Genomic DNA, 72,089 nt, shown 5'->3' on the forward strand with positions numbered 1-72,089 from the left:
TCCAACCGCAGCACCAACCACTGCCTCGACCGCAGCTCCAACCGCAGCCCCAACCGCTGCCCCAACCGCAGCTCCAACCGCTGCACCAACAGCTGCTCCAACCGCAGCACCAACAGCTGCTCCAACCGCAGCACCAACCGCTGCCCCAACCGCAGCCCCAACCGCAGCCCCAACCGCTGCTCCAACCGAAGCTCCAACCGCAGCACCAACCGCTGCCCCAACCGCTGCACCAACCGCTGCTCCAACCGCAGCCCCAACCGCTGCACCAACAGCTGCTCCAACCGCTGCACCAACCGCTGCTCCAACCGCAGCACCAACCGCTGCCTCGACCGCAGCTCCAACCGCTGCACCAACAGCTGCTCCAACCGCTGCACCAACCGCTGCTCCAACCGCAGCACCAACCGCTGCCTCGACCGCAGCTCCAACCGCTGCACCAACAGCTGCTCCAACCGCTGCACCAACCGCTGCTCCAACCGCAGCTCCAACCGCTGCACCAACAGCTGCTCCAACCGCAGCACCAACCGCTGCCCCAACCGCAGCCCCAACCGCAGCCCCAACCGCTGCTCCAACTGAAGCTCCAACCGCTGCACCAACCGCTGCTCCAACCGCAGCTCCAACCGCTGCACCAACAGCTGCTCCAACCGCAGCACCAACCGCTGCCCCAACCGCAGCCCCAACCGCAGCCCCAACCGCTGCTCCAACTGAAGCTCCAACCGCAGCACCAACCGCTGCCCCAACCGCAGCTCCAACCGCAGCCCCAACCGCAGCCCCAACCGCTGCCCCAACCGCAGCTCCAACCGCAGCTCCAACCGCTGCACCAACAGCTGCTCCAACCGCTGCACCAACCGCAGCCCCAACCGCTGCCCCAACCGCAGCTTCAACAGCAACACCAGCCCTTTCAGAAATTAAGTTGGTGTTCAGCCTGGTGCAAGCATTCACAGAAGACCTGCAGAATACCTCCTCACCAGCTTTCCAAAGTCTCTCAAGCTCTGTAACTACAGCAGTAAGTTGTGTTTCTTTTCCATCCTTTCAAAGTCATGCGTTTAGTTTTGCTAACATACAGAGTTATGCAATTTCCTTTGATGACTCCTCAATACAGAAATTTACTTTTATTTCAATTTCATATTGAATTAATGAAAAAGAGCACAAAACATGATGAGCATAACATTTGGTCATGGTCAACATTTCATAAGCTGACTTTAAAATACAGGTGACATGATTTCAACCTCTGGTACCAATGTTTTATCATGTTTTACTGTGTTGACGTTCAGCCGTACCTTTTGCTGAATTGTGAATGTTTTGTCGTATTTTTCTTAAAAACTGGGTTTTATTTCTCCTATCATGACAGTTGGACAACATTTACAAAGTCAAATATGGATCCAGTTTCAACCGCACTGAGGTTACAGGCTTCAGGTATGTACCTATGCCATTCCTGGGTAAAACAAACATGCATTACCAAAACATTCAGTGATATGAGGTTACCACAATGACTTAAGATATGTTGCAACTTCACCCAAGCAACACAATAAACTTAGCAATTCCACATGCATTGTACACCAGCATACCAATGCAATGTGATAGAAGCCCTTCTGTTTCATGGCGATGACATATCTTGATTTTTCTGTGTTCATACATGTAACAATATCAACGTGGATTTGATATGCTGATTGAATGTTGTTCATTTTCATAAATTTGTTTCCAGACAAGGTTCGGTTGTGGTAGATACTGTGCTGGTATTCAACGATGTCAGCTCAGTTCCTGAGGCCGGTGATGTGGTGCAAACTATGGTGCAAGCTGCCAACGGCAGCAACCCCAATTTCACCCTGGCTGTGAACACATCTACGATTGTAGTGACAAGTAAGACTCAAAAACTAATTACAAAAGTCGATTATCTATTATCTATCAAATGATGGTTTATCATGTTTGTAGGAGTGTAGAGAACACAAACATATGTGACTAGCTCGTAAGTGTTCACTGTCACCATATCTAAACAGTAAGACTAAAAAACTTCTTATTTCCGGTTAAATGTCTCTTAGTTGTGTTTTTATTAACTGCCCCAACCACTGCTCAATCCTCAGCCACAACCACTGCCTCGACCGCAGCTCCAACCGCTGCACCAACAGCTGCTCCAACCGCTGCCCCAACCGCAGCTCCAACCGCAGCACCAACCGCTGCCCCAACCGCTGCTCCAACCGAAGCTCCAACCGCTGCACCTACAGCTGCTCCGACCGCTGCACCGACCGCTGCTCCGACCGCAGCCCCAACCGCAGCACCAACCGCTGCTCCAACCGCTGCTCCAACCGCTGCTCCAACCGCAGCACCAACCGCAGCCCCAACCGCAGCCCCAACCGCAGCCCCAACCGCTGCCCCAACCGCAGCACCAACCGCAGCACCAACCGCAGCCCCAACCGCAGCCCCAACCGCTGCACCAACCGCTGCTCCAACCGCAGCACCAACCGCTGCCCCAACCGCAGCTCCAACCGCAGCCCCAACCGCAGCCCCAACCGCTGCCCCAACCGCAGCTCCAACCGCTGCTCCAACCGCAGCACCAACTGAAGCTCCAACTGCATCAACTGACCCTCCATCTTCAAGTGAAGGAACCCTGGGTCTTGTGTTCAGCCTTGACCAGACATTCAGTTCAGCTCTCTCCAACCCGTCCTCTTCGACCTTCAAAGCTTTGGCTGCTACAGTGGTCTCTGACGTAAGAATCCAGTTCTTATATTAATATGCACTTCACCAAATAAAGGGGATAATTTATTGAATACCCAGTGGTATAAAAAGTACTCTAAATTAATTAAATAAAAGTATCAATACCTTGCTAAAAATTACTTAAGTAAAAGTGAAAGTCATCCATTCAAATGTTACTTGAGAAAAAGTCAGTAATATCAAATGTTAAGTATCAAAAGTAAAAGTAAGTGCCGTTTATCAAAAATGCAAAGCAGACAGACATTTATTTACTCATTGTATTTTGTGGGGCGGCTAGAGGCCACATTTTGATACCAGAATAGATCATGAGTGCAGTCAGACAAATGATGGTTTATCATGTTTGTAGGAGTGTAGAGAACACAAACATATGTGACTAGCTCCATCATTTTCAGTCGCTTGTGCCCCTAAACATATTTTGTAACCTAAATTATCTTTCGCTGCAGGTGAACAAGGTTTATAAGAGCAGCAATCCATCCACCTTCCTTCGTTGCATTGTCAACAAATTCACGTAAGTATGAAATTCCGTCAATGACAATTTAAACACAATGAGAATGACTGAACTATTTTTGTTGATAATTGATAATTTTGTCTGCCTCTCTCGAGTAGGAGTGGATCTGTAGTCGTTGATACCACCCTTGTCTTCAAGAACACGTCCTCAGTTCCCTCAGCAAGCAACGCTGTGTCAACAATGAACGCAGCTCTGATCAACAACTCCACCTCCCTGAACATCATAGCAAACAGCATTAGTGCTTGTAAGTGTTCACTGTCACCATATCTAAACAGTAAGACTAAAAAACTTCTTATTTCAGGTTAAATGTCTCTTAGTTGTGTTTTTACTAACTGCCCCAACCACTGCCCCATCCTCAGCCACAACCACTGCCTCGACCTCAGCTCCAACCGCTGCACCAACCGCCGCCCCAACCGAAGCTCCAACCGCTGCACCAACAGCTGCTCCAACCGCTGCACCAACAGCTGCTCCAACCGCAGCACCAACCGCTGCCCCAACCGCAGCACCAACCGCAGCCCCAACCGCTGCTCCAACAGCTGCTCCAACTGAAGCTCCAACCGCAGCCCCAACCGCAGCCCCAACCGCCGCTCCAACCGAAGCTCCAACCGCTGCACCAACAGCTGCTCCAACCGCTGCACCAACCGCTGCTCCAACCGCAGCACCAACCGCTGCCCCAACCGCAGCCCCAACCGCTGCTCCAACCGCATCAACTGACCCTCCATCTTCAAGTGAAGGAACCCTGGGTCTTGTGTTCAGCCTTGACCAGACATTCAGTTCAGCTCTCTCCAACCCGTCCTCTTCGACCTTCAAAGCTTTGGCTGCTACAGTGGTTTCTGACGTAAGAATCCAGTTCTTATATTAATATGCACTTCACCAAATAAAGGGGATAATTTACTGAATACCCAGTGGTGTAAAAAGTACTCTAAATTAATTAAATAAAAGTATCAATACCTTGCTAAACATTACTTAAGTAAAAGTGAAAGTCATCCATTCAAATGTTACTTGAGAAAAAGTCAGTAATATCAAATGTTAAGTATCAAAAGTAAAAGTAAGTGCCGTTTATCAAAAATGCAAAGCAGACAGACATTTATTTACTCATTGTATTTTGTGGGGCGGCTAGAGGCCACATTTTGATACCAGAATAGATCATGAGTGCAGTCAGACAAATGATGGTTTATCATGTTTGTAGGAGTGTAGAGAACACAAACATATGTGACTAGCTCCATCATTTTAAGTCGCTTGTGCCCCTAAACATATTTTGTAACCTAAATTATCTTTCGCTGCAGGTGAACAAGGTTTATAAGAGCAGCAATCCATCCACCTTCCTTCGTTGCATTGTCAACAAATTCACGTAAGTATGAAATTCCGTCAATGACAATTTAAACACAATGAGAATGACTGAACTATTTTTGTTGATAATTGATAATTTTGTCTGCCTCTCTCGAGTAGGAGTGGATCTGTAGTCGTTGATACCACCCTTGTGTTCAAGAACACGTCCTCAGTTCCCTCAGCAAGCAACGCTGTGTCAACAATGAACGCAGCTCTGATCAACAACTCCACCTCCCTGAACATCATAGCAAACAGCATTAGTGCTTGTAAGTGTTCACTGTCACCATATCTAAACAGTAAGACTAAAAAACGTATTATTTCCGGTTAAATGTCTCTTAGTTGTGTTTTTACTAACTGCCCCAACCACTGCCCAATCCTCAGCCACAACCACTGCCTCGACCGCAGCTCCAACCGCTGCACCAACCGCTGCTCCAACCGCAGCACCAACCACAGCCCCAACCGCAGCCCCAACCGCAGCACCAACCGCAGCCCCAACCGCAGCCCCAACCGCAGCCCCAACCGCAGCCCCAACCGCAGCCCCAACCGCAGCTCCAACCGCAGCTCCAACCGCTGCTCCAACCGAAGCTCCAACCGCTGCACCAACAGCTGCTCCAACCGCATCAACTGACCCTCCATCTTCAACTGAGGGAACCCTGGGTCTTGTGTTCAGCCTTGACCAGACGTTCAATTCGGCTCTTTCCAACACGTCCTCTTCGACCTTCAAAACTTTGGCTGCTACAGTGGTCTCTGAAGTAAGAATCCAGTTCTTATATTAGTATGCACTTTACCAAAGAAAGGGGATAATTTACTGAATACCCAGTGGTATAAAAAGTACTCTAAAGTCATCAAATAAAAGGATAAATACTTTGCTAAAAAATGACTGAGGTAAAAGTGAAAGTCATCCATTCAAATGCTACTTGAGTAAAAGTCAGTTATATCAAATGTTAAGTATCAAAATTAAAAGTAAGTGCTGTTTATTAAAAATGCAAAGCAGACAGACATTTATTCACTCATTGTATTTTGTGGGGCGGCTAGAGGCCACATTTTGATACCAGAATAGATCATGAGTGCAGTCAGACAAATGATGGTTTATCATGTTTGTAGGAGTGTAGAGAACACAAACATATGTGACTAGCTCCATCATTTTCAGTCGCTTGTGCCCCTAAACATATTTTGTAATCTAAATTATCTTTCGCTGCAGGTGAACAAGGTTTATAAGAGCAGCAATCCATCCACCTTCCTTCGTTCCATTGTCAACAAATTCACGTAAGTATGAAATTCCGTCAATGACAATTTAAACACAATGAGAATGACTGAACTATTTTTGTTGATAATTGATAATTTTGTCTGCCTCTCTCGAGTAGGAGTGGATCTGTAGTCGTTGATACCACCCTTGTGTTCAAGAACACGTCCTCAGTTCCCTCAGCAAGCAACGCTGTGTCAACAATGAACGCAGCTCTGATCAACAACTCCATCTCCCTGAACATCATAGCAAACAGCATTAGTGCTCGTAAGTGTTCACTGTCACCATATCTAAACAAATTTCGTTGAATTCAACATTGGATAACAACAATTGTGGAGGACACTGCTCACAGTTATTTCCCATTAATGAACCATGCCATCTTTCTGCTATTTCAGAGACATCCACCACCGCCGCCCCATCAGTGACCACAGTATCGGGAAGTCCTCCCCGACCCACAGCCTTCTCCCTCGCTGCCTTGCCTCTCACTCTGCTACTGCTAGTAGCACAGATGCTGGCTAGCTTATAGCCTGCCACGTAGCTGCTAGTCGCACAGATGCTGGCTAGCTTATAGCCTGCCACGTAGCTGCCATGACATTGGTTATACCCACCACCCTCACACAACATCTACAGGAAGCCTGACAGGCTTCGCCAATGAACTATTTCCCAGCCTAAAGAACTATAAAGTCGCTCTTTATTGCTCCTAACCAAAGAGAACAAAAATGCTATAGCTAGCTCTTAGATGATGAGTGTACAATGATTTTTTCCCCATGTTGTGTGGTAAAATTAATATTTTTCATATCCTACACATACTCAGACAAGCACACATACAGTGCTTGGATTTATCATATTAGATGTCAATATTTCTACAGAATTCACTGTTTTACCTTACAATAATATTGCTATGTGTACCATATAATGAAGTACTATTACGAAACAAATGAAGGGATTTGTGTACAACTGTAAACCAAAGCTAAAATATGATGTGTGACAAGGGGAAATGTATGAATACACTTTGCCTCATTGTTTCTCACACATTATTTATTTTCTATCAAGCAATCATATCCACTGCAACTTGCACATGTTTTGTTCTTTAAATTAAAAGGATACAGTAGGATAGCAAAGGTTGTTCGAAAATATGCCCTGAACGTTTTAATATTTGTAGATGTCCTTTTAATATGGGTTATTTGTTCTTGTCCTAATAATGTTATTTGCTCATTGTTCCCTCTTCCATTTGGAACAGTTTGTAACTCTCGGCCTACAATTATATTTTGCAATCTATTTAAACATTAAATACTTTATTACTTTGTTATTGTGTGATGCATCCAAGGTGCCATCAAATGCGCTTTTGCCTACACCGTAAAAATTACTCAGGGGCTTAGTAATGATAACTCCCAAAAATCTAGGATTTTTACAAAGAAAATGTATGTTTCTATCTTACATGAATATTTCAAGTATGGTACTTCATTTTCATTTGTTCCAGTTCCTGACTAGAAAAAATAAGTCGATCCCATTTCAAATTAAGTTGGTTTTACACTAAAAGCTAAGTATATCATACATAAAAGTCTGACTTCTTGGTAATACTTAACCCTCGTATTGTCTTCACTTTTTGGACCCTTTGGAAGTCTTCGGGTCAAATTGACCCGGGACATTATTGGGGCTTTAAAAGCAATACAAAAATAAAAATTTCCATTCAAAACTCTTTAACATATTTTGTCTTTATCTCAATTCCAAACAATATAGATAACATGTATGATTAATATTTGTAATTAATCTCTGCTAGATCATATTTAACAGTGGAAGTGTAATTCGTTTTTTGTGATAAAGTTATAATTTATGTAAACAATCTGCTATAATAAGGACTTGGGTGGAATGCTTATCTCTGAAAAGTTGAAATGAAACAATGTTTTCATTGATGTTTATTATTTTTGAAGAAATATTCTCATTTGATTTTCATCTTTATCTTAAAAAGCTGATTCAAATAGTTGCCTCACTTTTTGAAAGTTGAGCAAGCACAATATTTTTTACAGTATACAAAAAAGCAGAGCGCGCTGCTTCTCTCCCTGAAACAGCTGCCTTCAAAGCAGAGTGGAAAAAGACGCGACTGTTGTTGCTAGTTCTACCTGATACAGTGCTTCAGCTGGCAAGGTAGCTGGCAATGATTAGCAATTATGCTAACACGAACTTAGGCAATTCTAATTCGTATGCAATTCTCTGCTGGTAAAACAATAGCTTGCTAGCAAGAGGTGGTGAAATACATTTAGAGAGTGTTTGTTTCACACAAAAAGAGTGTATATTTATTTCAGAAACTGTAGTGGAAAATCATTTTCCACTGAAATAGCTGCCATCTTGTGAAATCTTTGTTTGTTCCGCCCCTCAATTTGATTGGTTTCTTGTTGTGACATGTATGCACTTTGGTGGAGGAGCACGAATAAAACATCCTTGAAGATGACTACAAAAAGGCGCTGGCGGACTGAAAAACATGTCCTAAGTGTTTAATGCTGTCCACGTCAATGTTTTTTAATCTTCTTTCAAATGTACTTTCCCAATGTAGATATAACTTGTTATAAATAAATAATATAATATACAATAAAATAATATATACACAGTGTTTTCAGTAAGTATTTTTTTTCCACATTTTGTTGTGTTACAACCTGACTTTAAAAAAGATTTAATGAATGTTTTTTTGTCACTGATCTACACAAAATATCCCAGAATGTCATTGTGGAAATGAATTTTAAGAAATGTTTACTAATTAATTAAAAATTAAAAGCTGAAATGTCTTTCTTCAATAAGTATTCACTCTTTGCTATCACACTTGTAACATTAGCTTAAATACAAAAATGTCTTCAACAAGTCACTCAATAAGTTTAATTGAGTCCATCTGAGTGCAAAGATCATTGCAAGTTCATGTGATTTCAGAATGAATATATTTTGTTTTTATCATCTCTGGTTTGCATAGGAATCTGTGTGGATTAGGATGTCACTACCAACTCAGCAAATGTCACAATTAAAACTGAATGAGCCTCCCATTTAGATTTGGAAAGGCAAACTTGCAAGTTATATAGGTGAATTTGCTAGCTTGCCACCTATCTGTGCCCTATCTAATTAGTTAGCTAGCTAGTTGTCTAGGTTGCCAATAAACTAATGAGGCATATTTGCATGGATATATTTGATTTATGTCCCTTACACAACTTTTGAATGGCTAGTCAGCTGCCATGGCAACATAGGTCTTACATCATATTTAGCCTGGGGGTAGGCAGTCTAACTTTTGGGGCTTAAAGTAAGTCAGTCTTAATGTTTATGTAACTGGGTAACTGAAATGAGACTCGTGTTACAGCTAAAATAAGACCAGTCTAAGCCCACCAACTGGACAGCACCCGGTGACCAACTGAACCTTCTCTTGTGCAGAATTGAGGGCCAGTCAATAGAGACAATGAGACAATGAATTTCCTTTTATAGAACAACCATATAGTACACATACATACAGCCCAGGGATCTGTTGTGTTTTTTATTTTGGATAAAATCTAATTTTGTTAAATAGTGGTGATGGTAACAGTTAATAACCAGAACCAGAGTATAAGCTGGGAAAGTAGTGTAAGCGTCACTCAGCCTTTCAAATAGCGATGGAGCAACAAAAGGTTTTTCAAGCAACCCATTGAAACAACAAGCAGGATTGGCTCCAGATCTGAGGGTGGGACAAGGATTTTCAAGGGAAGTGATGATTTTCCTTTCCTAGTGTATTGCATTCATCTTCAGATGTGAATCTCTTGGTGTTGTTCCCTGCTGAATAAGAAATTGGTTGAGGAGAAATCTGAGATGATCCTTGTATGTTTGCCCCCTCTTTATATCTTAGTTAATATACTGTATAACTAACAGATAAACTCAGTATTCACTAGGATTAACGAACTACCTTCGAAAGGGAAGCTTGTTTTATATTGATGTTTAGATTAAAAAGAAAAAAAAGAAGAAGAAGTCAACGTAGCTCCATGGATAGCCCATCCTGTTCAGAGCAGACCAAAGACACATATGTCTACCTACCTTACAGTGTGCCTGTTTCTGGCTTGTACTAATGATGGAAATATAGAGTCATTTGTACTCCCATAACTAATATATGACATCGGGTTTTGTATGGCAAGTTTGTATGGCATTGCAGTTTGTATGGCAGGTTTTTTCTCGAATAGTAAGTGCTACCTTGAAAATCATCATTGGGGTGGCCTATCTTCTTCAGGTTGGTCAAATCAACAGAACAAACAAGAGCTCCTATCAACCGGTGCTGCTCAGACAGGTTGACCTGCATCCAAACAAATACAGGTGTGCTAGCTAGCATGCACAGCATCTGAGCACTTATTAAAACAAACAGAATCCTAACAGCGGTAAAATGAGCATGGCAGGCGAGGAGTGTAGGGATGCGCAAATTATTTTAGCTTTTGGCTAACTGACCCTCATTAACCAGATAACAACAGCCTAAAGAGTTCAAAAATGTAAAAGACAAACTCGCAAGCGAGGCCTAGGACAGAAGTGTTAATGTATTTTAAAACAATTTGTATTCATATTTCTCTCATAAAAATGCAGACAGACAGATTTACACGCAAGAGAAAGCGTGCATTATGACAAAAAAGGGCAGAGAGCAAGCAGCAAGTCAAAAAGAGGTAGGCAAGGAGTAAGCAAACAGTTGCTCGAAAATATGGAAAACTACAGTATATAGGCATGAAATGCGCTTACAGAAGGTCAAATGGTCAATGAAACCTATGCCCATTGTTTCCTCTAAACACGAAAATACAAATCAGCTAATGTTATTACACACACTGAATCAAAGCAACAGACACTGAAACTGATCATTTTGTTCAGAGTGAACACACACACGAAGGTGGATAACAATTAACTGTTGTTCCTGCCTGTGTGTACTCTATGATGCATAACTGAAAAAAACGGCAGGTGTTTAAAACAGCAGGTGTTTAAAATAGCAAATTACAGGGTGCCAGAAATACAGTAGGATGTCAGGTGCTGATCTCAGACTGTCAAAACTTAAAAGTATTATGGAATTATGAACTCATCTGCTACTGCTGTAATTAATAAAGAAAAAAATATTGATTTTAGTTTAGACAGGGTGTGGTGGACAGGGTGGGGTGGACAGGGTGGGGTGGACAGGGTGGGGTGGACAGGGTGGGGTGGACAGGGTGGGGTGGACAGGGTGTGGTGGACAGGGTGGGGTGGACAGGGTGGGGTGGACAGGGTGGGGTGGACAGGGTGGGGTGGACAGGGTGGGGTGGACAGGGTGGGGTGGACAGGGTGGGGTGGGGAGAATTCCATATACGTTTAAAGCCACTCACACTGTAGTCACTCAGGTGTATCTGTTGGAAGGATTCAAAGAAGTATTGAATATTGAGAGTATTGCAGTCTTATGAGCAGGTAAGTCTATTGATTCTTGATTAGATGTGTTTTATCTTAGTGGGAGGACATTTGAAATATCCCAAAACAACTATATTGTAATATACCTGAAATGTGTTATCTTGCTTTATCTTTCTTTTTGCAAACATCAATACACAATTGCAGTACATTATAATGTAATACATCTTTTGATGACAGTTAATGGCAAGGAAACATTTAGAAGGTGAAAATGAGCTCATGTGATACTGGCGGAATGATCTATTGTGTATAAATGACATCAACACGGTGGTGTCCACCTGTTACGGTGTTCTTTTGATAAAATGTAATATTCAACTATGTAGCCTAACGTGATGTACTGTTAAATCACTGCATTCAATCAGTGATAATGATTGTGTTGTTGTTTCCTCTTGGCCAGGGTTCAAAGACATGATATGCCATAGATATGATATGACACTTGCTTCAAGATAAAGTATAAAATTTAATAAACACATTTAAAGAAATACAGTTAAAATGACAATCTCTTACTTTATGATTATGAAGGTGTTTTAACATATCATAGTCAATATGTTCAATGGTCCACATACAACTGAATTACTTGTTTCATACAAAATAATTTGCACTGTATTCAACTTATTCAATAAGTTGAAATGAGTCCATCTGAGTGCAAGGTTAATACTGTAGCTCATGTGATTTCGGAATGAATACCCTTGTCTTTGTTGGATCCCTGATTTTAATAGGACTCAAGTGCACATTGTGTTAATTAGGTTAGCGACAGACAAGCCAAAAACTGCGCAAGCTGTGCTTGGATATGACACTCTGGGATCTCACAAGATTGATCTAAAGTCAGATAGTCTGAGAACATGACTGAGAACACATGAAAATGAAAGACACCATTTATAAAAAACATTGATAAGATCACATGTGATTTAGGTATTTTCTTTCGGACAATAGATTCGGACAGAGAGGATTCTCTTCTAAAGATTGGTAAGTTTCATGTGTCTTCTGCTATGCTCACAGGCTTTAGGAGACAACAGTGAACTTGAAATACAATGGAAGTGAATTGGCGGTAATAGGGAACAACAACATTTACATTAATATGACAGCATAAACTATATTATAACAAATATGTTGCTTTCCCAACGTGAGGCATTTCAACCACTTCAAACCCCTCATCCTTAAACCTCAAATTGCTATTACTTTTACATGTATAGTAATGACTTTGCATATATTCTACTTTCAATAGCTTTCATTGATATAGCAATAGTGGATACTTTGAAATTCTCAGAGAGGCAAGATGTAAAATAATCACCTTTATTGCTTTTCCTTTGAAGGTACGTCTAGGACTGATTTCACAATGAAGAGGATAATGTTTTGCCTTATTGGTAAGATGAGCAAAATCTATCTATTTACTAACAATATCTATTAATCTACCAACAGTATCTATCTATCTATCTATCTATTTATCTTTTAGTCTATATTACCTGTCTGTTGCTTTTTCCATAAATTAATTCATGTATCCACTCAACTATAGCTGTTGCACTGACGACTGCAGCTGCCCAAACAACTACAGCTGCTGTAACTACTACAGCTTCTGAAACAACTACTACAGCTGCTGCTGCAACAACTGCTACGACAGCTGCCCCAACAACTACTACAGCTGCAGCAACAACAGTTGCAGCAACAGCTACAGCTGCTGTAACAGTTACAACTGCCTTAACTACTACAGCACCTGCTTCAACAACAACTACTACAGCTGCTGCAACTACAGCTGCGGCAACAACTACAGCTGCTGAAACAACTACACCTGCCATAACTACGACAGCACCTGCTTCAACAACTGCTAGTACAGCTACCCCAACAACTACAGCTACTGCACTAACTACTATAGCTGCCTTAACTACTACTTCAGCTGCTGCTGCTACCCCAACAACAAAATCTGCCTCACCACCTGCTACTACCGCTGCCCCAACAACTACAACTCTTGCCTTAACTACTACTGCTACTACTACTACAGCTGCAACTACTACAGCTGCCCCAACAACGACTAAAGCTGCTGCAAAAACTACTACAGCTGCCACAAACACAACTACTGCAGGTGCCTTAACTACTACACCATCTGTCTCAACACCTGCTACTACAGCTGCCCCAACTGCCACAACTTCAACTGCTGCCCCAACAACTACTAAAGCTGCTTCAACAACTACTTCAGCTGCTGCTGCTTCAACAAGTACTACAGCTGCCCCAAGAACCACTTTATCTGCCCCAACAACTACAGCTGCTGCAACAACTACTACAGCTGCCCCAACAACTACAGCTAGTGCATTAACTACTTCAGCTTCTGCTGCTGCTTCAACAAGTACTACAGCTGCTGCAACAACTACAGCTGCGGCACTAACTACTACAGCTTCTGCCCTAACAACTACTACAGCTGCTGCAACAACTACACCTGCCATAACTACGACAGCACCTGCTTCAATAACTGCTAGTACAGCTGCCCCAACAACAACTACAGCTCCTGCCTTAACTACAACAGCTGCTACTGCAACAAGTACTTTAGCTGCCCTAACAACTACAGCTACTGTACTAACTACTACAGCTACTGCACTAACTACTACAGCTGCTGCACTAACTACTACAGCTGCTGCACTAACTACTACAGCTGCTGCACTAACTACTACAGCTGCTGCTGCAACAAGTACTTTAGCTGCCCTAACAACTACAGCTACTGTACTAACTACTACAGCTACTGCACTAACTACTACAGCTGCTGCACTAACTACTACAGCTGCTGCACTAACTACTACAGCTGCTGCCTTAACTACTACAGCTGCTGCTACTACTACTTCAGCTGCTGCTGCTGCCCCAACAACAACAACATCTGCCTCACCACCTGCTACTACAGCTGCCCCAACAACTACAACTCTTGCCTTAACTACTACTGCTACTACTACTACGACAGCTGCTGCTGCAACTACTACAGCTGCCCCAATGACTAAAGCTGCTGCAAAAACTACTACAGCTGCTGCAAAAATAACTACTGCAGGTGCCTTAACTACTACACCATCTGTCTCAACTGCCACAACTTCAGCTGCTGCCCCAACAACTACGAAAGCTGCTTCAACAACTACTTCAGCTGCTGCTGCTTCAACAAGTACTACAGCTGCCCCAAGAACTACTTTATCTGCCCCAACAACTACAGCTGCTGCAACAACTACTACAGCTGCCCCAACAACTACAGCTAGTGCATTAACTACTTCAGCTTCTGCTGCTGCTTCAACAAGTACTACAGCTGCTGCAACAACTACAGCTGCGGCACTAACTACTACAGCTTCTGCCCTAACAACTACTACAGCTGCTGCAACAACTACACCTGCCATAACTACGACAGCACCTGCTTCAACAACTGCTAGTACAGCTGCCCCAACAACAACTACAGCTCCTGCCTTAACTACAACAGCTGCTACTGCAACAAGTACTTTAGCTGCCCTAACAACTACAGCTACTGTACTAACTACTACAGCTACTGCACTAACTACTACAGCTGCTGCACTAACTACTACAGCTGCTGCACTAACTACTACAGCTGCTGCTGCAACAAGTACTACAGCTGCCTTAACTACTACAGCTGCTGCTACTACTACTTCAGCTGCTGCTGCTGCCCCAACAACAACATCTGCCTTACCACCTGCTACTACAGCTGCCCCAACAACTACAACTCTTGCCTTAACTACTACTGCTACTACTACTTCAGCTGCTGCTGCTTCAACAAGTACTACAGCTGCCCCAAGAACTACTTTATCTGCCCCAACAACTACAGCTGCTGCAACAACTATTACAGCTGCCCCAACAACTACAGCTAGTGCATTAACTACTTCAGCTTCTGCTGCTGCTTCAACAAGTACTACAGCTGCTGCAACAACTACAGCTGCGGCACTAACTACTACAGCTTCTGCCCTAACAACTACTACAGCTGCTGCAACAACTACACCTGCCATAACTACGACAGCACCTGCTTCAACAACTGCTAGTACAGCTGCCCCAACAACAACTACAGCTCCTGCCTTATCTACAACAGCTGCTACTGCAACAAGTACTACAGCTGCTGCAACAACTACAGCTGCGGCACTAACTACTACAGCTTCTGCCCTAACAACTACTACAGCTGCTGCAACAACTACACCTGCCATAACTACGACAGCACCTGCTTCAACAACTGCTAGTACAGCTGCCCCAACAACAACTACAGCTCCTGCCTTATCTACAACAGCTGCTACTGCAACAAGTACTTTAGCTGCCCTAACAACTACAGCTACTGTACTAACTACTACAGCTACTGCACTAACTACTACAGCTGCTGCACTAACTACTACAGCTGCTGCTGCAACAAGTACTACAGCTGCCTTAACTACTACAGCTGCTGCTACTACTACTTCAGCTGCTGCTGCTGCCCCAACAACAACAACATCTGCCTTACCACCTGCTACTACAGCTGCCCCAACAACTACAACTCTTGCCTTAACTACTACTGCTACTACTACGACAGCTGCTGCTGCTGCAACTACTACAGCTGCCCCAACAACGACTAAAGCTGCTGCAAAAACTACTACAGCTGGCGCAAAAACAACTACTGCAGGTGCCTTAACTACTACACCATCTGTCTCAACTGCCACAACTTCAGCTGCTGCCCCAACAACTACGAAAGCTGCTTCAACAACTACTTCAGCTGCTGCTGCTTCAACAAGTACTACAGCTGCCCCAACAACTACTTTATCTGCCCCAACAACTACAGCTGCTGCCTTAACTACTACAGCTGCTGCTACTACTACTTCAGCTGCTGCTGCTGCCCCAACAACAACAACATCTGCCTCACCACCTGCTACTACAGCTGCCCCAACAACTACAACTCTTGCCTTAACTACTACTGCTCCTACTACTACGACAGCTGCTGCTGCAACTACTACTTCATCTGCTGCAACAACTACAGCTGCGGCACTAACTACTACAGCTTCTGCCCTAACAACTACTACAGTTGCTCCAACAACTACAGCTGCTGCTGCCCCAACAACTACTACAGCTGCCCCAACAACTACTAGAGCTGCTGCTGCAACAACTACAGCTGCTGCTGCCCCAACAACTACTACAGCTGCTGCTGCAACAACTGCAGCTACTGCTGCAACAACTACAGATTCAACAGCAGCACCCACGTCAAATGAAGGGACTCTTGCATTAAGATTCAGATTAATCCGTAATTTCCTAAATGGCTATTTGGACTCTACCACAACATTATACCAGGAACTGGCAGCAAATGTTACAACAGAGGTTAGCAGCCCATCTTTTGAAGTTATTCTTGGGAAAGAATATGTCAGTGGGTTTACTGTTTAAATAATTGATCAGAATTTTAAATATTTTATTTGTATTTTTTGTTTTGTTTATCTCTCTCAGGTGAATCGTGGTTACAGAATAATGTACCCTTTGACCTACCTAAGGTGTAGGATCCGTCAGTTCTCGTAAGTAAAAAATCACAATATAGTGACTAACCAGAAAATGACTATATAACAATCCATTAAAATAAAACCTATTTCCTTATTCCAGACATTCTCAAGAAAGTAATGTTTTGGAAAAACTGTTAAAAAAACCCCTGAAAAGTGCAACTAAACTTTAAAAATGTCTAATTTAATAGGAGGGACTCAGTGATTGTCAACATGACCCTCATCTTCAGGAACCAGACTGTGGTTCCCAATACGACCAGTGCGGAGAACGCACTGGAGGAAGCTCTGGCCAATGGCCATTCCTTCCTCAATGTGGACACAACCTCCATCACTGCAAGTAAGTTAAATCTGTTATTCTGTTACTTTATTATTGTTTCTGCAATTTCACCATTACGAAAAAAACTATGGAAGCTGTGTCCAGTCCTCGCTTTTAGTCCTTAATAGAATAGTCCAATATCAACCACAATTACTCTCTTTTTTCATGTTAAGGTGAATCGTTGATCGCAACAGCTGCAACTACTACAAAACCTACAGTTGCTGCAACAACAACAACAACAACAACAACAACAACAACAGCCACCACAGCATCAGGAGCCCAGACTTTGACAGTCACCATGGGGACTGCAGTGTGTCTACCCATGCTCCTCACCATCCTCACAGGGCTGTTCAGCTGGATATAACCCCTGGTGCCCAGCCACATATATTTTAGGGCACGGAAAATATATCTTTAGACAGGCCTTTCTGTCGTCCTTTTTGTTGTTTTCATTGTCTTGTTTGTGTTTCTGTTACTCACTGCACTTTGATATTGTACAAATGATATTGCGCGTAACAAATAACATTTATTGTTATATTATTTTCATTATTATTATTAAAACACTGAGAAAGCTCAAATGTTACTTTGTTTACATGCTCTCCTACTGCAATTAATATGCTGGACAAATCGCAATACTGGATGCTCAAAAGTACTTGGAATAGCAATAATGATAAGTGCTGTATGTATGTGAATATGTAATAGCAATAAATTAATCATGAAGCAAATTATATTTCATATCCACTACCATAATACCTCTCATATATCTATCTATCTATCTATCTATCTATCTATCTATCCCTCATCTTTCCCTCTTCTCTTCCGGCGCCGTGTGAGTACATGTCTTTTTTAGTTATTTTTGTAAGTTTTTATACTGTTTGTTAAAACAACATCGATATTTACCCGAATAACCATGGACACTAAACTTTTTATTTACTTTTTCACCGTCTTGAGGGAGGTCCTGGTGGTCTGTCATAGGGGTCGTGGTTTCCAGTACCTCGTCGACTGGGAGGGTTACGGGCCTGAGGATCGAGACTGGGTCCCGGCCTCCTACTTCGCGGACCCCTCCTTGTTGGCCGACTTCTATCTGGCCCACACAGACGCTCCAGGACGGTCGCCCGGTGTCTCCCGTAGGGAGGGGGGTACTGTTACAGTTCCCCCTCCTAACCAACCCTCTGGCACCACCTTGAGGCCCCGGCGATCATCACTGGAGTGTCCAGCTCCCAGTCGGCAAAGCACCTGCACCCTATCGCCAATCAGCACACCTGCGACCCATCCCCAATCAGCACCCTATAAGAACCCTGCGCGGTCATCACTCCAGTGCCAGAACATACTGTGAGTAATGGTAACTTTACTCATGACCTGCAGACGCTTCAGCCCTCCAGAAAACCCTTGTGAATTCCTTGTGTCTTGTTTTCCTCTTTGTGACCTACCCTGTTCTCCTGTGCTCCTCCAGAACCTTCGTCTTCCTCGGGACCCTCTCGTCAACCCATTCCACGGACCCAGCCCCTACCTGAACTTTGGCCCCCTACCCCTCTCAGTTATTGGACCTCCTGCTAACGACCCCTGGACCGAACCCCGACCACCCCTTTGGATTATCCCACGGCTTTTTCCCCCTCCCCTGAACAATGGACCTCCTGCTATCGACCCCGGAACGGACCCTGACAACTCTCTCTGGATTACCCTACTCTTCCCCTTCCCTTATCCCTATAATTATTATTATTATTATTATTATTATTATTATTATTATTATTATTATTAATAAATACGCCTTCGGGCTAAATACTGCTACCCTCTCGGTGTGCCTGTCATTTGGTTCCTCATACATTCCTTTGTAACACATTCAGCATAATCTCAGATAGATATAATAGCTAAATATTGAGAAAGGTGTGAAGACATTTATTTTGTTTGATTGCTGGATCAGTGTCAAAGCAGGACTAGCTTGCTAACAGGGCAGTCGCTGAAGTCAACAAAATTGATGAATTCATACTTGATGTTGAACACATGTTCTAAGACACTGAATATGCTCGATTAGCAGGTTCACACCTGACTAATCAGAAACACCCATCCAGCCAATTGTCCAAATCTTTTGGTGCCTTTAAATATAGGGGGGCAATGTAAAAAATGTGTTGTTGTTTCTGAATTGTGAAACCTATATTCATACAAATACTCTCAAATAAAAGCTGACATATTAGCTACAGGAAGTGTATTTAAACTGAAATTCCAAAGCTTATTATTTACAATTCACAGTTGAATGTTAAGAACACACACAGTCGTGATGCTGACTATTGGAACATACAGTCTACCAAGATGTGAACCCTATGAAATAAATGCCATTTTTGCAATTGCCTCATTGGAATTCCATTTACTTCCAGAATTGTAGGAATTTAAAAGGAATTTGCCACAAACCTGACAGACACACACACACTCTCTCTCTCTCTCTCTCTCTCTCTCTCTCTCTCTCTCTCTCTCTCTCTCTCTCTCTCTCTCTCTCTCTCTCTCTCTCTCTCTCACACACACACACAAACACACACACACACACACACACACACACACACACACACTTACTTCCCAGGGCTACCACACCTTCGCATGAGTTTATGTAAGCTATGTTATACAGTATATGCTGTACTCAGCCCCAGTCATAAATGTTGCGTCAAGATTAACAGTTTTGGTTGCTCCACAATTCACACCGAATACATATATATGAATGTGTTCTTACTTCCTCATCAAGATCTTGGCATTAGTGTAATGAAATAAAACAAATGAAAAGATAAAACACTGCAATGGTCAGAGGTGCATTACTGATGGTGCATAAGGGTGGACCTCACCCTCTCCCCACCATCTGCAGAACACCTACTGAAGCCATTGATATAGACTGTAAATGTCTGAAACTTGATAAATGATGGCACTTACATATCCTGGGCTGCTTATAACTCGTGAGAGTTAGATCAATTAAAATACTCATTCAATTGACTACTTTCTTTGGCTTTACAGCAAAAACCTCAATACTGGAAGGAACCAGCACTGGACCAAAGCCTAGCCTACGGCTGGCACCTGTACTGTGCCTTAATGGGACCAGCTGCACTCCCCATGAGGAGAAACAACTGAAGAGTACTTTACACAGTAACTACACAGTACAGATTGTGGTGATAAAACATCACCAGGTGATTTATCTGGTAAAACGAGTTTCACAAGTAAAAGATCCTCACAGGTTGGAAACATTCCAAACATGTTACCCTCGCCCCAGTCTTAAAACCCCCATGCATCCAAGATACTTTAACCTTTAGTGCTCATTGAGAGAGAAGGCAGGTTGTATGGGCGCAGATCTTTTATTCCGTTGACAGCACCCATTATATGACACAGCTGACAACTGAAGTCTGATATTGGGATTATTCTCCGGTAAGATGCGGCTGTGGTGAGATAGATGAGATGGGTTTGTTTTTTGTTTTATTATTTACTTGAATAATTCAATGGTTTAATTAAGATACTGACACAGGCAACTGTCTCCTTGTGTCATGTTAAAATCAGGACTTCTTGTTCCAGTGATGCAGCAGTGATGCTAACGCACTAGGATGATCAATATCGGTTACATACACCTGTTTGGTCATTAATCTGAGATCATATTCTACACTACTGTGTATTTGACCAGGTGTTTGAGAGGCTAGCAGTCTGACTGTATCATCAGCCTGTTCAAATGACTGCATATTGTGTTGAATGGGTGAAGGTATTACAAGGCTGCCATTGCATATCCCATGAAAGCCACTGGTTAATATAGAAGGCCTTGTAGAGATGTCTCTGGGTCTGTCAGGGTGTGGCTCCCCAGACTGGGCTCTCTAATATACTGTATGTACGGAGTATTGACATTGGACGTGTGTGTGTGTGTGTGTGTGTGTGTGTGTATTTGCTGGTGGTACACAGTCCCATTATGGACCTGTATTGATTTTATCCAATGTTAAAACAATGGTATTTTGAGAGCATGTAGTTATATACTCTGTTGTATACTCCCTATTTTCCTAATTCCTGCCTAAATGACCATACCCAAACCAAACTGCATACAACATTAGAAATATGATGATTAGATGCAAAAGCAGGGTTGATAATTGATAGGTAACATCTTGAAGTTGTTATGGATATGCTCAGATCATAGTTCAGAATAACACACTACACATGACAAAGAGATACGGTGCAAATAAAATATCAGAAATATCTTATGCTGAACATGGGAGAGTCAATTATTGGTCAATAGAGCTGGAGACAATTCATCAGCCTGTTCAAATGACTTATAAACATAGATGCCAACTACATCCCACAAACTGCTGACATTATCTCTTATCCCTTCCAGGACTAGTTTGGCTTGCTTTGTTGGCTTGCTTTGTTTGAAAATGCATTTCCCCCTGACGGCTTTTGTAAATAAGATTTGGAGATTGTGGTAATAGAACAGCAACAGGTGATTTATCCGGTAAAACGAGTTTCACAAGTTAAAGATATCATTCCAAAATGATATGTGGAAACATTCCAAATGTTTCATCATAGCCCCAGTCTCAAAACTTTGGTGGTTCTAATTGTATTTGCCTTGGTCCTAATGTGAAAATAATTTGATATAAAACGTTTTTTACTGGACTAACCCTTTAAGGTGCATTCATAAGGGGATCCCTTTTGGCTCAAGAGCACCCCCAGAGGCTAAATCCTCCATAATGTCCTCTCCAGTGTTCCATATCAGCTCTATGAGTAGGCATGGTTGGAATTCTGCCTCTCCTCCAGGTCCCCTGCCCAGTTCTCACAGAACAATATATTATAGGCAGATCCTTTTACCAACCAACACATGGTTTGTATTCTTGTGCTCTTAGCACCATTGTAGTTAGAGTATGTGCAAAGCGGTAAAGCACACACAGAGAGTTGTGTGGCTACCACTGGTCAGCTTTAGAGACATCCACCAACTAAGGTGAAATACTTTAATATCCATATTCAGGCTCATAAGACATAACCTAAATATCGATATTATGGGAAACGCGTGAAAACGGGAAATGCATCCATATCCCGGTTAATCTCTACATTTACCAACTCAGAGGTTAATGCATACATATCCCGGTTAATCTCTACATTTACCAACTCAGAGGTTAATGCATACATATCCCGGTTAATCTCTACATTTACCAACTCAGAGGTTAATGCATACATATCCCAGTTAATCTATACATTTCCCACAGTCAGTAGTGGACTGGCCATCTGGAGCACCGGGAGAATTCTTATTGTTAGTTGCTTTGGATAATAGCATCTGCTAAATTACTTAAATGTAATGTTCACCAAACAATGCTATCCATTAATTACGGATTGGACATGAATGGTTTCTCTATGTCACTGGGAAAACAGAGAAGACAAGAGTCTGTCCGTGTCCATTTCATACGTTTTCACAGTTTTTACGGACAAAAAAAGTTCAAAGGAGTTGAACTTCACACTAACTTTAGAACTAGCCAAATAGAAACAACTCACACTAGCCAAATAGAAACAAAGTTTTGTATTGAGTTGTTAGGTCGCATTGTCCAGTTGCTAGGTTGTTTCAAAACTCACGATCGAATTCCATGGATCAAATCACATAGCGATTTCATACGTATACATTTATATACGTGGGTCGCACACATAGACAGAAAGACAATAACAGTCATTTGCATGATCAATGCGCGATTACTTGTAAATAGAATCTAGCTCCTCCGAAGACGAGACACCCGCATGTCGAAACACAGTTTTTCTCTCTATTTAGACCTTGTTTTCAATGAGCATCCTATAATATCTCCTCCCATCTGTGTATGTAAGCTACAGTATGTTTGTATGAATAAATAAATAAATACTGTAAATACTGCATCCTATTTATTCTGCTTATAATGCTACTGCTAATTCATATACTGCTTACACTGCACTACTTATACTATACTGCTCATATACTGCACTACCTGTATACACTGTTCACACTGCACTTTTCTGCTTTTTTGCACTTCTGGTTAGACGCTAACTGCACTTCGTTGTCTCTGTACTTGTACTCTGCACAATGACAATAAAGTTGAATCTAATCTTATCTAATCTAATCTAATAAAAGGCCAGAGATGTTGAGAACTAAAGTGAAAGTAGGCAGTCAATGCTTAATGATGTGGATAATGGATTAGACAAACAATGTGGTTGATGTGGACAGAGACAAGTCTGAACTGTAGTATGCCAGTGTGCTTCATCATTGCTCTGCAATTGCGATCCAGCCTGCCACACACGAGAACACCAACAGCATCTCTCATGAGTTGTGTATGTGACATGAAAAAACTTACTAGGTCTACCAAACTACCTGAGCAGAGATGACATAAACTAGCATGGAATGTGATGCCTGAAACCAAATATGCCGTTGATCCGGAGAGAGGTTGTTAAAACATTTTGTAAGATTAAAGCTTGGGAGATGTATAGATTATTAACCGGGATATGTGTACATTAACCGCTAATTTGGGAAGTGTACATTTCCTGTTTTCACACATTTCCCGTAACATTGATATTGATTATGTATGCTGTCTATACAGCTGTAGGAATGAAGGGGATTGTGTGTTGAATCAATTTGATTTTAGAATATTAATTGATTTAAGTATGATAATATGATTTCTTCAAAGTGCATTAATATAGTCTTTAATGGTATGTGTATTGCTCTAAATTAGTTGACGCATGATTAATTAACATTACTTGATCTGGTTTACCTCCACAGGGACCTAAGAGGACATGGCCAAAAGGATGGAACCTCTCATGATCCTTCTCCTGCTAGCAGGTGTGTGTGTGTGTGTGTGTGTGTGTGTGTGTGTGTGTGTGTGTGTGTGTGTGTGTGTGTGTGTGTGTGTGTGTGTGTGTGTGTGTGTGCGTGTGCGTGTGTCCGTACATTCCTGCCATTTGGGTAAGCATTTGGACAGTTTTTTTCTTGGCTTAACAGGTGTTGCTGATTAGTCAGCTGTGTTCTGTCGCATAATTTGTGCAGGCATAAGAGAGCTGTCCATGTCTAGTCTTGATTCTAGACTTCTGGAGTCTGCTATGTGTGTCTGCCAACATGAGGACCAGCGGGTTGTCAATGTAAGTCAAGAAAGCCATCATGAGGCTGAAAAAATCAGAAACAATCTATCAGACATAGTCCAAACCTTAGGCTTACCAAAATAAACAGTTTGGTACATAATTAAAAAGAAAGAAAGCACTGGTGAGCTCAGCAATCTCAAAGTCTTGAAGGCCAAAGAAGACCTCTACAGTGGAGGGCTGAAGAATACTCACCATAATTAAGAAAAGAAAAAACAAACAGCTGTCCCACAGATCAGAAACACTCTCTAGATAGCCATGGATGTGTCAGAGACTACCAACGCAGAGAAGACCAGCAGAACTACAAAGGCTACACAGCAAGGTGCAAACCACTACTTAGCCTCAAAAACAGGATGGCCAGGTTACAGTTTGCTAAAAAGATACCTTAAAGAGCCTGCAGACTTCTGAAAAAGGTGTTGTGTACAGATGAGACAAAGATGAACATGTACCAGAGTGATGGCAAGAGAAAGTGTGGAGAAAAGAAGGAACTGTCCAATATTTACACATCACCTCATCTGTGAAACATGGCTTAGGTGGTTTTATGGCTTGGACATGTATGGCTGCCACTGGAACTGGGAAGCACAAGCACATCCCTCCAAAATCATTGGGTGGCACTTCATCATACAGCAAAACAATGACCCCAAACATACAGGGAATTTTTCAGGGCCAAAAAATGGAAAGTTCCTGACTGGCCAAATCAATCTCCAAATTTAAATCCAATTGAACATGCATTTAATTTGATGAAGATGAGGCAAAAAGACCTCAAAACAAACCAAAACTGAAGATGGCTGCAGTACAGGCCTGGCAGAGCATCACTAGAGAAAATAACTAGTGTCTGGTGGGGTTACTGGGTTGTAGGCTTCAGGCCATTATTGCATGCAAAGAATATGCGACCAAATACTAAATATGATTGCTTAATTTGGATTAAATAATAATCTGTGCAAATACTTTTGGTGGCCAGAAATAAGGGGACAGTGTATAAAAGTCTTGTTGCTTCTAAATGGTGAAACCAATATTTATATCCTGAAATAAAAGCTGACAGTCTGTACTTTTACCTCATATTAATTGTTTGAATTCAAATCTAAACTTTTGGAGTATAAGGATTAATTGTCCAAACACTTACATAGTGCAATGTAGCTATTTGCTAAGAAGTGGTTTGTTATGACTTGTTACCTCTATATTCTGAAATGAGAGTTACAGACTTACAGCCTACACCGCAGATCTCAGCTTTGTACAGTGTATCAGATGGCATTGTATTTGTCTGAAGCTTTTAAAAAATGTTCAACATGTTTATTTAACAGCACTAGTGGGGAGAACATCAGCTACCGATTCTACTACACACTCCAGCACAACAATGGGTAATGTTCCTTAAAATGTATAAGCACAACCACTGTTACAACATATCCATGGCAACTAACCACAACTAGAAAATAAGGTCAGAGTTTTTTAATGAGACTATTTGATTATTGTTTTATTTTGAGTAAACCATTCCATTAACCTGCATGGCTGTAAAACAAACAAATACATTGCTACACACATTGACAAAATTGGCAATGAATCTTGTGTACTGAAAGACTTTAATTATTGCATAAAGTACATCTTAGTTTAACCATTTATTGAATATAAAATGGTAATACAATTAGGCTTGGCGTATTTGGATGGCTCCGCTCTTTTGTTTGCTCCTTGCCTGGGAGTTATAAACGACCACGCATCTCTGTCAGCAGAGTAATGAGTGGCCAGATCTGGCCCACGTCTGTTTTCTACCGGTATCGGGATGTGGTCCAGGTAAGACTTTGCTCCCCAGGCCAGAAGTGAACTAGCTCTGGCTGCCATTTCTGCGCCTTATCTTTGCCATGAAAAGGCCAGACCTTGGCCAACATGTGCCTTGATACAACTTTGTTGTATATATCATGGCAGGGAGCCCATACGTCAATCAACCCCCCGGTAGATACAGATTGAGCAGAACCAAAGCAGGTGGAGGCTGGGGGTGGTGGTGGGAACAAAAACAAGAGTAACACTCTCACAGTAACACCCAACAGTACCAGAACAAAACTGTAGGCTATGAGAGGTGTGTACACTGACCATTTCAGGAGGCCGGCCATATCAACATGATTGTGTCGGGTGCATACGTGTAGACAGCTAATCTGTCACTTGACAGACAGCTAGCACTGACTTAGAGTGTCCTGCCTGAACTAAGCTCGCTTCATGTATCGTAGAAGTATACACTCACCGGCCACTTTATTAGGTACACCTTGCTAGTACCGGGTTGGACCCCCTTTTGCCTTCAGAACTGCCTTAATTCTTTGTGGCATAGATTCAACAAGGTGCTGGAAACTTTCCTCAGAGATTTTGGTCCATATTGACATGATAGCATTTGTCGGCTGCACATCCATGATGCAAATCTCCCGTTCCACCACATCCCAAAGGTGCTCTATTGGATTGAGAACTGGTGACTGTGGAGGCCATTGGAGTACAGTGAACTTATTGTCATGTTCAAGAAACCAGTTTGAGATGATGTGAGCTTTGTGACATGGCGCGTTATTCTGCTGGAAGTAGCCATCAGAAGATGGGGACACTGTGGTCATAAAGGCGTTTAAACAATGCTCAAATTGGTACTAAGGGGCCCAAACTGTGCCAAGAAAATATCCCCCACACCATTACACCACCACCACCAGCCTGAACCGTTGATACAAGACAGGATGGATCCATGCTTTCATGTGGTTTACGCCAAATTCTGCATCATCTCAAACCAGTCTGGCCATTCTCATCTGACCTCTGGCATTAACAAGGCATTTTCGCCCAGAGAACTGCCGCTCCCAGTAGATCAGCAGTTTCTGAAATACTCAGACCAGCCCGTCTGGCACCAACAACCATGCCACGTTCAAAGTCACTTAAATCACCTTTCTTCCCCATTCTGATGCTCGGTTTGAACTTCAGCAGGTCATCTTGACCATGTCTACATGCCTAAATGCATTGAGTTGCTGCCATGGCTGATTAGATATTTGCGTTAACGCGCAGTTGAACAGGTGTACCTAATAAAGTGGCCAGTGAGTGTATATGGAGATAGAGCCTAATTGGTCCGTGCATCATGGTTCCTTGACAAACACACTACACTTACAAACACTACTTTAAATTCAATACAATCAAATATAATGTGATTATTTTACTTGTCCGTTGTCCGGGCATGTTGACGTGATGCTGAACTAAACAGGGACAAACGCTTGATGTCGAGCCCTGAAGCCAATCTCTACTTTGTATTTGTATTACTTCAGCTCCTGTCAATGCAACTTCATAACCATCCAGTGCATCAGCAACACCATCTGTCACATCACCCTTACAACCAACAAAGACCCCATATTGACACCTTCCATTAACATGCGTACTGTGATCTGATAATAATAACATCTGACCAGGTTACTTTTACACCTTGCATTAACATGCTCCCTTTAACTGTGTGTGTGCATGCGTGTGTTTCTGTTGTGATCAGATTTTGTTTAAATGTCTACTCTTGCGGTCACAAGTCCAATTGAAACAAAGTTGAACAGAATGTGGTTAACGACCACTGTGTCCGAATTGCATTTGCACTTGTCTGCTATGCGGCCACAATGTGAGCTCGTCCACGTCCGGAGGTGGTTTTACAGATCACAATGTGTATTTTTTCAATTTGCACCTGTTTTTACATGCGGACATATTCAGAATATGGACAGTCTCTGGGTACAGGACACATTTTAATGCAAGGGTTGGTAGGGACAAATATGACAAAACAAAATGACGAAACTAAACAACCAGAAACCAAAACAACATCTGCTCCTTTGAATGTGACAACACGTGCATCAGGTTCAAAGACTACAATAATACCTTTCAGTGTAAAAAGTTCTCCTAAAGCAGACATCAACATGATTTCATTACCTTCAAAGCCAACAAATACGCCACAACCGGTATAAAACACAAGTTCTCCAACTCCTTCTTTGAGTGTGGATACACCACGACCAGACACCAACACAACCTCAACAGCTAGTAAAACTATTTCAACAACCAAAAACTGAATTTGACAACAGTGAATGAAGACCAAATTCAACATTGATATGTTGGAGGAAACTATAGAGGACACTATAACAAAGCATTGATTTTTTACCCCCTTTATAACCATATTCACCTACATATTTTCAGAAACATCATCAACCGCCAGTCCACCAACTGCTTCGCCAACAGCTGCCTCAACCGTGACAACAACAGCTGCTCCAACAGATGCACCAACCACTGCTCCAACCGCTGCTCCAACAGCTGCTCCAACCGCTGCCCCAACCGCAGCCCCAACCTCAGCCCCAACCGCAGTCCCAAGCACTGCTCCAACCGCAGCTCCAACCGCAGGTCCAACCGCTGCTCCAACCGCTGCGCCAACCTCAGCCCCAAGCACTGCTCCAATTGCAGCCCCAAGCACTGCTCCAACAGATGCACCAACCGCTGCTCCAACAGCTGCTCCAACCGCTGCCCCAACCGCAGCCCCAACCGCAGTCCCAAGCACTGCTCCAACCGCAGCTCCAACCGCAGGTCCAACCGCTGCTCCAACCGCTGCGCCAACCTCAGCCCCAAGCACTGCTCCAATTGCAGCCCCAAGCACTGCTCCAACAGATGCACCAACCGCTGCTCCAACAGCTGCTCCAACCGCTGCCCCAACCGCAGCCCCAACCGCAGTCCCAAGCACTGCTCCAACCGCAGCTCCAACCGCTGCTCCAACCGCTGCGCCAACCTCAGCCCCAAGCACTGCTCCAATTGCAGCCCCAAGCACTGCTCCAACAGATGCACCAACCGCTGCTCCAACAGCTGCTCCAACCGCTGCCCCAACCGCAGCCCCAACCTCAGCCCCAACCGCAGTCCCAAGCACTGCTCCAACAGATGCACCAACCGCTGCTCCAACAGCTGCTCCAACCGCTGCCCCAACCGCAGCCCCAAACTCAGCCCCAACCGCAGTCCCAAGCACTGCTCCAACCGCAGCTCCAACCGCAGGTCCAACCGCTGCTCCAACCGCTGCGCCAACCTCAGCCCCAAGCACTGCTCCAATTGCAGCCCCAAGCACTGCTCCAACAGATGCACCAACCGCTGCTCCAACAGCTGCTCCAACCGCTGCTCCAACCGCAGCCCCAACCGCAGTCCCAAGCACTGCTCCAACCGCAGCTCCAACCGCTGCGCCAACCTCAGCCCCAAGCACTGCTCCAATTGCAGCCCCAAGCACTGCTCCAACAGATGCACCAACCGCTGCTCCAACAGCTGCTCCAACCGCTGCCCCAACCGCAGCCCCAACCGCAGTCCCAAGCACTGCTCCAACCGCAGCTCCAACCGCTGCTCCAACCGCTGCGCCAACCTCAGCCCCAAGCACTGCTCCAATTGCAGCCCCAAGCACTGCTCCAACAGATGCACCAACCGCTGCTCCAACAGCTGCTCCAACCGCTGCCCCAACCGCAGCCCCAACCTCAGCCCCAACCGCAGTCCCAAGCACTGCTCCAACCGCAGCTCCAACCGCAGGTCCAACCGCTGCTCCAACCGCTGCGCCAACCTCAGCCCCAAGCACTGCTCCAATTGCAGCCCCAAGCACTGCTCCAACAGATGCACCAACCGCTGCTCCAACAGCTGCTCCAACCGCTGCTCCAACCGCAGCCCCAACCGCAGCCCCAACCGCAGTCCCAAGCACTGCTCCAACCGCAGCTCCAACCGCAGGTCCAACCGCTGCTCCAAGCACTGCCCCAAGCACTGCCCCAAGCACTGCTCCAACAGATGCTCCAACCGCTGCACCAACCGCTGCTCCAACCGCAGCCCCAACCGCTGCCCCAACCGAAGCTCCAACCGTTGCACCAACCGCTGCACCAACCGCTGCTCCAACCGCAGCACCAACCGCTGCCCCAACCGCATCTCCAACCGCTGCTCCAACTGAAGCTCCAACCGCATCAACTGACCCTCCATCTTCAAGTGAAGGAACCCTGGGTCTTGTGTTCAGCCTTAACCAGACGTTCAATTCGGCTCTTTCCAACACGTCCTCTTCGACCTTCAAAACTTTGGCTGCTACAGTGGTCTCTGAAGTAAGAATCCAGTTCTTATATTAGTATGCACTTTACCAAAGAAAGGGGATAATTTACTGAATACCCAGTGGTGTAAAAAGTACTCTAAAGTCATCAAATAAAAGGATAAATACCTTGCTAAAAAATGACTGAGGTAAAAGTGAAAGTCATCCATTCAAATGCTACTTGAGTAAAAGTCAGTTATATCAAATGTTAAGTATCAAAATTAAAAGTAAGTGCTGTTTATTAAAAATGCAAAGCAGACAGACATTTATTCACTCATTGTATTTTGTGGGGCGGCTAGAGGCCACATTTTGATACCAGAATAGATCATGAGTGCAGTCAGACAAATGATGGTTTATCATGTTTGTAGGAGTGTAGAGAACACAAACATATGTGACTAGCTCCATCATTTTCAATCGCTTGTGCCCCTAAACATATTTTGTAATCTAAATTATCTTTCGCTGCAGGTGAACAAGGTTTATAAGAGCAGCAATCCATCCACCTTCCTTCGTTCCATTGTCAACAAATTCACGTAAGTATGAAATTCCGTCAATGACAATTTAAACACAATGAGAATGACTGAACTATTTTTGTTGATAATTGATCATTTTGTCTGCCTCTCTCGAGTAGGAGTGGATCTGTAGTCGTTGATACCACCCTTGTGTTCAAGAACACGTCCTCAGTTCCCTCAGCAAGCAACGCTGTGTCAACAATGAACGCAGCTCTGATCAACAACTCCACCTCCCTGAACATCATAGCAAACAGCATTAGTGCTCGTAAGTGTTCACTGTCACCATATCTAAACAAATTTCGTTGAATTCAACATTGGATAACAACAATTGTGGAGGACACTGCTCACAGTTATTTCCCATTAATGAACCATGCCATCTTTCTGCTATTTCAGAGACATCCACCACCGCCGCCCCATCAGTGACCACAGTATCGGGAAGTCCTCCCCGACCCACAGCCTTCTCCCTCGCTGCCTTGCCTCTCACTCTGCTACTGCTAGTAGCACAGATGCTGGCTAGCTTATAGCCTGCCACATAGCTGCTAGTAGCACAGATGCTAGGTAGCTTATAGCCTGCCACATAGCTGCTAGTAGCACAGATGCTGGCTAGCTTATATATGCTGCCACGACATCAGCCACCAGTACGTTACAATAATTGTTTACCTTACAATAATCTTGCTAAACCTACTATTGGTAATGAAAGACTATTACTCTACAAATCAGGCGATTGTATGTAAAAATGTAACACTAAGCAAAATGTGTTAATAAGGTGAAATGCATTTAGCAGATGCCTTAATCCAGATAAAATGATACAATACAATGATACAATACAATGTTGTCAGATAAAATGATACAATAGGATAGCAAATGTCTTTTTAATTTGGGTTATTTAAGATTTTTGTTTTTGTCCTAATAATGTTATTTTTATTTATTTATATATTTTCTTTTAGAATAATTAGCCTATATTCAGCCTATATCTCTTGACAGTGCTATACTATACTGCTCTTAACAATGCTACACACTTTTTACAGTGCTATAAACAGTACTATACTACTCTTGACAGTGCTAGTATATAGTGTTATACTACTCTTGACAGTGCTAGTATATAGTGTTATACTACTCTTGACAGTGCTAGTATATAGTGTTATACTACTCTTGACAGTGCTAGTATATAGTGTTATACTACTCTTGACAGCGCTAGTATATAGTGTTATACTACTCTTGACAGCGCTAGTATATAGTGTTATACTACTCTTGACAGTGCTAGTATATAGTGTTATACTACTCTTGACAGTGCTAGTATATAGTGTTATACTACTCTTGACAGCGCTAGTATATAGTGTTATACTACTCTTGACAGCGCTAGTATATAGTGTTATACTACTCTTGACAGTGCTATAGGCGTATTGCTATTGACAGAGCTTTCAAATATTATGATGACAACATTGACCCCTCTTGTGAAAAATGTCATCAAACACCTGCAAACCATGTGCATATGTTTTGGTCGTGTAGTGTACATCTCTGCGTAACTACTGGACTGCGATTTTCAATACTCTGTGGGAGGTAACTGGGACACTTATCGAGCCTAATGCCATTACTGTTCTGATCGGCATCCTTCAGTTGCCTTCGCCTAGGCCCCAAGCGGATCTGACAGCGTATGTAACATTATTGGCTAGACGTCGAATACTAATGAGATGGAAATCACCAACACCACCTTCTCACACAAAATCTGATATACATTGAAAGGCTCTTCCAATAAATTTAAAAAGATGTGGGGGCCTTTCTTTGCCTCTGCAGACAAATTTACCTTCCCTGTTATCTTCCCAGTTAATACAATTCCATGTTATCTTATTTACTTATTATTTTTATTTTTATTCTGACCTGAAGGGTGAGGTTACTATGTTTACTGTAATATGTGAAATATGACCAAGCTGACTGTTTGTGTTGTGTTTTCCTTGTAGTATATGTATTGTACTGTTTTTCTGTAATATGATCCCGTCACTCACAAGCGCTTTAACATTATTGTCAATTTGTGCATTAAAAAAAATCAACAAAAATTAAAATAATAATAATGTTATTTCCTCAATGTGTCCTTGTTTTCGCAACAGTTTATAAATATCGGTCGACAATCTGATTTTGAATCTATTGCAAGTTGTTATGTTGCTATTGTGTGATGGGACACGGACGGTCGGACACTGCACGATTTTTATGATTCCAAAGGATGAGACTGTCTACTACTGCAAGACAAATACTCCATTGTCTCCATACTCCACTGTCATTCTGTCTTGAACAGACCCGTTGGTAGCTCTCACTGTGGGCGATGCGACCTGATCCCTGCTAATTTCACTCACGATTAGAAAATGTCATGAGCTGACAGCCGACAAATATGCCAAATGCAAATCGGCCGAGAACGTGCATAGGTATTCACTAAATTTCCTTTTATGTATCTCCGCGCGCGAATTCGCTCACAAAAGCGGGCTGGCAGTGATTACCGCTTGTCTGAACTCTAATTTATAATGCGTGCGAGTGTGAAACGGTAACTTTGCAAGCACGCATTTAGGTAATTTTGTAGGCATAAAGTTCCACCCGCAAATGTGCTCCTAATTTTTTTTTTTTCAAAACACTCGAGCCCTGTTGAGTACAAGGCTGAGACGATGCTTTAACTTGTGCCCCCCTTACCCTTATATATTTAGCCTATATTTTTCGAAAGTGGATTGGCTCACAATTCCAGATTATGTGCTACAGTAATTTCAAAGGAGAACCTTTATTTAATGTTTAGATTTGTTTTCCAAAGTGAGAGCTACAGCTGATTTACATTACATGTTTTCATCTGACAGAAAGTGCTGGCTACATACCTTGAGAATTTCCATGGTTTTAGGGTGAAATGCTTCTGTCAACTGCTGCTGCTCCTCACCAGACAATTAGCCTAATAGTTAACCTCCTAGAATAGATGATCAACAACGTTAGCAACAGTAACTACCAGTGTTGAGCCTCGCTAGAGTCTAACCTCAATTTGTTTGCTTAGCTATATACTGTAACAGTAACTGCAGCAGCTAACTACGTGATAGACAATGTGGCTTTAATTTTCAAACTTAGTTATCGAACAATCGTTAACTAGCTACATAGATTACTTGTTGTAAGTAAAGCTTACCATCTATTTCGCTGGACCAAAACATCAGGGCCGTTAACTGGCTGGAATGGAGCAAGCTACCGTCCAATCGTCCTTACAAAGCAAGGAGTTTGCTGCTGTCAATTCAACACACAAATCAAAAAACGGAGCACTTGATAGAGAAACTTTATTTTACTTGTAGATAGCTCTCCATTATTGTAGCAAGCTAAAGGTTTAACCGTTTTCAGCAGGTGTTCAGATGTTGGTTGGTTGGTTGGTTGTTGTTAATCAGAAAATAACGTTTTTTCTGTGGAGGTCGAACGCTCAGATGGAAAGTGCAACGGCGTCTCTGGCTGACGCTACGTAGCGCGTGCTCCTCAAGAGCTGGGTCATTCCATAAATAAGCCTTTTACTACGGCTCATACCCACGGGATGGACACACTGAAGAGTATGCAAACGATGGCTGTATTATTGTGACTGTGTGATAGAGTACAGGGCAAATGCCTTATTCTAAAAGTGTGTTCAAACTGGGACTGATGGAGAGAGGGAGAATACACCTGGGCTCCTCCTCCTCAGATTTCTACACCTAGCAAATCCCAAAATACCCAGTTGTGCTGAACCTGAACCGCGTGCACGCACACACACAAACACAAAACGCACTGTGACTGGTTGTGGCACTTATTCTTATGATCTTGTGATTATTTATTTAGAGGTTTCAACGTTTGGTTGTCGGTTGTCGATAACAGGTGGTAAACAACGTTTACGTGCGTTTAGTCTCCACAACACCATTGGTAAGAGGTACATGCACACCTCTTATGTCATTGGATACACCTAGTTGATGCATATGGAAGTTATTGTTAGCTTTTATGGAGAGAATATTTAATATCTCTCTCTCTCTCTCTCCACCAGGAAAGTAAAAGAGTCTAAAAGGTCTGAAGCCACTGTGTGTGTGTGTGTGTGTGTGTGTGTGTGTGTGTGTGTGTGTGTGTGTGTGTGTGTGTGTGTGTGTGAGAGTGAGTGTGTATATATATATATATATATATATATATATATATATATATATATATATATATATATATATATATATATATATGCACCAGATGAAACAGTACTATAAAATAAAGTGTTATGGGACCCTTTGGTACAATTAGGCTAATTATGATTATTATTAAAACAACAAAAATAACACAGTTATTTGTATAGCACTAAATCCATGTGAAATCCATCAGCACCCTGCCTTCTACACCACCAGCACCCTGCATTCTACACCACCAGCACCTTGCATCCAGCAGGTGACAACCTTTACAATGCACTAATTATAGCAAATAGACTCCTAAAAGTGAAAAGATGAGCAATACAGGTGACGATTAGACATCCAGTTGAACCAGTTCAAATGAGGACACTGAAGAACAGACAATATTATTATAGCTGTCACTGTTGTTCCTGCTTGGGTGGAGTCTGTGATGCCCAGCGAAGATAACACGCACGGGGTATCAGGTGCTACTCAATGCTCTGAAACTGTCAACGTGATGGTGCAATTATTCACTCATATGCTACTGCTGTCATTAAAATACAGTGCCCTGCGTAAGTAATAGGAGAGTGAAGCATTTGTTGCCGTGCCCAAGTAGAAGATACCCAGCGTCTGGTGGGATCAATGGATCGCAGACATCAGGCAGTTATTGTTGACCAATCAATTATGAGTGCTTCATTTGGACATTATGTGTATCTGTGGCATTACTTTTGGTGCCCTGAAATAGGGGGCTATGTATAAAAAGTGTTGCCATTTCTAAATGGTGAAATCAATATATACACAAATAGTAATAGTAATTATTTGATTTCAAATCTAAATTTTTGGAGTATAGAGCCAAAAGAAGGAAAAATGCTGTCCCATTACCTATGCATGCACCTTTACACAAGCACGCATTCGCACACGCACACACACATTCTCCAAAAATGTGATGACCTGCCACTATTCATGTCATCTCAATACATTTGCCATTGTTGAACAAACTATTATGCGTCACCAAATCATCCTTTGATGTGCGTAGTACAGGGTGGGGTGGACTGGGTGGAGATGGGCACATAGTTGTGGATATTTTATATAAAGGTGTTGCCACTCACACTAGTCATTCAGGTGCATCCATTTGAAGAGTTCTCACAGCACAGGAAATATTGGATACACATTTATTATTTAACATTTTATTTAACAGACAATTGTATCCAGAGCGACTTACAATAATAACTGTACATCACAGTCATCATAAGTAAAACTTTGATAAGAACAAGTGCCACAGGCAGATTTTATCGATATTAAGGATATTGCAGTCTTACGAGCAGGTAAGTCTATCAAATATCACATTTTCTGTGTCTGGTTGGAAATACATTCTAAATACCAAAACATGTGGTAAATGTTCACATTTTCTGTTATCCTATTTCAAATCTATTTGTGACATTTTTCAGGCGATATCAAATGAGCAGGATGTTAAAGATTAGTAGCATAGCTGAGTAAATAGATGATACAGACTAGATCAGGAGATTCAAATAAAAGAAATACAATAATATAACAGTCAAGGACTTGGAAAGGAAGGAAAAAGGCAGACAATTTAAAAAAAACAAGGGAATGGCAAGGAAAAACATAGAAAAAAACAAACAAGTAATCTCATTCTAATTCTAATTCTGATTCTCTACTTTCAATACAGAACACTGATCGGCAGTATGTCTTCAATTACTTACTTAAAGCACCGGTATTTCAAGTTTAATAATAAGTTATATTGCCAATATTCATAGTGTAAGGTCGTATCATTAAACTGTGAAAATCTGAAGATGTGTTCAATTATGATAAATGTCACATGACCCAAAATGTTGCAAAATGGATATACAGTAGTGTTGAAGTCAAGCAAGAAATTATGTGAGGCTGCCTACTGTAGCTGTGAAATAAAGCAATTAAGCACACGAGACAATTAAATTATGTTTTACAGAAAGAGTTGAAACAATTTTTTTGTGATTGACGATATTAACCATGTAATGCACATAACCATTCAGCATGAGGAAGACAGCTCTTTTAAGTTATTTTTGTGCATTTGCACTCTTTTTACCAAACTAATCTGTCCATTGATATATGTTGTATGCTGCCTTTTTAGCCAGGGCCTTGGAAAAGAGATCTTAATCTCAATGTGAATTCTCTGCTTAAATAAAGGATACACAAATAAGATTTATTGCTTGACAAGGACACTATTTATCCATTAGCAAAATGTTTGAGGTTTGATAATATGCTACATTTGATTTGTTATTAATGTTTAATGATATACTGTAATATCACTGTATTGTATCATTGCCTCTTGCCTTCCCTTGCAATTTAAATATTCATCCTCAAGACACTTGTTTAGTTTGAAAAAGGATAAGTGAGTATCATAAATGATCAAGTTCACCTGCATGCACTAGGTTCGGTATATAGTATATATAGTATATATATATACTGTATATACTGTATATAATTAACATAAAATCGTAGCAATGTAGCAAGTGTCTTAAAGTCGTAGCAATCTAAAATCAACTAAAATGACAAAATAGACAAAGTCAGTTGCACTGTTATTTCAAACAGCACTTGTACACATTTGGTATGACCGCAGCATTACAGTTGTAATGGTACAGTTGTTAAAAGTCAGCTCTGGGTGTTTGAGTATACACCGATAAAATTAATGAGAGGACACTTAATAATAATTTACTATTTATATAATAATTTGTGAATTGCGATACGACTACGATAAATGAATAATAATTTACGAATTGCAATCGTACTGAATTACCTCTCTAATGCTAGACTGCGTGCATCGTGAACATGCTATGGACTTAAGTAATGAATGGCTCTATTCTGTTACTGTTATTTTCTATTCTTGCATACTTAAACACCACAATTAAATATTCGGTCATTTACATACTTTATAAGTGTCCTGCCCATAGTCAGGCTGTTTAGATATCTATGCTGCTGATGCAGTGCATCTGACTGTTTTCAGTACTGAAATTCAATGGACTGTATCAATGTATTTCATACTCAAAAAATTAAGCGAAATAAATGTTTTCAATGCATCACCAATGTGGTCCTTCCGGCTTAGGTTGTGCAGAGATGACTAAGACCAGGACAAGATGGAGAGCCACGCTGCTATGTCTAACTGGTAAGGAACAGAGGGACATGCTCTTACCACGAGTGTTTGGCATGTGGAACAACACATACCTGCTGAAGCAACTTTAAGATTGATTAAGATGCAAAGAACATAGTTTTAAAAAGTAGTTTCAAGAGTGGTGATGAGTTGTAGAATGAACCCTTTTGGATATATTGTTGAGTTAGAATAGATGTCCATGTGAGTTTAAAAGTCCTCTTAGACCATCATGTAGTTGTAATAAGAGCACCACCTCTTATATGGTGCGTCACAACTGTGTCTGACTTTGATATTATTCATTAGTATAGAATGATTGTACAGAGACATATTTCTCATTCCAGAATTGATCTGCAAGTAAGAAACCTGATGTTTGGTCAAATTCCCATGCTGGTTATATTAGAATTATAACAATTACTTATTTTCCATCAAAAGTGCTGATGTCAACATCATTAGCTGCCACAGCTACAACCACGGTTGCCGAAACAACAACCACAGCAGCCGCCGTTACAACAACAGCAGTGCTCACTACCACCACAACCACTCCAACAACCACTGATAACCCCACAACAACCACAGTTCCTGGAACTACAACCACAACTTCTCCAACAACAACCACAGCTTCTCCAACAACAACAGGTTCTCCAACAACCACAAAAGCTTCTCAAACAACAACCACAGCTTCTCCAACAACAACAGCTTCTCCAACAACAACCACGGCTGCTGTCACGACAGCTTCTCTAACAACAACCACAGCCTATCCAACAACAACCACAGAATCTGCAACAACAACCACAGCCTCTCCAACAACAACCACAGCTTCTCCAACAACAACCACAGCTGCTGTAACAACGACAGCTTCTCCAACAACCACAACAGCTTCTCCAACAACAACCACAGCATTCCCAACAACAACCACAGCTTCTCCAACAACAACCACAGCCTCTCCAACAACAACCACGGCTGCTGTTACAACCACAGCTTCTCCAACAACCACAACAGCTTCTCCAACAACAACCACAGCATCTCCAACAACAACCCCATCATCTCCAACAACAACCACAGCATCCCCAACAACAACCACAGCCTCTTCAACAACCACAACACCTTCTCCAACAACAACCACAGACTCTCCAACAACAACAACAGCTTCTCCAACAACAACCACAGCCTCTCCAACAACCACAACAGCTTCTCCAACAACAACCACAGCCTCTCCAACAACCACAACTGCCTCTCCAACAACCACAACAGCTTCTCCAACAACAACCACAGCTTCTCCAACAACCACAACAGCTTCTCCAACAACAACCACAGCATCCCCAACAACAACCACAGCTTATCCAACAACAACCACAGCCTCTCCAACAACAACAACTTCTCCAACAACGACCACACCATCTCCAACAACAACCACAGCCTCTGCAACAACCACAACAGCTTCTCCAACAACAACCACAGCCTCTCCAACAACAACAGCTTCTCCAACAACAACCACAGCCTCTCCAACAACCACAACAGCTTCTGCAACAACAACCACTGATTCTCCAACAACAACAACTTCTCCAACAACAACCACAGCCTCTCCAACAACCACAACAGCATCTCCAACAACCACAACAGCTTCTCCAACAACAACCACAGCCTCTCCAACAACCACAACTGCCTCTCCAACAACCACAACAGCTTCTCCAACAACAACGACAACTTCTCCAACAACAACCACAGCATCCCCAACAACAACCACAGCTTCTCCAACAACAACCACAGCCTCTCCAACAACCACAGCCTCTCCAACAACAACAACTTCTCCAACAACAACCACACCATCTCCAACAACAACCACAGCCTCTGTAACAACCACAACAGCTTCTCCAACAACAACCACAGCCTCTCCAACAACCACAACAGCTTCTCCAACAACAACCACTGATTCTCCAACAACAACTTCTCCAACAACAACCACACCATCTCCAACAACAACCACAGCCTCTGCAACAACCACAACAGCTTCTCCAACAACAACCACAGCCTCTCCAACAACCACAACAGCTTCTCCAACAACAACCACAGCCTCTCCAACAACCACAACAGCTTCTCCAACAACAACCACAGCAACTCCAACAACCACAACTGCCTCTCCAACAACCACAACAGCATCTCCTACAACCACAACTGCCTCTCCAACAACCACAACAGCTTCTCCAACAACAACCACAGCCTCTCCAACAACAACAACAGCTTCTCCAACAACAACCACAGCCTCTCCAACAACCACAACAGCATCTCCAACAACCACAACAGCTTCTCCAACAACAACCACAGCCTCTCCAACAACCACAACTGCCTCTCCAACAACCACAACAGCTTCCCCAACAACAACGACAGCTTCTCCAACAACCACAACAGCTTCTCCAACAACAACCACAGCATCCCCAACAACAACCACAGCTTCTCCAACAACAACCACAGCCTCTCCAACAACAACTTCTCCAACAACAACCACACCATCTCCAACAACAACCACAGCCTCTGCAACAACCACAACAGCTTCTCCAACAACAACCACAGCCTTTCCAACAACAACAGCTTCTCCAACAACCACAACTGCCTCTCCAACAACCACAACAGCTTCTCCAACAACAACAACAGCTTCTCCAACAACCACAACAGCTTCTCCAACAACAACCACAGTATCCCCAACAACAACAACCACATCTTCTCCAACAACAACCACAGCCTCTCCAACAACCACAACAGCTTCTCCAACAACAACCACAGCAACTCCAACAACCACAACTGCCTCTCCAACAACCACAACAGCCTCTCCAACAACCACAGCCTCTCCAACAACAACAACTTCTCCAACAACAACCATACCATCTCCAACAGCAACCACAGCCTCTCCAACAACAACAACAGCTTCTCCAACAACAACCACAGCCTCTCCAACAACCACAACAGCTTCTCCAACAACAACGACAGCTTCTCCAACAACCACAACAGCTTCACCAACAACAACCACAGCATCCCCAACAACAACCACAGCTTCTCCAACAACAACCACAGCCTCTCCAACAACCACAGCCTCTCCAACAACAACAACTTCTCCAACAACAACCACACCATCTCCAACAACAACCACAGCCTCTGCAACAACCACAACAGCTTCTCCAACAACAACCACAGCTGCCATCACAACAACAGTAGTCCCCACAACCACAACAGCTTCTCCAACAACAACCACAGCTTCTCCAACAACAACCACATCTTCTCCAACAACAACCACAGCCTCTACAACAACCACAACAGCTTCTCCAACAACAACCACAGCATCTCCAACAACCACACCTTCTCCAACAACAACCACAGCCTCTCCAACAACAACCACATCTGCTGTCACAACCACAGCTTCTCCAACCACAACAGCTTCTCCAACAACAACCACAGCCTCTCCAACAACCACAACAGCTTCTCCAACAACAACCACAGCAACTCCAACAACCACAATTGCCTCTCCAACAACCACAACAGCCTCTCCAACAACCACAGCCTCTCCAACAACAACAACTTCTCCAACAACAACCATACCATCTCCAACAACAACCACAGCCTCTCCAACAACAACAACAGCTTCTCCAACAACAACCACAGCCTCTCCAACAACCACAACAGCTTCTCCAACAACAACGACAGCTTCTCCAACAACCACAACAGCTTCACCAACAACAACCACAGCCTCTCCAACAACCACAGCCTCTCCAACAACAACAACTTCTCCAACAACAACCACACCATCTCCAACAACAACCACAGCCTCTGCAACAACCACAACAGCTTCTCCAACAACAACCACAGCTGCCATCACAACAACAGTAGTCCCCACAACCACAACAGCTTCTCCAACAACAACCACAGCTTCTCCAACAACAACCACATCTTCTCCAACAACAACCACAGCCTCTACAACAACCACAACAGCTTCTCCAACAACAACCACAGCATCTCCAACAACCACACCTTCTCCAACAACAACCACAGCCTCTCCAACAACAACCACATCTGCTGTCACAACCACAGCTTCTCCAACCACAACAGCTTCTCCAACAACAACCACAGCATCTCCAACAACAACCACAGCATCTCCAACAACAACCACAGCCGCTTCAACAACCAAAACAGCTTCTTCAACAACAACCACAGCTTCCACAACAACAACCACAGCATCCCCAACAACAACCACAGCTTCACCAACAACCTCAACAGCTTCTCCAACAACCACAACAACTTCTCCAACAACAACCACAGCCTCTGCAACAACCACAACAGCTTCTCCAACCACAACAACAGCCACTCCAACAACCACAACTGCGTCTCCAACAACCACAACAGCTTCTCCAACAACAGTCACAGCTGCCATCGCAACAACAACAGTAATGTCAACAACCACAACAGCTTCTCCAACAACAACCACATCTTCCCCAACAACCACAACAGCTTCTCCAACAACAACCACATCTTCTCCAATAACCACAACAGCCTCTCCAACAACCACAACAGCATCTCCAACAACAACAACCACAGCTGCCATCACAATAACAACAGCAGTGCCCACAACAACCACAGCTTCTCCAACAACAACCACAGCTTCTCCAACAACCACAACAGCCTCTCCAACAACCACAACAGCTTCTCCAACAACAACCACAGCCTCTCTTGCTTCAACAACAACAGCTTCTGCCTCAACTACCACAGCTGCTGCTAGTACTACTACAGCAGCTGTCTCAACAACTACAGCTGCTGCAATTACCACAGCTGCTGCAACAACTACAGCTGCCCCAACTACTACAGCTGCTGCTGCTGCAATAACTACAGATTCAACAGCAGCACCCACGTCAAATGAAGGGACTCTTGCATTAAGATTCAGATTAATCCGTAATTTCCTAAATGACTATTTGGACTCTACCACAACATTATACCAGGAACTGGCAGCAAATGTTACAACAGAGGTTAGCAGCCTATCTTTTGAAGTTATTCTTGGGAAAGAATATGTCAGTGGGTTTACTGTTTAAATAATTGAACAGAATTTCAAATATTTTATTTGTATTTTTTGTTTTGTTTATCTCTCTCAGGTAAATCGTGGTTACAGAATTATGTACCCTTTGACCTACCAAAGGTGTAGGATCCGTCAGTTCTCGTAAGTAAAAAATCACAATATAGTGAATAACCAGAAAATGATCATATTAATGATCAAATAAAACCTCTATCCTTATTCCCAACATTCTCAAGAAAGTAATGTTTTGGGAAAAAACCCCTGAAAAGTAAAACTAAACTTTGAAAATGTCTTTGTTAACAGGAGGGGCTCAGTGATTGTCAACATGACCCTCATCTTCAGGAACCAGACTGTGGTTCCCACTACGACCAGTGCAGAGAACGCACTGGAGGAAGCTCTGGCCAATGGCCATTCCATCCTCAATGCGGACACAACCTCCATCACTGCAAGTAAGTTGAATCTGTTATTCTGTTAGTTTTGTCAAGTATCAGAACTAGTTAACCAAAGTGCAGCACACAGAGTTGGGACACAGGTATAAAATAATATAGATATTTAATAAGGAACAAAACAGGGGAAGGCAGTCCAGAGATTGGCAGATATTCCGATAGAGGGTTTTCAGGCGGAGGTCGAAACACGATAAGGCAGTCCGAAGAAAAGCAGATAATCCGGCAGGGGTTAGGCAAAAACACAGTTCAGAAAAAGACACAGAGTCAAAAACCAGGAAAGACAACAGGCGTGGAGTTGCTGGGACGTATAGGGGTAAGCACTATAATGAACTGGCAGGGAATGAATGGAAAACCGGAGTATAAATCACAGAAGAGTGATGAGGAGATGAGCTGCAGGTGTGTAGACGATTACGCTACTATCGGCAGCCACGCCCACACCAAACACCCAGGCTGGGAAGAGGGAGAGAGACTGACACTGGCTAGGTGGAAGTGGAGGGCGTGACAACTTTATTACTGTTACTGATGTAGTTATGGTATTATCACCATTACGACAAAAACTATGGAAGCTGTGTCCAGTCCTTGCCTTCAGTCCTTAATGGAATAATCCAATATCAACCACAATTAATCTCTTTTTCCCTGTTAAGGTGAATCGTTGATCTCAACAGCTGCAGCCACGACAAAACCTACAGTTGCAACAACAACAGCCACCACAGCATCAGGAGCCCAGACAACAACAACCACAGCCTCTGCAACAACCACAACAGCTTCTCCAACAACAACAACAGCCTCTCCAACAACCACAACAGCTTCTCCAACAACAACCACAGCTGCCATCACAACAACAACAGTAGTGCCCACAACCACAACAGCTTCTCCAACAACAACCACAGCCTCTCCAACAACCACAAAAGCTTCTCCAACAACAACCACAGCTGCCATCACAACAACAACAGTAGTGCCCACAACCACAACAGCTTCTCCAACAACAACCACATCTTCCCCAACAACCACAACAGCTTCTCCAACAACAACCACAACCTCTCCAACAACCACAACAGCTTCTCCAACAACAACCACAGCTTCTCCAACAACCTCAACAGCTTCTCCAAAGACCACAACAGCTTCTCCAACAACAACCACAGCCTCTGCAACAACCACAACAGCTTCTCCAACAACAACCACAGCTTCTCCAACCACAACAACAGCCTCTCCAACAACCACAACTGCGTCTACAACAACCACAACAGCTTCTCCAACAACAACCACAGCTGCCATCACAACAACAGTAGTGTCCACAACCACAACAGCTTCTTCAACAACAACCACAGCTTCTCCAACAACAACCACAGTATCCCCAACAACAACCACAGCCGCTTCAACAACCACAACAGCTTCTCCAACAACAAACACAGCTTCTACAACAACAACCACAGCATCCCCAACAACAACCACAGCTTCCCCAACAACAACCACAACCTCTCCAACAACCACAACAGCTTCTCCAACAACAACCACAACCTCTCCAACAACCACAACAGCTTCTCCAACAACAACCACAGCTTCTCCAACAACCTCAACAGCTTCTCCAACAACCACAACAGCTTTTCCAACAACAACCACAGCATCTGCAACAACCACAACAGCTTCTCCAACAACAACCACAGCCTCTCCAACCACAGCCTCTCCAACAACAACAACAGTAGTGCCCACAACCACATCTTCCCCAACAACCACAACAGCTTCTCCAACAACAACCACATCCTCTCCAACAACAACCACAGTATCCCCAACAGCAACCACAGCTTCTCCAACAACAACCGCAGCCTCTCCCACAACCACAACAGCTTCTCCAACAACAACCACTGCTTCTCCAACAACAACAGCTTCTCCAACAACAACCACAGCCTCTCCAACAACCACAACAGCTTCTCCAACAACAACCACAGGCTCTCCAACAACAACAACAGTTTCTCCAACAACAACAACAGCTTCTCCAACAACAACAACAGTGCCCACTACAACCACAATTTCTCCAACAACTACAACAACTTCTGCAACAACCACAACAGCTTCTACAACAACCACAACAGTTTCTCCAACAACAACAACAACAACAACAGCAGTGCCCACTGCAACAACAGCTTCTCCAACAACAACCACAACCTCTCCAACAACCACAACAGCTTCTCCAACAACAACCACAGCTTCTCCAACAACCTCAACAGCTTCTCCAACAACCACAACAGCTTCTCCAACAACAACCACAGCCTCTGCAACAACCACAACAGCTTCTCCAACAACAACCACAGCTTCTCCAACCACAACAACAGCCTCTCCAACAACCACAACTGCGTCTACATCAACCACAACAGCTTCTCCAACAACAACCACAACTGCCATCACAACAACAGTAGTGTCCACAACCACAACAGCTTCTTCAACAACAACCACAGCTTCTCCAACAACAACCACAGTATCCCCAACAACAACCACAGCCGCTTCAACAACCACAACAGCTTCTCCAACAACAACCACAGCTTCCCCAACAACAACCACAACCTCTCCAACAACCACAACAGCTTCTCCAACAACAACTACAGCTTCTCCAACAACCTCAACAGCATCTCCAACAACCACAACAGCTTCTCCAACAACAACCACAGCCTCTCCAACCACAGCCTCTCCAACAACAACCACAGTATCCCCAACAACAACCACAGCTACTCCAACAACAACCACAGCTACTCCAACAACAACCACAGCCTCTCCCACAACCACAACAGCTTCTCCAACAACAAGCACTGCTTCTCCAACAACAACAACAGCTTCTCCAACAACAACCACAGCTTCCCCAACAACAACCACAGTATCCCCAACAACAACCACATCTTCTCCAATAACAACCACAGCCTCTCCAACAACTACAACAGCAACTCCAACAACCACAACAGCTTCTCCAACAACAACCACAGCATCTCCAACAACCACAACAACTTCTCCAACAACAACCACAGCATCTCCAACAACCACAGCCTCTCCAACAACAACCACAGCTTCTCCAACAACAACCCCATCATCTCTAACAACAACCATAGCCTCTGCAACAACCACAACAGCTTCTCCAACAACCACAACAGTTTCTCCAACAACTATAACAGCCTCTCCAATAACAACCATGGCTGCTATCACAATGACAGCTTCTCCAACAACAACAACCACGGCATCTCCATCAACAACCACAGCCTCTGCAACAACCACAACAGCTTCTTCAATAACAACCACAGCCTCTGCAACAACCACAGCCTCTCCAACAACAACAACCACAGGATCTCCAACAACAACCACAGCATCTCCAACAACAACCACAGCCTCTGCAACAACCACAACAGCTTCTCCAATAACAACCACAGCCTCTGCAACAACCACAGCCTCTCCAACAACCACAACATCTTCTTCAATAACCACAACAGCCTCTCCAACAACTATAACAGCATCCCCAACAACAACTACAGCCTCTCCAACAACAACCTCAGCTTCTCCAACAACCACAACAGCATCTCCAACAACAACAACCACAGCTGCCATCACAATAACAACAGCAGTGCCCACTACAACCACAGCTTCTCCAACAACAACCACAGCTTCTCCAACAACCACAGCTTCTCCAACAACCACAACAGCCTCTCCAACAACCACAACAGCTTCTCCAACAACAACCACAGCCTCTCTTGCTTCAACAACAACAGCTTCTGCCTCAACTACCACAGCTGCTGTTGGTACTACTACAGCTGCTGCTGCAATAACTACAGCTGCTGCAACAACTACAGCTGCCCCAACTACTACAGCTGCTGCTGCTGCAATAACTACAGATTCAACAGCAGCACCCACGTCAAATGAAGGGACTCTTGCATTAAGATTCAGATTAATCCGTAATTTCCTAAATGACTATTTGGACTCTACCACGACATTATACCAGGAACTGGCAGCAAATGTTACAACAGAGGTTAGCAGCCCATCTTTTGAAGTTATTCTTGAGAAAGAATATGTCAGTGGGTTTACTGTTTAAATAATTGATCAGAATTTCAAAAATTTTATTTGTATTTTTTGTTTTGTTTATCTCTTTCAGGTAAATCGTGGTTACAGAATTATGTACCCTTTGACCTACCAAAGGTGTAGGATCCGTCAGTTCTCGTAAGTAAAAATCACAATATAGTGACTAACCAGAAAATGATCATATTAATGATAAAATAAAACGTCTATCCTTATTCCCAACATTCTCAAGAAAGTAATGTTTGGGAAAAAACCCCTGAAAAGTAAAACTAAACTTTGAAAATGTCTTTGTTAACAGGAGGGGCTCAGTGATTGTCAACATGACCCTCATCTTCAGGAACCAGACTGTGGTTCCCACTACGACCAGTGCAGAGAACGCACTGGAGGAAGCTCTGGCCAATGGCCATTCCTTCCTCAATGCGGACACAACCTCCATCACTGCAAGTAAGTTGAATCTGTTATTCTGTTAGTTTTGTCAAGTATCAGAACTAGTGAACCAAAGTTGGGACACACGTATAAAACAATATAGATATTTAATAAGGAACAAAACAGGGAAAGGGTAACGGGGTGACTGGGTAGGTAGATGGGCAGAGCAGACAGGGCAGGAGGGCTGGGCAGGCAGGCGAGTAGATCAGGCAGTAGTCGGTACACGAGAAGGAAGTCCAGAGATTGGCAGATATTCCGATAGAGGGTTTTCAGGCGGAGGTCGAAACACGATTAGGCAGTCCGAAGAAAAGCAGATAATCCGGCAGGGGTTAGGCAAAAACACAGTTCAGAAAAAGACACAGAGTCAAAAACCAGTAAAGACGACAGGCGTGGAGTTGCTGGGACGTATAGGGGTAAGCACTATAATGAACTGGCAGGGAATGAATGGAAAACCGGAGTATAAATCACAGAAGAGTGATGAGGAGACGAGCCGCAGGTGTGTAGACGATGACGCTACTATCGGCAGCCACGCCCACACCAAACACCCAGGCTGGCAAGAGGGAGAGAGACTGACACTGGCTAGGTGGAAGTGGAGGGCGTGACAACTTTATTACTGTTACTGATGTAGTTATGGTATTATCACTATTACGACCAAAACTATGGAAGCTGTATAATCCAATATCAACCACAACTACTCTCTTTTTCCCTGTTAAGGTGAATCGTTGATCTCAACAGCTGCAGCCACTACAAAACCTACAGTTGCAACAACAGCCACCACAGCATCAGGAGCCCAGACAACAACAACCACAGCCTCTGCAACAACCACAACAGCTTCTCCAACAACAACCACAGCTTCTCCAACCACAACAACAGCCTCTCCAACAACCACAACAGCTTCTCCAACGACAACCACAGCTGCCATCACAACAACAACAGTAGTGCCCACAACCACAACAGCTTCTCCAACAACAACCACAGTATCCCCAACAACAACCACATCTTCTCCAACAACAACCACAGCCTCTACAACAACCACAACAGCAACTGCAACAACCACAACAGCTTCTCCAACAACCACAACAGCTTCTCCAACAACAACCACAGCATCTCCAACAACAACCACAGCATCCCCAACAACAACCCCATCATCTCCAACAACAACCCCATCATCTCCAACAACAACCACAGCATCGCCAACAACAACCACAACAGCTTCTCCAACAACAACCACAGCTTCTACAACAACAACCACAGCCTCTCCAACAACCACAACAGCTTCTCCAACAACAACCACAACCTCTCCAACAACCACAACGGCTTCTCCAATAACAACCACAGCTTCTCCAACAACCTCAACAGCTTCTCCAACAACCACAACAGCTTCTCCAACAACAACCACAGCATCTGCAACAACCACAACAGCTTCTCCAACAACAACCACAGCCTCTCCAACCACAGCCTCTCCAACAACAACAACAGTAGTGCCCACAACCACAACAGCTTCTCCAACAACAACCACATCTTCTCCAACAACAACCACAGTATCCCCAACAACAACCACAGCTTCTCCAACAACAACCACAGCCTCTCCCACAACCACAACAGCTTCTCCAACAACAACAACAGCTGCCATGACAACAACAGTAGTGCCCACAACCACAACAGCTTCTCCAACAACAACCACATCTTCTCCAACAACAACCACAGTATCCCCAACAACAACCACAGCTTCTCCAACAACAACCACAGCCTCTCCCACAACCACAACAGCTTCTCCAACAACAACCACAGCTTCTCCAACAACAACCACAGTATCCCCAACAACAACCACATCTTCTCCAACAACAACCACAGCCTCTACCACAACCACAATAGCAACTCCAACAACCACAACAGCTTCTCCAACAACCACAACAGCTTCTTCAACAACAACCACAGCTTCTCCAACAACAACCACAGCATCTCCAACAACAACCCCATCATCTCCAACAACAACCACAGCATCACCAACAACAACCACAGCCGCTTCAACAACCACAACAGCTTCTCCAACAACAACCACAGCTTCTACAACAACAACCACAACCTCTCCAACAACCACAACAGCTTCTGCAACAACAACCACAGCTTCTCCAACAACCTCAACAGCTTCTCCAACAACCACAACAGCTTCTCCAACAACAACCACAGCCTCTCCAACCACAGCCTCTCCAACAACAACATCTTCCCCAACAACCACAATAGCTTCTCCAACAACAACCACATCTTCTCCAACAACCACAGTATCCCCAACAACAACCACAGCTTCTCCAACAACAACCACAGCCTCTCCCACAACCACAACAGCTTCTCCAACAACAACCACTGCTTCTCCAACAACAACAACAGCTTCTCCAACAACAACCACAGCTTCTCCAACAACAACCACAGTATCCCCAACAACAACCACATCTTCTCCAATAACAACCACAGCCTCTCCAACAACTACAACAGCAACTCCAACAACCACATCTTCTCCAACAACAACCACAGCCTCTCCAACCACAACAACAGCTTCTCCAACAACAACCACAGCATCTCCAACAACAACCCCATCATCTCCAACAACAACCACAGCCGCTTCAACAACCACAACAGCTTCTCCAACAACAACCACAGCTTCCCCAACAACAACCACAACCTCTCTAACAACCACAACAGCTTCTGCAACAACAACCACAACCTCTCCAACAACCACAACAGCTTCTCCAACAACAACCACAGCTTCTCCAACAACCACAACAGCTTCTCCAACAACAACCACAGCCTCTGCAACAACCACAACAACTTCTCCAACAACAACCACAGCTTCTCCAACCACAACAACAGCCTCTCCAACAACCACAACTGCGTCTCCAACAACCACAACAGCCTCTCCAACAACAACCACAGCTGCTGTCACAACCACAGCTTCTCCAACAACCACAACAGTTTCTCCAACAACCATAGCAGCCTCTCCAATAACAACCATGGCTGCTATCACAATGACAGCTTCTCCAACAACAACAACCACGGCATCTCCAACAACAACCACAGCATCTCTATCAACAACCACAGCCTCTGCAACAACCACAACAGCTTCTTCAATAACAACCATAGCCTCTGCAACAACCACAGCCTCTCCAACAACAACAACCACAGGATCTCCAACAACAACCACAGCATCTCCAACAACAACCACAGCCTCTGCAACAACCACAACAGCTTCTCCAATAACAACCACAGCCTCTGCAACAACCACAGCCTCTCCAACAACCACAACAGCATCTCCAACAACATCTTCTTCAATAACCACAACAGCCTCTCCAACAACTATAACAGCATCCCCAACAACAACTACAGCCTCTCCAACAACAACCTCAGCTTCTCCAACAACCACAACAGCATCTCCAACAAGAACAACCACAGCTGCCATCACAATAACAACAGCAGTGCCCACTACAACCACAGCTTCTCCAACAACAACCACAGCTTCTCCAACAACCACAGCTTCTCCAACAACCACAACAGCCTCTCCAACAACCACAACAGCTTCTCCAACAACAACCACAGCCTCTCTTGCTTCAACAACAACAGCTTCTGCCTCAACTACCACAGCTGCTGCTAGTACTACTACAGCAGCTGTCTCAACAACTACAGCTGCTGCACTTACCACAGCTGCTGCAACAACTACAGCTGCCCCAACTACTACAGCTGCTGCTGCTGCAATAACTACAGATTCAACAGCAGCACCCACGTCAAATGAAGGGACTCTTGCATTAAGATTCAGATTAATCCGTAATTTCCTAAATGACTATTTGGACTCTACCACAACATTATACCAGGAACTGGCAGCAAATGTTACAACAGAGGTTAGCAGCCTATCTTTTGAAGTTATTCTTGGGAAAGAATATGTCAGTGGGTTTACTGTTTAAATAATTGAACAGAATTTCAAATATTTTATTTGTATTTTTTGTTTTGTTTATCTCTCTCAGGTAAATCGTGGTTACAGAATTATGTACCCTTTGACCTACCAAAGGTGTAGGATCCGTCAGTTCTCGTAAGTAAAAAATCACAATATAGTGAATAACCAGAAAATGATCATATTAATGATCAAATAAAACCTCTATCCTTATTCCCAACATTCTCAAGAAAGTAATGTTTTGGGAAAAAACCCCTGAAAAGTAAAACTAAACTTTGAAAATGTCTTTGTTAACAGGAGGGGCTCAGTGATTGTCAACATGACCCTCATCTTCAGGAACCAGACTGTGGTTCCCAATACGACCAGTGCAGAGAACGCACTGGAGGAAGCTCTGGCCAATGGCCATTCCTTCCTCAATGTGGACACAACCTCCATCACTGCAAGTAAGTTGAATCTGTTATTCAGTTTTGTCAAGTATCAGAACTAGTGAACCAAAGTTGGGACACAGGTATAAAATAATATAGATATTTAATAAGGAACAAAACAGGGAAAGGGTAACGGGGTGACTGGGTAGGTAGGTGGGCAGGGCAGGCAGAGCAGACAGGGCAGGAGGGCTGGGCAGGCAGGCGAGTAGATCAGGCAGTAGTCGGTACACGAGAAGGCAGTCCAGAGATTGGCAGATATTCCGATAGAGGGTTTTCAGGCGGAGGTCAAAACACGATTAGGCAGTCCGAAGAAAAGCAGATAATCCGGCAGGGGTTAGGTAAAAACACAGTTCAGAAAAAGACACAGAGTCAAAAACCAGTAAAGACGACAGGCGTGGAGTTCCTGGGACGTATAGGGGTAAGCACTATAATGAACTGGCAGGGAATGAATGGAAAACCGGAGTACAAATCGCAGAAGAGTGACGAGGAGACGAGCCGCAGGTGTGTAGACGATGACGCTACTATCGGCAGCCACGCCCACACCAAACACCCAGGCTGGCAAGAGGGAGAGAGACTGACACTGGCTAGGTGGAAGTGGAGGGCGTGACAACTTTATTACTGTTACTGATGTAGTTATGGTATTATCACTATTACGACCAAAACTATGGAAGCTGTATAATCCAATATCAACCACAACTACTCTCTTTTTCCCTGTTAAGGTGAATCGTTGATCTCAACAGCTGCAGCCACTACAAAACCTACAGTTGCAACAACAACAGCCACCACAGCATCAGGAGCCCAGACAACAACAACCACAGCCTCTGCAACAACCACAACAGCTTCTCCAACAACAACCACAGCTGCCATCACAACAACAACAGTAGTGCCCACAACCACAACAGCTTCTCCAACAACAACCACATCTTCCCCAACAACCACAACAGCTTCTCCAACAACAACAACAACCTCTCCAACAACCACAACAGCTTCTCCAACAATAACCACAGCTTCTCCAACAACCTCAACAGCTTCTCCAACAACCACAACAGCTTCTCCAACAACAACCACAGCCTCTGCAACAACCACAACAGCTTCTCCAACAACAACCACAGCTTCTCCAACCACAACAACAGCCTCTCCAACAACCACAACTGCGTCTACAACAACCACAACAGCTTCTCCAACAACAACCACAGTATCCCCAACAACAACCACATCTTCTCCAACAACAACCACAGCCTCTACAACAACCACAACAGCAACTGCAACAACCACAACAGCTTCTCCAACAACCACAACAGCTTCTCCAACAACAACCACAGCATCTCCAACAACAACCACAGCATCCCCAACAACAACCCCATCATCTCCAACAACCACAGCATCGCCAACAACAACCACAACAGCTTCTCCAACAACAACCACAGCTTCTACAACAACAACCACAGCCTCTCCAACAACCACAACAGCTTCTCCAACAACAACCACAACCTCTCCAACAACCACAACGGCTTCTCCAACAACAACCACAGCTTCTCCAACAACCTCAACAGCTTCTCCAACATCCACAACAGCTTCTCCAACAACAACCACAGCATCTGCAACAACCACAACAGCTTCTCCAACAACAACCACAGCCTCTCCAACCACAGCCTCTCCAACAACAACAACAGTAGTGCCCACAACCACAACAGCTTCTCCACCAACAACCACATCTTCTCCAACAACAACCACAGCCTCTACCACAACCACAACAGCAACTCCAACAACCACAACAGCTTCTCCAACAACCACAACAGCTTCTCCAACAACTACCACAGCTTCTCCAACAACAACCACAGCATCTCCAACAACAACCCCATCATCTCCAACAACAACCACAGCATCACCAACAACAACCACAGCCGCTTCAACAACCACAACAGCTTCTCCAACAACAACCACAGCTTCTACAACAACAACCACAGCATCCCCAACAACAACCACAGCTTCCCCAACAACAACCACAACCTCTCCAACAACCACAACAGCTTCTCCAACAACAACCACAACCTCTCCAACAACCACAACAGCTTCTGCAACAACAACCACAGCTTCTCCAACAACCTCAACAGCTTCTCCAACAACCACAACAGCTTCTCCAACAACAACCACAGCCTCTCCAACAACAACAACATCTTCCCCAACAACAACAGCTTCTCCAACAACAACCACATCTTCCCCAACAACTACAATAGCTTCTCCAACAACAACCACATCTTCCCCAACAACCACAATAGCTTCTCCAACAACAACCACATCTTCTCCAACAACAACCACAGCTTCTCCAACAACAACCATAGCCTCTCCCACAACCACAACAGCTTCTCCAACAACAACAACAGCTTCTCCAACAACAACCACAGCTTCTCCAACAACAACCACAGTATCCCCATCAACAACCACATCTTCTACAATAACAACCACAGCCTCTCCAACAACTACAACAGCAACTCCAACAACCACAACATCTTCTCCAACAACAACCACAGCATCTCCAACAACCACAGCCTCTCCAACAACAACCACAGCCTCTCCAACCACAACAACAGCTTCTCCAACAACAACCACAGCATCTCCAACAACAACCCCATCATCTCCAACAACAACCACAGCCGCTTCAACAACCACAACAGCTTCTCCAACAACAACCACAGCTTCCCCAACAACAACCACAACCTCTCTAACAACCACAACAGCTTCTGCAACAACAACCACAACCTCTCCAACAACCACAACAGCTTCTCCAACAACAACAACAGCCTCTCCAACAACCACAACTGCGTCTCCAACAACCACAACAGCCTCTCCAACAACAACCACAGCTGCTGTCACAACCACAGCTTCTCCAACAACCACAACAGTTTCTCCAACAACCATAGCAGCCTCTCCAATAACAACCATGGCTGCTATCACAATGACAGCTTCTCCAACAACAACAACCACGGCATCTCCAACAACAACCACAGCATCTCTATCAACAACCACAGCCTCTGCAACAACCACAACAGCTTCTTCAATAACAACCACAGCCTCTGCAACAACCACAGCCTCTCCAACAACAACAACCACAGGATCTCCAACAACAACCACAGCATCTCCAACAACAACCACAGCCTCTGCAACAACCACAACAGCTTCTCCAATAACAACCACAGCCTCTGCAACAACCACAGCCTCTCCAACAACCACAACAGCATCTCCAACAACAACATCTTCTTCAATAACCACAACAGCCTCTCCAACAACTATAACAGCATCCCCAACAACAACTACAGCCTCTCCAACAACAACCTCAGCTTCTCCAACAACCACAACAGCTTCTCCAATAACAACCACAGCCTCTGCAACAACCACAGCCTCTCCAACAACCATAACAGCATCTCCAACAACAACATCTTCTTCAATAACCACAACAGCCTCTCCAACAACTATAACAGCATCCCCAACAACAACCTCAGCTTCTCCAACAACCACAACAGCATCTCCAACAACAACAACCACAGCTGCCATCACAATAACAACAGCAGTGCCCACTACAACCACAGCTTCTCCAACAACAACCACAGCTTCTCCAACAACCACAGCTTCTCCAACAACCACAACAGCCTCTCCAACAACCACAACAGCTTCTCCAACAACAACCACAGCCTCTCTTGCTTCAACAACAACAGCTTCTGCCTCAACTACCACAGCTGCTGCTAGTACTACTACAGCAGCTGTCTCAACAACTACAGCTGCTGCACTTACCACAGCTGCTGCAACAACTACAGCTGCCTCAATTACTACAGCTGCTGCTGCTGCAATAACTACAGATTCAACAGCAGCACCCACGTCAGATGAAGGGACTATTGCATTAAGATTCAGATTAATCCGTAATTTCCTAAATGACTATTTGGACTCTACCACAACATTATACCAGGAACTGGCAGCAAATGTTACAACAGAGGTTAGCAGCCTATCTTTTGAAGTTATTCTTGGGAAAGAATATGTCAGTGGGTTTACTGTTTAAATAATTGAACAGAATTTCAAATATTTTATTTGTATTTTTTGTTTTGTTTATCTCTCTCAGGTAAATCGTGGTTACAGAATTATGTACCCTTTGACCTACCAAAGGTGTAGGATCCGTCAGTTCTCGTAAGTAAAAAATCACAATATAGTGAATAACCAGAAAATGATCATATTAATGATCAAATAAAACCTCTATCCTTATTCCCAACATTCTCAAGAAAGTAATGTTTTGGGAAAAAACCCCTGAAAAGTAAAACTAAACTTTGAAAATGTCTTTGTTAACAGGAGGGGCTCAGTGATTGTCAACATGACCCTCATCTTCAGGAACCAGACTGTGGTTCCCAATACGACCAGTGCAGAGAACGCACTGGAGGAAGCTCTGGCCAATGGCCATTCCTTCCTCAATGTGGACACAACCTCCATCACTGCAAGTAAGTTGAATCTGTTATTCAGTTTTGTCAAGTATCAGAACTAGTGAACCAAAGTTGGGACACAGGTATAAAATAATATAGATATTTAATAAGGAACAAAACAGGGAAAGGGTAACGGGGTGACTGGGTAGGTAGGTGGGCAGGGCAGGCAGAGCAGACAGGGCAGGAGGGCTGGGCAGGCAGGCGAGTAGATCAGGCAGTAGTCGGTACACGAGAAGGCAGTCCAGAGATTGGCAGATATTCCGATAGAGGGTTTTCAGGCGGAGGTCGAAACACGATAAGGCAGTCCGAAGAAAAGCAGATAATCCGGCAGGGGTTAGGCAAAAACACAGTTCAGAAAAAGACACAGAGTCAAAAACCAGGAAAGACAACAGGCGTGGAGTTGCTGGGACGTATAGGGGTAAGCACTATAATGAACTGGCAGGGAATGAATGGAAAACCGGAGTATAAATCACAGAAGAGTGATGAGGAGACGAGCCGCAGGTGTGTAGACGATGACGCTACTATCGGCAGCCACGCCCACACCAAACACCCAGGCTGGCAAGAGGGAGAGAGACTGACACTGGCTAGGTGGAAGTGGAGGGCGTGACAACTTTATTACTGTTACTGATGTAGTTATGGTATTATCACCATTACGACAAAAACTATGGAAGCTGTGTCCAGTCCTTGCTTTCAGTCTTTAATGGAATAGTCCAATATCAACCACAACTACTCTCTTTTTCCCTGTTCAGGTGAATCGTTGATCTCAACAGCTGCAGCCACTACAAAACCTACAGTTGCAACAACAACAACAACAACAACAACAACAACAGCCACCACAGCATCAGGAGCCCAGACTTTGACAGTCACCATGGGGACTGCAGTGTGTCTACCCATGCTCTTCACCGTCCTCACAGGGCTGTTCAGCTGGATATAACCCCTAGTGCCCAGCCACATATATATATATATATATATATATATATATATATATATATATATATATACACACTCTCACAAGCACTTTATTAGCGACACTACACGAATACTTGGTAGGGCCTCCCTTTGCTCTCAAAACAGCCTTAATTCTTTGTGGCATTGATTTTACAAGATGTTGGAAACATTCCTTTGAGATTCTGGTCCATGATGACATGATTGTATCACGCAATTCCTGCAGATTTTTCAAGCTGTGAATCTCCCGTTCTACCACATCCCAAAGGTGTTCTATCGATGATTGATCGGTATTAACGGGTCCAAAGTGTGCCAAGAAAACATTCCCCACACCATTACACCGCCTCCACCAAGAGTAGGTGTACAGGTGTTCCTAATAAAGTGTTCCGTGTTACTGAAAATATATTTTTTCTAATAGATAATATAACATTATGGGAAGAAAACAACCTCTTTAGACAGGCATTCCTGGAGACCTCTCTTTTGTTTTCAGTGTCTTGTTTGTATTTGTGTTACTCAATGCACTCAACTGTATGCGCTTTGATATTGTACAAATGAAATGCGCGTTACAAATAACATTTGTTATTTATTTGTATTATTATTATTATTATTATTATAATTTTGCATTATTTAAAAAAAAACACTGAGAAAGCTCAAATGTCACGTATGTGTTTACATGCTCTTCTACTGCAATTAATATATGGGACAAATTGCAATACTATATGCTCAAAAGTACTTGGAATAAGAATAACAATAAGTGCTATATATATATATGAGGTGTATATATACATATTAATATTTAATATCAATAAATTATTTACAAAGGCAAATTCTGAAATATCTGGGCTTATTCTTGTCTTTGTTGTGAATACATGACATTTATTGAGATGTAGTCTTTATTTCAAATCATGATTCAGAAACCGTTGATTGAAATTGGTATGTTTGTAAATGGTTATGATTGATGATACCAGGGCCGGTGTCTAGGATCAGGTCTGTAATCTGATTCATGATGATCTAAAAGGCTAAACTGATTCTAAATCAGCACTCCAATCAGATATGATATACTGAGCCATGCGCAAGTTATGGGACATTGAACCATTTTGTCTTCTTTTGGCTTGACACTGAACAGAAAGTTTGGGTTTGAAATCAAACAATTACTCTGAGGTTTAAGTAGAGATTCTCAGCTTTCATTTGATGGTATTTATGTCCATCTATACACTGGTTTCACCATTCAGAAATTACAACACTATTCATCTGTCTACCTGTCCGCCTGTCAACCTGCCTGTCCTGCCTGCTTAGTCTACCTGCCCTACCTGTCTGCCTGTCTGCCCTACCCCGTTTGCCATTCCCTGCTTGTTCCATTCCCTGCCTGTCCCTTATTAAATACCTTCCTATTTTATATTTGTGTCCTGACTCTGTATCCGCGCTCGGGTTCATTAGATCTGACCATAACAGACAGAGTCTTTGAGACCAAAGTTTCCCTTGTTGATGGGGTCCACTAGAACTATGGTCAAAGCATCAGTGGAGGGTGTGGTGCCATTACCGGTCAAACCAAAGAGAATATGTCAACACGGACAGACTGACAGAAAGCTAGCAGATAGACAGCTAGCAAACACACAGACAGACAGACAGACAGACAGACAGACAGGCAGGCAGGCAGGCAGGCAGGCAGGCAGGCAGGCAGGCAGGCAGACAGACAGACAGACAGACAGATAGACATGCAGACAGATAGACAGAGGGAGAGATAGACAAGCAGGTAGGCAGGTAGGCAGACAGACAGGCACACAAGCAGACAGCTAAACAACAAAACAGAGGAGAAGATAGGGCATCAAAGGCCTGTAATTCGAGCCTAAAAGAATATAACAATATTCGGAACAAAATCATCCCTGATTGCAGCTTGTTCTTCAAAACGTAGATTCATCAAAGTATCTTCCTGCTTATAGAGAACAACATTGACATAACTATTATCAGACAGGACTGCCATGATTGACTCACCAGGACCCCCCCCCCCCCCCCCCCCCCGTGGAGAGAAAGGGAGATAACACTTGGGCTCCTCCTCAGATTTCTACACCAAGCACATCCCAAAATGCCCACTTGAGCTGAAACTGAACCTGCACGCACACATGATTGTGATGTCCATCTCACTCCACACCCAGGTATTTTATGCCACTTAGTACAAAAAAGAAATGAAGCACAACACAAAAGCTCAAAATAACAAGTCCTCACAGGTGTTTTATTCTTAAGTCAATGAGGTACAGTAAGAGGTGTGTTCAGGTATGTAAGATGCAGTACATACACACCTCTTACGTCATTGACGAGACAAAAAACGTTGGATACACCTTCAAGTTATAGTTAGCTTTTAGGGAGAGATACATTTGATTTGAATATTTAAATTATATTTGATGTTACTTAAATTATTATTGTCACCAATTATGTTGGATTCACTGAAGTACTGTAACTTACCTCACTATCTCCTCAATCTGTCCCAGGGTGTAATATATATATATATATATATATATATATATATATATATATATATATATATATATATATAAACAATTCTGTAAATAAAGTGTTACAAGATGCTTTTGGTACTATCTGAGTATAAAAGGAGATCGTTCTACCCCTTCCCCTACCCCAGCATCTTAGAATATCCCACCATTCAGCCACTGTGCAGAGTGCCAATGAAGAGCCATGTGGTGGTGGTGGTGATCGTAATGATAATGATAAGAATACATATATATATATTTGTTTTTTAATTTTTACAATGGACTTTTTGGAGCAACATAGAATCCTAAAAGTGAAAAGTTGAGCAAGACAGGTGACGATTGGACATCCAGTTGAACCAGTTCAAATGAGGACTGAATAATAGAATAGACAATATTATGATAACTCCACTGTTGTTGCTGCTTGGGTGGATCCTGTGATGCTGTGACTCTATACAATATTGGCATGCCAGGTATGTAAAATGTGACAACCTGCTACTATTCATGCCATCTCATTGCATTTGCCATTGTTGAACAAATCAATATGCATCATGAAAGCATCATTTGACTGTGCATAGTTCAGGGTGTGTGGACTGGGTGGAGATGGACACATAGTTGTGGACATTTATAAATAAAGGTGATGCCACTCACACTGGTCATTCAGGTGCATCCATTTGAAGAGTTCTCAAGGCTCAGGAAATATTGGATATACATTTATATTTTACATTTTAGTAATTTAGCAGATTCTTTTATCCAAAGTGACATACAATAAGTACATTTGTCGAAGGTAATCATCAACTTACTTGATCAGTCATCGTCAGAAAAACCTGGGATAACAACAAGTGCCATCAGCAGATATTATCGACATTAAAGATATTGCAGTCTTGTGAGCAGGTAAGTCTATCAAGAATCTGATTTTCTGCATTTAGTTAGAAACGCCTTTGAAATACCAACAAAAATAATTATGTATTAAAACTTGATATTGCGTATAAATTTGTATATTTCAAATTTTCTTTTATCCTATTTCATATCTATTTGTGACATTTGTCTGGCGATATCAAATGAGCAGGATGTTAAAGACTAGGTGCATAGCTGAGTAGGTTCAAGTTTTCAAGGTTCGAGGTTCGAGGTTTCTTTATTATTCGTTTTGCAGTCAGGGTTCACAAAGACAGAATACAAAAAGGACAACATCACGACAACATCAACACAATAAATGGCAGAGCTAGTCAGAGAAATGGCAATGGGAGCAATAAACAAAGTTCAACATTGCATGGCCAAATCATCTTTTGACTTGATTGGTTAAATTCAAGGTGATTTGGCTACAAATGTTGAACTTTGTCTACTGCTCCCATTTACACCAATTGTTTTCATGTTAGCTGTGGCTTAAGTTAGCTGAAGTTAGAAGTGGCTATTTAAACAACTAATGAACCATGGATTACAGATTCTCCTGTCCCATAGGTCAAGGTACCATCTGACGAAAAGATGTAAAAAAAGTGAACTATCCCTTTAAGCACAAGAGGCAATTCAATTACATTTTACAGAAAGACTTGAAACTTCACGATTGTATTGTGATTGATGATTTTAACCATGGAATGCACACGTGTTTACCATTCACCATGAGGAAGCCAGCTCTTTTATGTTATGTTTGCGCTTTGCACTATTTTTACAAAGCTTGTCTTTCCATTGATACATGTGGTATTTTGTGTTGTGTCTCTTGTGTATGTACAGTATAACTATGTTGTATGCTGCATTCTTGGCCAGGGCTCACTTGAAAAAGAGAAAAGTTAATCTCAATGTGAATTCTCTGGTTAAATAATGGATACAAAAATAACAATAATAATGATGTTCATCTTGCTTGATGATGACGCCATATGTCCATTAGCAAAATGTTCAATGGTCATGTGACATTTGTCATTAAATACACTAACTTTTTGGTTAAATGAAATCGCAAGTTATATACCAATAGATCAAGTTGAGGTAAACCTGAAGACTTCAGCAAAGTCTGGAGCCTCATAGAATTCATGGCATTGAAGAGCAAAGTAATTTGTTTAGTATTTTTATTATGATTTTATTGACATGATTGAAATTTGTTTCGTCCCTGTGATTGTTTGTACTTCTTTTTTGTTTTGTAGTCCAGTTGGTTGGGTTTGATTTGTCTTGTTTTATTTTTCCCAGAACACAGAATCATTGAATTGCTTACACATAAAAGTCACACTCACTCTGTAGAATTGGGTTTGGGTATGGGAGCTGAACCACGCAAAAAAAAAAAGAAAATCTAAATAATCAAGATAGATTACATCTTCAAGAATATGATTATTATTATGTAAACAAATAACATCCCATGGCTATTTCACAATGGCAATAATTTATTGGAGAAAAATTACATGATTGACAACAATGTGTTGTCAATCAGTGTTTTGGAATGAAATAATGAATGATATTATTTATTGTTTTTGAATCACATTAAAAAGCTGGTGTACCTGTTATGATAGAGTCGATGATGAACTCATTCTGTCCTTTTGATAATATGCAATATTTTATTTGTTTTCATAGATTAGAAGAGTCTTGCACATAATCAGTATGTGTACTGTGTTTTTTCTTTTTAAACAGCTCCCAGTGATTTTTAGTCATTTCAAAATGTGAAACATACTCCTTGATTATAGTGATTACAATCAATGATAGCTGCTTTATGTAAACTATCCCATTAACAATTCTGTGACAAAAAAGGAATTAATTTAAACATGCATTAGTCTATTAACCAGCCAGTCTAAATAATATCCACCTTCTTTTTCCCATGTTTTCACGTTAAAACTGGACAAGCATAACTGTCACCTCAAAATGACACATAAATAAAAATATTAACCTCAATCATAAGAGGTGGACCAATGGACCAAGCAGCTGACCACTTTGTAAAGCAGGGAGACACTGAAGGACGGTATTATCCAGGACATCTGGGGATGAACACAGGAAATTGCATACAATAGTGTGGTGCAATGCATGTGTTCAGTACATCTGAATTCAACAAACTGTATCAATGTATTTGGCACTACTCAAACGAGTACTGTGGAATTGTCCTTAAACAAACAATTGTGTTTTAAATAAATAACCAATGTCGTCCTTCCGACTTAGGTTGTGCAGAGATGACTAAGACCAGGACAAGATGGAGAGCCACGCTGCTATGTCTAACTGGTAAGGAATGACAAAAGAGGAAGAGCTCTGGTCCCAACCCCTGGTGGTTGGCATGTGGAACAACACATGCCGGCATAAACAACTTTAAGATTGACTAAGATGCAAAGAACATAGTTTTAAAAAGTAGTTTCAAGAGTGGTGATGAACTGGAGAATAAAACCTTGCATTTGAGATATGTTATTGAGTAAGAATAGATATTCATGTGAGTTTAAAAGTACTCATAGACCATCATGTGCTTGTAATAAGAGTGCCACGTCTTATATGGTACACAACTGCGTCTGAATTTCATTTTATTAAATAGAATAGGAAGAATATAAAGAGACATATTTCTCATTCCAGAATTGGTCTGCAAGTCAGAAACCTGATATGCATCCCTGAAATGTTTGGTCAAATTCCCATGCTGGTTATATTGGAATTATAACAATCACTTTTATTTTCCATCAACAGTGCTGATGTCACAATCATTAGCTGCCACAACTACAACCACAATTGCCCAAACAACAACCACAGCTGCTATCACAACAACAACAGTCATGCCCACAACAACGACATCTCTGACAACAACAACAGCTTCTCCAACAACAACCACAGTTTCTCCAATAACCACAACAGCTTCTCCAACAAGCACAACAGCCTCTCCAACAACCACAACTTCTCCAACAACAACCACAGCCTCTACAACAACCACAACAGCTTCTCCAACAACAACCACAGCCTCTCCAACAACCACAACAGCTGCCATCACAACAACAGTAGTGCCCGCAACAACGACAGCTTCTAAAACAACAACCACACCTTCTCCAACAACAACAACCACAGCCTCTCCAACAACTACAACATCTTCTCCCACAACAACCACAGCGTCTACGACAACAACAACAGCCTCTCCAACAACAACAACTTCACCAACAACAACCACATCTTCTCCAACGACAACCACATCTTCTACAACAACAACCACAACCTCTCCAACAACCACAACAATCTCTCCAACAACAACCACAGCCTCTCCAACAACAACCACGGCTGCTGTCACAACGACAGCTTCTCCAACAACAACCACAGCTGCCATCACAACAACAACAGTAGTCCCCACAACAACGACAACTTCTCCAACAACAACCACAGCCTCTCCGACAACAACCACAGCCTCCCCAACATCAACCACAGCTTTTCCAACAACATCCACAGCTTCGCCAACACCAACCACAGCTGCCATCACAACAACAACAGTAGTGCCAACAATAACGACAGCTTCTCCAACAACTACCACAGCCTCTCCAACAACCACAACAGCTTCTGCAACAACAACAACAGCCTCTCCAACAACAACCACAACTTCACCAACAACAATTACATCTTCTCCAACGACAACCACATCTTCCCCAACAACCACAACAGCTTCTCCAACAACAACCATAGGCTCTCCAATAACAACCACGGCTGCTGTCACAACGACAGCTATTCAAACAACAACCACAGCTTCTCCAACAACAACCACAGCATCTCCAACAACCACAACAGCTTCACCAACAACAACCACATCCTCTCCAACAACCACAACAGCTTCTCCAACAACAACAACCACAGCCTCCCCAACAACCACAACAGCTTCTCAAACAACCACAACAGCTTCTCCAACAACAACCACAGCCTCTCCAACAAACACAACAGCATCGCCAACAACTACAGCTTCTTCAACAACATCCACAGCCTCTCCAACCACCACAACAGCTTCTCCAACAACAACCACAGCTTCACTAACAACAACCACAACTTCACCAACAACAACCACATATTCTCCAACGACAACCACATCTTCTCCAACAACAACCACAGCCTCTCCAACAACCACAGCTGCCATCACAACAACCACAGCTGCTATCACAACAACAACAGTAGTGCCCACAACAACGTCAGCTTCTCCAACAACTACCACAGCTTCTCCAACAACAACCACAGCTTCACTAACAACAACCACAACAACAACCACATCTTCTCCAACAACAACCACAACCTCTCCAACAACCACAACAACCTCTCGAACAACAACCACAGCCTCTCCAACAACAACCACAGCCTCTCCAACAACAACCACAGCCTCTCCAACAACCACACCAACTTCTCCAACAACAACTACAGCCTCTCCAACAACCACAACAGTTTCTCCAACAACAACAACGGCTGCTGTCACAACGACAGCTTCCCCAACAACAACCACAGCTTCTCCAACAACATCCACAGCTTCGCCAACAACAACCACAACTGCCATCACAACAACAACAGTAGTGCCCACAACAACGTCAGCTTCTCCAACAACAACCACATCCTCTCCAACAACCACAACAGCTTTTCCAACAACAACCACAGCATCTCCAACAACCACAACAGCATCGCCAACAACAACCACAGCTTCTCCAACAACTACCACAGCCTCTCCAACAACCACAACAGCTTCTCCAACAACAACAACAGCCTCTCAAACAACAACCACAACTTCACCAACAACAACTACATCTTCCCCAACGACAACCACAGGCTATCCAACAACAACCACGGCTGCTGTCACAACAGCTATTCAAACAACAACCACAGCTTCTCCAACAACAACCACAGCCTCTCCAACAACCACAACAGCTTCACCAACAACAACCACATCCTCTCCAACAACCACAACAGCTTCTCCAACAACAACCACAGCCTCTCCAACAACCACAACACCTTCTCCAACAACAACCACAGCCTCCCCAACAACCACTACAGCCTCCCCAACAACCACAACAGCTTCTCCAACAAGAACCATGGCTGCTGTCACAACAACAGCTTCTCCAACAACCACAGCTTCTCCAACAACATCCACAGCCTCTCCAACAACCACAACAGCTTCACCAACAACAACAACATCCTCTCCAACAACCACAACAGCTTCTCCAACAACAACCACAGCCTCTCCAACAACCACAACAGCATCGCCAACGACAACTACAGCTGCCATCACAACAACAACAGTGGTGGCCACAACAACGTCAGCTTCTCCAACAACTACCACAGCTTCTCTAACAACAACCACAGTCTCTCCAACAACCACAAAAGGGTCTCCAACAACAACCACAGCCTCTCCAACAACAACTACGGCTGCTGTCACAACAACAGCTTCTCCTACAACCACAACAGCCTCTCCAACAACCACAACAGCATCGCCAACAACAACTACAGCTGCCATCACAACAACAACAGTCGTGTCCACAACAACATCAGCTTCACCAACAACTACCACAGCTTCTCCAACAACCACAGCTTCTCCAACAACATCCACAGCCTCTGCAACAACCACAACAGCTTCGCCAACAACAACCACATACTCTCCAACAACCACAACAGCTTCTCCAACAACAACCACAGCCTCTCCAACAACCACAACAGCATCGCCAACAACAACCACAGCTGCCATCACAACAACAACAGTAGTGGCCACAACAACGTCAGCTTCTCCAACAACCACAACAGCTTCTCCAACAACAACGACACCTTCTCAAACAACAACCACAGGCTCTCCAACAACAACAACAACAGCCTCTCCAACAACCACAACAGCATCTCCAACAACAACCACAGCATCTCCAACAACAACCACAGCATCCCCAACAACCACCACAGCCTCCCCAACAACCACAACAGGCTCTCCAACAACCACAACAGCATCTCCAACAACAACAACAGCATCTCCAAGAACCACAACAGCTTCTCCAACAACAACCACATCCTCTCCAACAACAACAACAGCATCTCCAACAACAACAACAGCTTCTCCAACAACAACCACAGCCTCCCCAACAACCACCACAGCCTCCCCAACAACAACAACAGCTTCTGCAAAAACAACCACAGACTCTCCAACAACCACAACAGCTTATTCAACAACAACCACTGCTGCTGTCACAACAACAGCTTCTCCAACAACAACCACAGCTTCTCCAACAACAACAGTGGCCACAACTCCAGACTCAACAGCAGCACCCACAGTAAATGAAGGAACTCTGGGATTAGTATTCAGAATATTGCGTGGTTTCCAAAATGACTATTTGGATCCTACCAGTGCAGCATACCAACTACTGGCATTAACTGTTACAACGGAGGTGGGCAAACATTTTTTTAAATCTTTCTATGTTTAAAAGATGGGACAGAATTGTTAACGCTTTTTCTCTCTCAGGTGAATCGAGGTTACAGAATAATTTTTCCTTTCACTTACCGAAGGTGTACGATCCTTGGATTCTCGTAAGTAATAATTACCTTCAAATAAATAAAAACTCACCTGGAATTAAAGAGTATTACAATTGAAATATGCTTCAATATGAATCAAAATACATGTATATATACAAATACACATTTTCTAATTTCATGTTGCTGAATTTGAAGAAAAAATGCACAGGAGAGAACAGTTTTTAAATACAAAACTAAACATTTTGTATCTTTGTGTACAGAAGCGGATCAGTGATTGTCAACATGACCCTCATCTTCACGAACAAGACTGTGGTTCCCAATACGACCAGTGCTAAGGAGGGACTTGAGGTGTCTCTGGCCGATGGGAATACCGACCTCAATGTGGACACAACCTCCATCACTGCAAGTAAGTGATTATCTGTAACTGTATTATTCGATGACAATTCTGCTTTTGTGGTAATATCACCATTACAATATCCTATTCCATTGTTTGCCGAGTCTCTCTACAATGATTTTCCAAACAAATGGGACTGTTAACAAGAGTATAAATCTTGAGCATTCTTTTCTCCCTGTTAAGGTGACTCTGTGACAACAACTACAGCTTCTCCAACAACAACCACAGCCTCTCCAACAACCACAACAGCATCGCCAACAACTACAGCTTCTTCAACAACATCCACAGCCTCTCCAACCACTACAACAGCTTCTCCAACAACAACCACAGCTTCACTAACAACAACCACAACTTCACCAACAACAACCACATCTTCTCCAACGACAACCACATCTTCTCCAACAACAACCACAGCCTCTCCAACAACAACCACAGCCTCTCCAACAACCACAGCTGCCATCACAACAACAACAGTAGTGCCCACAACAACGTCAGCTTATCCAACAACTACCACAGCTTCTCCAACAACAACCACAGCTTCACTAACAACAACCACAACTTCACCAACAACAACCACATCTTCTCCAACGACAACCACATCTTCTCCAACAACAACCACAACCTCTCCAACAACCACAACAACCTCTCCAACAACAACCACAGCCTCTCCAACAACAACCACAGCCTCTCCAACAACAACCACAGCCTCTCCAACAACCACAACAACCTCTCCAACAACAACCACAGCCTCTCCAACAACAACCACAGCCTCTCCAACAACAACAACGGCTGCTGTCACAACGACAGCTTCCCCAACAACAACCACAGCTTCTCCAACAACATCCACAGCTTCGCCAACAACAACCACAACTGCCATCATAACAACAACAGTAGTGCCCACAACAACGTCAGCTTCTCCAACAACAACCACATCCTCTCCAACAACCACAACAGATTTTCCAACAACAACCACAGCATCTCCAACAACCACAACAGCATCGCCAACAACAACCACAGCTTCTCCAACAAATACCACAGCCACTCCAACAACAACAACAGCCTCTCAAACAACAACCACAACTTCACCAACAACAACTACATCTTCCCCAACGACAACCACAGGCTATCCAACAACAACCACGGCTGCTGTCACAACAACAGCTATTCAAACAACAACCACAGCTTCTCCAACAACAACCACAGCCTCTCCAACAACCACAACAGCTTCACCAACAACAACCACATCCTCTCCAACAACCACAACAGCTTCTCCAACAACAACCACAGCCTCTCCAACAACCACAACAGCTTCTCCAACAACAACCACAGCCTCCCCAACAACCACTACAGCCTCCCCAACAACCACAACAGCTTCTCCAACAACAACCATGACTGCTGTCACAACAACAGCTTCTCCAACAACCATAACAGCTTCTCCAACAACAACCACAGCCTCTCCAACAACCACAACAGCATCGCCAACGACAACTACAGCTGCCATCACAACAACAACAGTGGTGGCCACAACAACGTCAGCTTCTCCAACAACTACCACAGCTTCTCCAACAACAACCACAGTCTCTCCAACAACCACAAAAGCTTCTCCAACAACAACCACAGCCTCTCCAACAACAACCACGGCTGCTGTCACAACAACAGCTTCTCCTACAACCACAACAGCCTCTCCAACAACCACAACAGCATCGCCAACAACAACTACAGCTGCCATCACAACAACAACAGTCGTGTCCACAACAACATCAGCTTCGCCAACAACAACCACATCCTCTCCAACAACCACAACAGCTTCTCCAACAACAACCACAGCCTCTCCAACAACCACAACAGCATCGCCAACAACAACCACAGCTGCCATCACAACAACAGTAGTGGCCACAACAACGTCAGCTTCTCCACCAACCACAACAGCTTCTCCAACAACAACCACAGCCTCTCCAACAACCACAACAGCATCGCCAACAACAAGCATAGCTGCCATCACAACAACAACAGTAGTGGCCACAACAACGTCAGCTTCTCCAACAACCACAACAGCTTCTCCAACAACAACGACACCTTCTCAAACAAAAACCACAGGCTCTACAACAACAACAACAACAGCCTCTCCAACAACCACAACAGCATCTCCAACAACAACCACAGCATCTCCAACAACAACCACAGCATCCCCAACAACCACCACAGCCTCCCCAACAACCACAACAGCATCTCCAACAACAACAACAGCATCTCCAACAACCACAACAGCTTCTCCAACAACAACCACAGCCTCCCCAACAACCACCACAGCCTCCCAAACAACAACAACAGCTTCTGCAAAAACAACCACAGCCTCTCCAACAACCACAACAGCTTATTCAACAACAACCACTGCTGCTGTCACAACAACAGCTTCTCCAACATCAACCACAGCTTCTCCAACAACAACAGTGGCCACAACTCCAGACTCAACAGCAGCACCCACAGTAAATGAAGGAACTCTGGGATTAGTATTCAGAATATTGCGTGGTTTCCAAAATGACTATTTGGATCCTACCAGTGCAGCATACCAACTACTGGCATTAACTGTTACAACGGAGGTGGGCAAACCTTTTTTTAAATCTTTCTATGTTTAAAAGATGGGACAGAATTGTTAACGCTTTTTCTCTCTCAGGTGAATCGAGGTTACAGAATAATTTTTCCTTTCACTTACCGAAGGTGTACGATCCTTGGATTCTCGTAAGTAATAATTACCTTCAAATAAATAAAAACTCACCTGGAATTAAAGAGTATTACAATTGAAATATGCTTCAATATGAATCAAAATACATGTATATATACAAATACACATTTTCTAATTTCATGTTGCTGAATTTGAAGAAAAAATGCACAGGAGAGAACAGTTTTTAAATACAAAACTAAACATTTTGTATCTTTGTGTACAGAAGCGGATCAGTGATTGTCAACATGACCCTCATCTTCACGAACAAGACTGTGGTTCCCAATACGACCAGTGCTAAGGAGGGACTTGAGGTGTCTCTGGCCGATGGGAATACCGACCTCAATGTGGACACAACCTCCATCACTGCAAGTAAGTGATTATCTGTAACTGTATTATTCGATGACAATTCTGCTTTTGTGGTAATATCACCATTACAATATCCTATTCCATTGTTTGCCGAGTCTCTCTACAATGATTTTCCAAACAAATGGGACTGTTAACAAGAGTATAAATCTTGAGCATTCTTTTCTCCCTGTTAAGGTGACTCTGTGACAACAACTACAGCTTCTCCAACAACAACCACAGCCTCTCCAACAACCACAACAGCATCGCCAACAACTACAGCTTCTTCAACAACATCCACAGCCTCTCCAACCACTACAACAGTTTCTCCAACAACAACCACAGCTTCACTAACAACAACCACAACTTCACCAACAACAACCACATCTTCTCCAACGACAACCACATCTTCTCCAACAACAACCACAGCCTCTCCAACAACAACCACAGCCTCTCCAACAACCACAGCTGCCATCACAACAACAACAGTAGTGCCCACAACAACGTCAGCTTATCCAACAACTACCACAGCTTCTCCAACAACAACCACAGCTTCACTAACAACAACCACAACTTCACCAACAACAACCACATCTTCTCCAACGACAACCACATCTTCTCCAACAACAACCACAACCTCTCCAACAACCACAACAACCTCTCCAACAACAACCACAGCCTCTCCAACAACAACCACAGCCTCTCCAACAACAACCACAGCCTCTCCAACAACCACAACAACCTCTCCAACAACAACCACAGCCTCTCCAACAACAACCACAGCCTCTCCAACAACAACAACGGCTGCTGTCACAACGACAGCTTCCCCAACAACAACCACAGCTTCTCCAACAACATCCACAGCTTCGCCAACAACAACCACAACTGCCATCATAACAACAACAGTAGTGCCCACAACAACGTCAGCTTCTCCAACAACAACAACATCCTCTCCAACAACCACAACAGATTTTCCAACAACAACCACAGCATCTCCAACAACCACAACAGCATCGCCAACAACAACCACAGCTTCTCCAACAAATACCACAGCCACTCCAACAACAACAACAGCCTCTCAAACAACAACCACAACTTCAC

General features: G+C 43.3%; 4 protein-coding genes and 1 long non-coding RNA gene across 5 annotated transcripts; all 5 read left to right on the forward strand.

The window, feature by feature from the left end:
* The first annotated feature begins 1,723 nt into the window (after positions 1-1,723).
* On the forward strand, positions 1,724-8,394 carry LOC310821164 (uncharacterized protein). The gene is made up of 11 exons (XM_083693087.1): positions 1,724-1,857; positions 2,079-2,701; positions 3,150-3,214; positions 3,313-3,458; positions 3,574-4,052; positions 4,501-4,565; positions 4,664-4,809; positions 4,925-5,295; positions 5,745-5,809; positions 5,908-6,053; positions 6,182-8,394. Exons 1-11 carry the CDS (start codon positions 1,785-1,787, stop codon positions 6,310-6,312), a joined length of 2,310 nt encoding a protein of 769 aa, XP_083549213.1. The 5' UTR covers positions 1,724-1,784; the 3' UTR covers positions 6,313-8,394.
* Positions 8,395-16,278: 7,884 nt separating this feature from the next.
* LOC310821201 (uncharacterized protein) lies at positions 16,279-17,616 on the forward strand. Its single transcript, XM_083693150.1, has 4 exons — positions 16,279-16,493; positions 16,617-16,681; positions 16,855-17,000; positions 17,153-17,616. Exons 2-4 carry the CDS (start codon positions 16,638-16,640, stop codon positions 17,341-17,343), a joined length of 381 nt encoding a protein of 126 aa, XP_083549276.1. The 5' UTR covers positions 16,279-16,493; positions 16,617-16,637; the 3' UTR covers positions 17,344-17,616.
* Positions 17,617-35,914: 18,298 nt separating this feature from the next.
* LOC310820813 lies at positions 35,915-38,719 on the forward strand. Its single transcript, XR_014554834.1, has 3 exons — positions 35,915-36,072; positions 37,848-37,907; positions 38,325-38,719. It is a non-coding gene; the product is annotated as an uncharacterized lncRNA (long non-coding RNA).
* Positions 38,720-43,267: 4,548 nt separating this feature from the next.
* Positions 43,268-48,714, forward strand: LOC310820980 (uncharacterized protein; the record flags this gene model as incomplete). Its single annotated transcript, XM_083692823.1, has 6 exons — positions 43,268-43,391; positions 43,664-43,784; positions 44,054-47,391; positions 47,515-47,579; positions 47,737-47,882; positions 48,579-48,714. 3 exons carry the CDS (start codon positions 43,268-43,270, stop codon positions 47,283-47,285), a joined length of 3,477 nt encoding a protein of 1,158 aa, XP_083548949.1. The 3' UTR covers positions 47,286-47,391; positions 47,515-47,579; positions 47,737-47,882; positions 48,579-48,714.
* On the forward strand, positions 47,759-53,085 carry LOC310820981 (uncharacterized protein; the record flags this gene model as incomplete). Its single annotated transcript, XM_083692824.1, has 6 exons — positions 47,759-47,882; positions 48,276-48,360; positions 48,600-51,754; positions 51,878-51,942; positions 52,102-52,247; positions 52,949-53,085. The coding sequence occupies 3 exons, from the start codon at positions 47,759-47,761 to the stop codon at positions 51,508-51,510; spliced, it is 3,120 nt and encodes a 1,039-aa protein (XP_083548950.1). The 3' UTR covers positions 51,511-51,754; positions 51,878-51,942; positions 52,102-52,247; positions 52,949-53,085.
* Between the last annotated feature and the right edge of the window lie 19,004 nt (positions 53,086-72,089).

The sequence above is a fragment of the Argentina silus genome (assembly GCF_951799395.1).
Source record: "Argentina silus genome assembly, chromosome: 21".
NCBI lineage: Eukaryota > Metazoa > Chordata > Actinopteri > Argentiniformes > Argentinidae > Argentina > Argentina silus.

Bases quoted from the DNA above. Each gene is read 5' to 3' on its own strand.
- LOC310821201 (XM_083693150.1), top strand. From the start codon at position 16,638: ATGTACCCTTTGACCTACCTAAGGTGTAGGATCCGTCAGTTCTC. The intron at 16,682-16,854 runs GTAAGTAAAAAA...CTAATTTAATAG, and splicing joins TGTAGGATCCGTCAGTTCTC to GAGGGACTCAGTGATTGTCA. The intron at 17,001-17,152 runs GTAAGTTAAATC...TTTCATGTTAAG, and splicing joins CACAACCTCCATCACTGCAA to GTGAATCGTTGATCGCAACA.
- LOC310821164 (XM_083693087.1), top strand. From the start codon at position 1,785: ATGGTGCAAGCTGCCAACGGCAGCAACCCCAATTTCACCCTGGCTGTG. The intron at 3,215-3,312 runs GTAAGTATGAAA...TCTCTCGAGTAG, and splicing joins TGCATTGTCAACAAATTCAC to GAGTGGATCTGTAGTCGTTG. The intron at 3,459-3,573 runs GTAAGTGTTCAC...CCCCATCCTCAG, and splicing joins AGCAAACAGCATTAGTGCTT to CCACAACCACTGCCTCGACC.